This window comes from Oncorhynchus mykiss, chromosome 22, assembly GCF_057628025.1.
Source record: "Oncorhynchus mykiss isolate SJ-2025 chromosome 22, ASM5762802v1, whole genome shotgun sequence".
NCBI lineage: Eukaryota > Metazoa > Chordata > Actinopteri > Salmoniformes > Salmonidae > Oncorhynchus > Oncorhynchus mykiss.
In genome coordinates this window covers 21,257,447-21,329,535 of record NC_143043.1, presented here as the reverse complement: position 1 = coordinate 21,329,535, position 72,089 = coordinate 21,257,447, and the positions used below count along the sequence as shown (strand labels likewise).

Sequence of the window (72,089 nt, the reverse complement as noted above, 5' to 3'; positions counted from 1 at the left end):
TAGCATCGAATAGTCCCCGCGATATGCAACTTTTCAGGGAAGTCAGGAACCAATTCACCCAGTCAGTTAGGAAAGCTAAGGCTAGCTTTTTCAAACAGAAATTTGCATCCTGTAGCTCTAACTCAAAAAAAATTTGGGACACTGTAAAGTCCATGGAGAATAAAAGCAACTCCTCCCAGCCGCCCACTGCACTGAGGCTAGGAAACACTGTCACCACCGATAAATCCACGATAATCGAACATTTCAATAAGCATTTCTCTACGGCTGTTCATGCTTTCCTCCTGGCTACCCCAACCCCGGCCAACAGCTCCACACCCCCCGCAGCGACTTGCCCAAGCCTCCCCAGCTTCTCCTTCCCCCAAATCCAGATAGCAGATGTTCTGAAAGAGCTGCAAAACCTGGACCTGTACAAATCAGCTTGGCTAGACAATCTGGACCCTTTCTTTCTAAAATTATCCGCCGCCATTGTTGCAACCCCTATTACCAGTCTGTTCAACCTCTCTTTCGTATTGTCCGAGATCCCTAAAGATTGGAAAGTTGCTGCGTTCATCCCCCTCTTCAAAGGGGGTGTCACTCTAGACCCAAACTTTTATAGACCTATATCCATCCTGCCCTGCCTTTCTAAAGTCTTTGAAAGCCAAGTTAACAAACAGACCACTGACCATTTCGAATCCCACCGTACCTTGTCCGCTGTGTAATCCGGTTTCCGAGCTGGTCACGGGTGTGCCATCGATAAAAGACAGTTCTGTGCAGCCATCTTCATCAACCTGGCCAAGGCTTTCGACTGTCAATCACAGTATTCTTATCGGCAGACTCAACAGCCTTGGTTTCTCAAATGACTGCCTCACCTGCTTCACTAACTACTTCTCAGATAGAGTTCAGTGTGTCAAATCGGAGGGCCTGTTGTCCGGACCTCTGGCAGTCTCTATGGGAATACCACAGGGTTCAATTCTCAGGCCAACTCTTTTCTCTGTATATATCAACCTATTTAGCTCTTGCTGCGGGTGATTCCCTGATCCACCTCTATGCAGACGACACCATTTTGTATACATCTAGCCCTTCTTTGGACACTGTGTTAACAAACCTCCAAATGAGCATCAATGCCACACAACACTCCTTCCGTGGCCTACAACTGCTCTTAAACGCTAGTAAAACTAAAGGCATGCTTTTCAACCGTTCGCTGCCTGCACCCGCCCGCCCGACTAGCATCACTACTCTGGACGGTTCCGATATGTGGACAACTACAAATACCTAGGTTTCTGGCTAGACTGTACTCTTCTTCCAGAATCATATGAAACATCTCCAATCCAAAATCAGCTTCCTATTTCACAACAAAGCCTCTTTCACTCACGCTGCCAAACATACCCTCTGACTATCCTACCGATCCTCGACTTCGGCGATTTCATTTATAAAATAGCCTCCAACACTCTACTCAGCAAACTGGATGCAGTCTAACACAGTGCCATCCGTTTTGTCACCAAAGCCCCATATACCACCCACCACTGCGACCTGTATGCTCTCGTCGGCTAGCCCTCGCTACATACTCGTCGCCAGACGCACTGGCTCCAAGCTATCTATAAGTCTATGCTAGGTAAAGCTCCGCCTCATCTCAGCTCACTGGTCACCATAGCAACACCCTCCCGTAGCACGCACTCCAGCAGGTATATCACACTGGTCATCCCCAACGCCAACTCCTGCTTTGGCCGCCTTTCCTTCCAGTTCTCTGCTGCCCATGACTGGAACGAATTGCAAAAATTGCTGAAGTTGGAGACTTATATCTCCCTCACTAACTTTACGCATCAGCTATCTGAGCAGCTTACTGATCGCTGCAGCCATACACAGCCCATCTGTAAATAGCCCATCCAATCTACCTACCTTGTTTTTATTTACTTTTTTGCTCTTTTGCACACCTATCTATCACTACAGTGTTAATTTGCTAAATTGTAATTACTTCGCTACTATGGCCTATTTATTGCCTTACCTCCTCACGCCATTTGCACACACTGTATATATACTTTTTCTATTGTGTTATTGGCTGTACATTTGTTTATTCCATTTGTAACTCTGTGTTGTTGTTTGTGTCACACTGCTTTGCATTATCTTGACCAGGTCGCAGTTGTAAATGAGAACTTGTTCTCAACTGGCCTACCTGGTAAATAAAGGTGAAATCAATAAATAATATCCGATGTGAAACATTAAACTATGAGTGCCTGAACTCTTGGTAGTGACCCAGCTAACAAAAATGTTTTCCCTTAAGAGTCGCATTAACGTTTTCATAGGATTGTTACAGTGATGTGCAAGGACTGTTTCCAAGAGACCATTCCCTTATTGTCAAACAGAACATACCCAGAACTTGGTAACCATGTGTCCAGTTTTCTGAGGGTTAGGAGAATATTCCATCAATATCACATTTCAAACATACAACGAACATGGTTGTCATGATCTCAGAATATAAGATATTAATTTTCCAGACACGTTTCATGTTAAAGTTGCAAGAACAAACCCTGCAGTTTTTTGTCTAGTTCCCAGCTTGTTCTGGGACATCCCTAATGACGTTTTTAGGACATTGCTCGATGGTTCTCCAAAAAAAGAAAACGTTTCTTTAAACACCACGTCTTGTTACTGTTGCTGAGCCCATTAAGGCCCTGATTGGTGAACCACTGATCCATTCATAGCTCTTTGTATGTTGGCAAGGTCAGGGACATCCACACAACCTTTTAACAACCTTTAAATCAGGGTCACACATAGGGTTTGTTGGTAACAAAAGTATGAAATAACACATATGGAATCATGTAGTAAAATGCTGATTGTTTTCCTGAGAGGAAACTCTCCTACTATTTCCTGAGTACTTTATTATTTAGCAATTTGGGTTCCGTCCCGCTTTTATGTATGGTGCTTTAATAAATTCAGTAGTTATAAACCTGAGACTGTCTCCTGCCTCAAGGGTTTTTCTTTTATTTTTACTATTTTTACTATCTACATTGTAGAATAATAGTGAAGACATCAAAACGATGAAATAACACATATAGAATCATGTAGTAAGTTAAAAAAAATGTAAACAAATCAAAATATATTTTACATTTGAGATTCTTCAAAATAGCCACCCTTTGCCTTGATGACAGCTTTGCACACTCTTAGCATGCTCTCAACCAGCTTTACCTGGAATGCTTTTACAACAGTCTTGAAGGAGTTCCCACATATGCTCAGCACTTGTTGGCTACTTTTCCTTCACTCTGTGGTCCTACTCATCCCAAACCATCTGAATTGGGTTGAGGTCAGGTGATTGTGGAGGGCAGGTCCTTTGATGCAGCACTCCATCACTCTCCTTCTTGGTCAAATAGCTCTTACGCAGCCTGGAGGTGTGTCTTGGGTCATTGTCCTGTTGAAAAACAAATGACAGTCCCACTAAGCGCAGGCCAGATAGGATGGCGTATCGCTGCAGAATGCTGTGTTAGCAATGCTGGTTAAGTGTGCCTTGAATTCTAAATACATCACCGACAGTGTCACCAGCAAAGCACCCCCACACCATCACACCTCCTACTCCATGCTTCACAGTGGGAACCACACATGTAAAGATCATCCGTTCAACTACTCTGCATCTCAAAAAGAACCGTTAGTTGGAACCAAAAACCTCAAAATTGGATTCATCAGACAGACTTCCACCGGTCTAATGTCCATTGCTCGTGTTTCTTGTTCCAAGCAAGTCTCTTCTTCTTATTGATGTCCTTTAGTAGTTGTTTCTTTGCATCAATTCAACCATGAAGGCCTGATTCACGCAGTCTCCTCTGAACAGTTGATGTTGAGATGTGTCTGTTACTTGAACTCTGTGAAGCAATTATTTGGGCTGCAATCTGAGGTGCAATAAATTGCTGATTTCTAGGGCTGGTAACTCGAATGAACTTGTCCTCTGTAGCAGAGGTAACTCTGGGTATTCCTTTCCTGTAGCGGTCCTCTTGAGAGCCATTTTCATCAAAGCGCTAGTTTTTGCGACTGCACTTGAAGAAATAAAAATTTTCCAAACCCATCAAGGCCCTGATTGGTGAACCACTGATCCATTCACAGCTCTTTGTCTGCTGGCAAGGTTAGGGACACCCACACACATGAACAGTGCTTTCAACGTACATATTTGACAAACAGGATTACATTGATTACGTTAATTTGAATTCACAACATCTTGGTTCACGGCATTCCGATCTTCCTGCTAAGCCACCATGTCTGTGTCAGTATCTTTAACAGAGCTAAGATTTACTTTGAAGTGCAAATTGTAGCAATACAGGTGAAGTCAGTCATTCACACAGATATGGTGGCGTAGTAGGAAGATCGGAATGTGGTGAACTAAGATGTTGTAAGTTCAAATCCCAAGTGAGGACATGTTGAATAATAATTACTGTATAAATGAAAATGCCCAAGGTAATTGCGTGCCAAATATGCTCTATGTTGAAACCCCTGTGTGGGTGTCCCTAACCTTGCCAACAGACAAAGAGCTTGGAATGAATCAGTGGTTCACCAATCAGAGACTTGAAGTTCTTGACAACAGTAACCAAAACAAATTTGGGGGGACCATAAGGTGATGTCCTAAAAATGTATTTAGGGTATGTCCCCGGTAAAAACTCTGGACCACCTTTACTCCACACACAGAGATGCATACAAAGCTCTCCCCCGTCCTCCATTTGTTAAAACTGACCATAATTATATCCTCCTGATTCCTGCTTACAAGCAAAAACTAAAGCAGGAAGTACCCGTAACTTGCTCAATACGGAAGTGGTCAGATGCACCCCCACATGGATGCTACGCTAGAGGACTGCTTTGCTAGCACAGACTGGAATGTGTTCTGGGATTCATCCAATGGCATTGAGGAGTATACCACCTCAGTCATCGGCTTCATCAATAAGTGCATCAACGACGTCATCCCCACAGGATTACAGGCAACATCCGCATCGAGCTAAAGGCTAGAGCTGCCGCTTTCAAGGAGCGGGTCACTAATCCAGACGCTTATATGAAATCCCGCTATGCCCTCAGACGAACCATCAAACAAGCAAAGCGTCAATACAGGATTAAGGAAGGTTGAATTCTACTACACCGGCTCAGACACTCGTCAGATGTGGCAGGGCTTGAAAACTATTACAGACTACAAAGGAAACCCAGACGCAAGCTGCCCAGTTACACAAGCCTACCAGACGAGCTAAATACCTTTTATGCTCGCTTCGAGGCAAGCAACACTGAAGCATGCATGAGAGCACCAGCTGTTCTGGATGACTATGTGATAACGATCTCGGTAGTGAGCAAGACTTTTAAACAGGTCAACATTCACAAAGTCGAGTGGCCAGATGGATTACCAGGACGTGTACTCAAAGCATGCGCGGACCAACTGGCAAGTGTCTTCACTGACATTTTCAACCTCTCCCTGACTGAGTCTGTAATACCTACATGTTACAAGCAGACCACCATAGTCCCTGTGCCCAAGGAAGCGAAGGTAACCTGCCTAAATGATTACCGCCCCGTAGCACTCATGTCTGTAGCCATGGAGTGCTTTGAAAGGTTGGCCATGGCTCACATCAACAGCATCCTCCCGGATACCCTAGACCCACTCCAATTTGTATACTGTCCCAACAGATCCACAGATGACGCAATCTCAATCACACTCCACACTGCCCTTTCCTACCTGGATAAAAGGAACACCTATGTGAGAATGCTGTTCATTGACTACAGCTCAGCATTCAACACCATAGTGCCCACGAAGCTCATCGCTAAGCTAAGGACCCTGGGACTAAACACCTCCCACTGCAACTGGATCCTGAACTTCCTGACAGGCCACCCCCAGGTGGTAAGAGTAGGTAACAACACATCTGCATCACTGATCCTCAACACTGGGGCCACTCAGGGGTTTGTACTTAGTCGTCTCCTGTACTCCCTGTTCAATAATGACTGCGTGGCCAAACGCGACTCCAACACCATCATTAAGTTTGCTGATGACACAACAGTGGTAGGCCTGATCACCGACAGCGATGAGACAGCCTATAGGGAGGAGGTCAGTGAACTGGCAGTGTGGTTCCAGGACAGCAACCTCTCCCTCTATGTGAGCAAGACAAAGGAGCTGATCATGGACTACAGGATAAGACAGGCCGAACAGGCCCCCATTAACATCAACGGGGCTGTAGTGGAGCGGGTCGAGAGTTTCAAGTTCCTTGGTGTCCACAGCCCCACCGAACTATCATGGTCCAAACACACACAGAGTCGTGAAGAGGGCACGACAAAAACCTTTTCCCCCTCAGGAGACTGAAAATATTTGGCATGGGTCCCCAGATCCTCAAAGAGTTCTACAACTGCACCATCGAGAGCATCCTGGCCGGTTGCATCACCACCTGGTATGGCAACTGCTCGGCATCTTACCGTAAGGCGCTACAGAGGGTAATGCGTATGGCCTAGTACATCACCGGGGCAAAGCTTCCTGCAATCCAGGACCTATATTATAGGCGGTGTCAGAGGAAAGTCCATAAAATTGTCATACTCCAGTCACCGAAGTCATAGACAGTTTTCTCTGCTACCGCACGGCAAGCAATACCGGAGCGCCAAGTCTAGGACTAAAAGGCTCCTTAACAGCTTCTACCTCCAAGCCATAAGACTGCTGAACAATTAATCAAATGGCCACCGGACTATTACATTGACCGCCCCCCATTTGTTTTGTACACTGCTGCTACCTCCTGTTTATAGCCTCATTATTGTTATGTTATTGTGTTACTTTTTATAGTTTTTTACTTTAGTTTATTTGGTAATATTTTATTAACTCTTCTTTGAACTGCTCTTTTGGTTAAGGACTTGTAAGTAAGCATTTCACGGTAAAGTACTTGATACTTGTTGTATTCAGTGCATGTGACAAATAAAGTTTGATTTGATTTGAGCAAGCCAAACGCCTCCAGGGGACTATGGCAGAATGTCCTGTGTTTTAAAGTGGTTGGACAGAGGAATGTTAATGCAACATTCCAATGAAACTAGAACATAATTTGTATTTTATTTAAGGAGAAATGTCAGTTCAAAACAATTTCTTATTTACCTTGGCTGCCTACACTGGACAAATGCTGGGCCAATTGTGTACTGCCCTGTGGGACTCTTCCAACTCACAATCACAGCTGCTGCTCCCGATTGGCGCGTTTTTTAACATTAGATTTACTTAACAAAAGGCAAATCTCAGTAGGTGGTCACGGTAAGTCATGGTATAGCACAAGTGGGTGGTGGGCTTTTCCTCTTTTGTTCTCTATTGCTTCTCTATTGTTCCATAACCAAGGGGGGAGGCCGATGACATCACGGATTACCATCAGACCAACTCCTTGAATGCCCTACTCTTTGAAGTTTGCACTATTTTGCTCAAAACTAATTTTTGTTACCCTTTAGTGTGTACTTTACTGTATTTATCCCTGGGATATCACTTTTCAACAGTAAAAGTAAAAAAATTGAATATTAGATATTCTGAGAACATGGCCACCACGTTCCGGGTAAGTTCTGTTTGACATTAACCTTTTACTGCAGTGGGCTAAATCAGTGTCACACAGAGTCTTTCTTGGTAGTCTTAAACAAATATACTTTGAAACAAAAGTATATACACCTCACACACATGGTTATCGGCTTAAAAAAAAGAATACACCTGCACCATGTCAGATATAGGGTTGAAATGTATTCAATGTTGAATTTGCATCCTAATACTACACTTTATATACATAACGGAAGACTGAAATACTGTACAACAAAACCGTTTGACAAAGAAACACTGGATTTTTGCTCTTTTTTTTTTATAATGCTTTTGAATTATGAAATTATTAAAAATATTTATAATATTCCACCCATGAGGCCACTAGGCCATTTGACTGCAGGAAAGGGGAATGTTCTCCTAACTCTAGCACTTGTGGTCCCTGCTTTTTTGTGTACTATGTCATCAAATTGTGTACTTACATCATCAATTTCATATGATGTGTTATTTTCTGGTTTTGCAATTCTTATGATATGTGTTACGAATCCAATTCGTACTATATGTTACGAATGAGTTGTTAATAAGATCCTAGATCAGTAGAAGTATGCATGAGTTATGTAAATACTAAATGATTATATAAATGAATAAATAAAGGAAAAGATGAGCACCATCTATTGGCTTTTCTCTTCATGGCCTGAAACATAATTCATATCAGATACAATGGAGCATACAGGCAATTCCTCCAATGGCTTTCAGTCCTTCCACATAATATACAACAGACACATGTGAATAGAAGAGCACTCACTGCACAGACAGGATTCTCTTTTACAACAGAGGTCTAGGCGTCATAAAATACCACCCAAGGGTGATTCTCTACATAGTTTTCCCTGCCAGGGCTTGAATTAGTTGTCTCTGTGTTTTTGGTGCTTCTCTTTAGAAAGTGAAAAGTATACACAAACAAAAACACAACAGTGCACACATAATTATGCAATAGACAGTTGTCTAACTGGTAATGCACATGCTACTTGTGTGTTTCTGTGACTTGGAGTAGGGGGTGGGGAACCTCTAACAGGCAGAGTAATTTTATCACTGAAGTCAAAACAACCAGGTCTGACCCTGATCTGTCTTTGTTAACCAATCACAGGCATTAGAGAGTGACAAGGGGTCGCTGGGGCAGAGATTTATGGTCACTGTGTCATATGTCCAACCCTAGAGTGACCCGAGAGGGAGGCTTAGAACCTCACTTACTGCGTTATAAATTCAACTTAATAAGAATCTATAGTGACAGCTTTAGCTGAAACCCAGCATGAGAATAGTTCTTAAAAAATAAAACTCAAAAACAACATCGAACCTCATGTGACACCTTGTTTCCAGTGTTTGTGTTTTGAGTTGTGCTCTCTTAGAACCACTTCTCCCAACAATGTTAACAATTTTCTTTGTGTATATATATATATATATATATATATATATATATATATATATATATATATATATATATATATATATATATATATATATACATATATATATATATATATATATATTTTTTTTTTTTTTTTAAAGAGGTGGATCAGCTTAAATATTGTGGAAAGAATATTGGTTCCATCAATGTAATTGTCTGCATCATTTCCAATCCCCCATATATATTTTGGTAAATATATATATCCATACACACATGCATACATATACACATATATACATACACATACCTAAATAGACATACATACTTTTTTAAAGAATATACCTTTATTATTATTCCCCGCAAACCCTACCACCGATCCCCCAATTGGAGTAAACTAATAAAGACTTCGGCTTTTACCTTCAATTTATACATCTTATACACATTTGACATACACAGTCTATTTTACACAAGTGTTTTTTGTTTTTAGTCCTTCCTCTATTTCTGATGTCCATCCAATTTGATTTATATTTGTAACTGTGCTATTTCACAAAAGTTCTGAACATATATTCATTTCACAGACCCCGTATGTTTTACATGGTTTATCTTGATATTAGTCCCTCCCTTCAGCTCCATTCAACCTCTCCCATCTATCTCTCAACATCATCCATTTTGGATTTCTATTTGCCATATATTTCTCAACTGTGCTGTGATGCTTCACAAACGAATTGAACCTTTCTATTCTCATAGCTTCTACAGATTGTAGATTAAAAATAAACGTTTTTGCTAAAATAATTATTATATTATTGATTGATTGACTCTGGCTTTTCAAATCACCCAGTATTGCTGTCTGCATCGTTAGTTCTAGGCAAATGTTGCAATTCTTCAGCCATTCCTGGACCTGTGACCAAAAACGAGCTACATATGGACAATACCAAAATAAATGATCTAATGACTCTGCCTCCTCACAGCAGAATCTGCAGAGCTGGGAAGATTGTATCCCCATATATATAACATTCTAAAAGTTGCAAGAATTGTGTATAGTAATTTGTATAGTAATATTTGAGTCAACCACAGTGGGTCCTAATGTCAAGATATACCTCATCATTTAGCAGTGGTGTAAAGTACTTAAGTAAAAATACTTAAAAGTATTTCTTAAGTCGTTTTTTTATGGTGTATATACATTACTTTACTGTTGACATTTTTGACAACTTTTACTTGAACTTTACTACATTCCTAAAGAAAATATTGTGCTTTTTACTACATACATTTCCCCTGACAACCAAAAGTACTCGTTACATTTTGATTGCTTAGCAGGACAGGAAAATAGTCAAATTCACGCACTTATCAAGACAACACTTGGTCATCCCTACTGCCTCTGGCTTGGCGAACTCACTAAGCACAAATGCATCCTTTGTATATAATCTCTGAGTGTTTGAGTGTGCCCCAGGCTATCCGTAGATTTAAAAAAGAAATCAAAATGGTGTAGTCTGCTTTGCTTAATATAAGGAATTTTAAGGTATTCATACTTGTACTTTAATACTTAAGTATATTTTAGCAATTACATTTACTTTTGATACTTAAGTATATTTAAAACCAAATACTTTTAGACTTTTACTCAAGTAGTATTTTACTTGCTGACTTTCACTTTGACTTGAGTAGCTTTCTATTAAGGTACCTATACTTTTACTCAAGTCTGACAATTGGGTACTTTTTTCACCACTGTCATTTAGAACTAGTAGACCTACTGTCACGTTCTGACCTTTATTTCCTTGGTTTTGTATTTATTTAGTATGGTCAGGGCGTGAGTTGGGTGGGCAGTCCATGTTTGTTTTTCTATGATTTGGGTATTTCAATGTAACCTTCGGCTCTGTTGTAAGAGGTACGTGTTAGTGCCTGGTCGTGATTTTTTCCATTGTACATTTTGATTCCCTGTGTTTGGGAACGTAACTTTTGTGAGCACCCTGTGGTGCGTTGGTGCTATTAAAAGATGCACAGCATTGAACTCTCTGTCTCCTGCATTTGACTCCACACCCACGACACCCGGAGCCTTACAGAATCACCCACCACAACAGGACCAAGCGGCGTGGTAACGGGCAACGGCAAAAGCAGCAGCAGGAGCAGCAACAGCGGCGCAAAGAGGAATGGACTTGGGACGATGTGTTGGACGGCAAGGGTTGCTACACATGGGAGGAGATCCTGGCGGGAAAGGATCGCCTTCCATGGGAACAGGTGGAGGCAGCGAGGAGAGCAGAGGTAGCCAGAGAGAGGAGCCGGCGATATGAGGGAACACGGTTGGCAAGGAAGCCCGGGAGTCAGCCCCAAAAATGTATTGGGGGGGGGGCTAACAGGGAGTATTGCTACGCCAGGTAGGAGACCTGCGCAAACTCCCTGTGCTTACCGGGGGGCTAGAGAGACCGGGCAGGCACCGTGTTATGCTATGGTGCACACGGTGTCTCCAGTGCAGGTGCATAGCCCGGTGCGGTACATTCCAGCTCCGCGTATCGGCCGGACGAGAGTGAGCGTCGAGCCAAGTGCCATGAAGCCGGCTCTACGCATCTGGTCCCCAGTGCGTCTCCTTGGGCCGGCTTACATGGCACCAGCCTTGCGCACGGTGTCTCCGGTTCGCATGCATAGCCCAGTGCGGGCTATTCCACCTTGCTGCACTGGCAGGGCGACCGGGACCATTCAACCGGGTAAGGTTGGGCAGGCTCGGTGCTCAAGAGCTCCAGTGCGCCTGCACGGTCCGGTCTTTCCAGTACCACCTCCACACCCAAGCCCTCCGGTAGCAGCTCCCCGCACCAGGCTTCCTGTGCGTGACCTCGGCCCAGTACCACCAGTGCCAGCACCACGCATCAGGCCTACAGTGCGCCTCGCTTGTCCAGCGCTGCTGGAGTCTCCCTCCTCTCCAGCGCTGCCGGAGTCTCCCGCCTGTTCGGCGCTACGAGAGCTACTCAGTCCAGCGTTGCCGGAGCTTCCCGTCTGCCCAGCGCCATCTGAGCTTCCCGTCTGCCCAGCGCCATCTGAGCCTCCCGTCTGCCCAGCGCCGCCAGTGCCGCCCGTCTGCCCAGCGCCGCCAGTGCCGCCCGTCTGCCCAGCGCCGCCTGAGCCACCCGTCTGCCAGGAGCCGCCAGTGCCGCCCGTCTGCCAGGAGCCGCCAGTGCCGCCCGTCAGCCAGGGGCCGCCAGTGCCGCCCGTCAGCCAGGGGCCGCCAGTGCCGCCAGTCAGCCAGGGGCCGCCAGTGCCGCCAGTCAGCCAGGGGCCGCCAGTGCCGCCAGTCAGCCAGGGGCCGCCAGTGCCGCCAGTCAGCCAGGGGCCGCCAGTGCCGCCAGTCAGCCAGGGGCCGCCAGTGCCGCCAGTCAGCCAGGGGCCGCCAGTGCCGCCAGTCAGCCAGGGGCCGCCAGTGCCGCCAGTCAGCCAGACTCGTCCAGTGCCGCCAGTCAGCCAGACTCTTCCAGATCTGCCAGTCAACCAGACTCTTCCAGATCTACCAGTCAACCAGACCCTTCCAGATCTGCCAGTCAACCAGACCCTTCCAGATCTGCCAGTCAACCAGACTCTTCCAGATCTGCCAGTCAACCAGACTCTTTCAGATCTGCCAGTCAACCAGACTCTTCCAGATCTGCCAGTCAACCAGACTCTTCCAGATCTGCCAGTCAACCAGACTCTTCCAGATCTGCCAGTCAACCAGACTCTTCCAGATCTGCCAGTCAGCCAGGGGCCGCCAGTCAGCCAGGGGCCGCCGCCCCTCTGTCCCGAGCCGCCGCCCCTCTGTCCCGAGCCGCCGCCCCTCTCTCCCGAGCCGCCGCCCCTCTGTCCCGAGCCGCCGCCCCTCTGTCCCAAGCCGCCGCCTCTCTGTCCCGAGCAGCCGCCCCTCTGTCCCGAGCAGCCGCCCCTCTGTCCCGAGCAGCCGCCCCTCTGTCCCGAGCAGCCGCCCCTCTATCCCGAGCAGCCGCCCCTCTGTCCCGAGCAGCCGCCCCTCTGTCCCGAGCAGCTGCCCCTGTCCCGAGCAGCTGTCCCTCTGTCCCGAGCAGCTGCCCCTCTGTCCAGTGGGGTCATGGAGAGGGGTTGCCAGGGTTAGAGAGCCATGGAGGCGGACAATGAGGCGGACTAAGACAATAGGGAAGTGGGGTCCGCGTCCCGCGCCAGAGCCGCCACCGCGGACAGACGCCCACCCAGACCCTCCCCTATAGGTCAAGGTTTTGCGGCCGGAGTCCGCACCTTTGGGGGGGGGGGGGGGGGGGTACTGTCACGTTCTGACCTTTATTTACTTGGTTTTGTATTTATTTAGTATGGTCAGGGTGTGAGTTGGGTGGGCAGTCTATGTTTGTTTTTCTATGATTTGGGTATTTCTATGTTTCGGCCTAGTATGGTTCTCAATCAGAGGCAGGTGTCATTAGTTGTCTCTGATTGAGAATCATACTTAGGTAGCCTGGGTTTCACTGCGTGTTTGTGGGTGATTGTTCCTGTCTCTGTGTTTTGCACCAGATAGGGCTGTTTTGGGTTTTCACGTTTCTTGTTTTGTTAGTTTGTTAGTTTGTTCATGTGAAGTGATTTATTAAAACATGATTCAAAATAACCACGCTGCGCTTTGGTCCGCCTCTCCGTCAATGGAAGAAATCCCTTACACCTACTACATTTCACTGTGATTGATGCTATTCCAACCACCTCTGTAATTATTATACACATTCCAGTGGTGTTATATAGCACTTTAAAAACCAAAACCAGAGGTCTAACATTGTGTCATCTTTACAAATTAGATGGTGATATAATCTGTAAATGACTGATGACCTTACAATGTCTACTGTTTTAACTTGCCCAAGCTTTAAATCTTATCAGGGTTTGGATGGATGAACCACGGTGACAGTGTAAAAGAGCATCTACTCACATTTGCAACTCTTTTATGTACGTTATTTGCGGGTCGCATGAAGGGTTAAAGTTTAGACACCTGTGAGAGCTTAGGCACCTGTAAGGGCTTGTTAGTTACACTAATAACTTGACACACACTGAGTAAACGCATAATCTCTGAAAGGGTCAGCCAGGGTAATCTTTCCCTTACCATCACAGAGACCGTTTTCAGTTGACCGGTCCAAAACAAATTATTGTACTGTGTATTTTCTTAATGTCTAATTTCTGTAGTCCCTCGAATGTGTGGCTAAACTGAGTATTCCTAATTTCAGTTGAACAAATATAAACACTGCACACCAATCGTCTGGTAGTAACACAACCCATATATATGTCCTTTTCTGCTCAATGAACAGCTGGTGTAAAGCCTCTCAGTAGGAGGGTTGCCACACTGAGCTGAGTATGGCCCTGCTCCATATATGCCGTCCTGCATTGTCCAGAGCCACAAAGCACACTGAATCACTCGTAGGCTTTCACAGTGGCCTGGGGATGTCACCGCCTTAATGCCTTTGGCCTTTGTGTCTATGGCCTGTTGAGCTAAGCACTGGCCATTGACTACAGACCAGGCACACTTCACCCCCCTCCTCCCCCATCCTCAACTGAGAGAACAGGCCATCTGCCTTATAGAGGGTACTATACAAGCACAATGACCAAATCAGAGGAACGCACTAATGAGGAAGACTTCAGAGCCATTAAATATTTATCCAGTGTCTCTTTCTATGAGGGTTAATGCCGTCGGTACAGAGATTGTTTGGTTTAGTTAATTCGTGGGAGGTGAAACTCACCACTTGTTTCCACAGGATTAGTTCCACAGTATTGTAAGGAGACTTTCACTTGGTAAACTATTACCTATTTACAGACTACTGATTTTAGCCTGATAAGATAGATCCTTCATTTCCAAACGGTCTCTAACAATTAATGATGGTGTAAACAGGAAGAGTATTTTGACACAATCTGTCATCAGTTCGACAGTGTGCTTGCAGCAGACACAAAAACAAGTACACTCACTTCCCAACGAACAATTATAGGGAGAGAGAGAACATTTTTGTAATGTTACCTGTAATGTTCCCCTGGTGTTTGAGTGTCCCGTTTTCCTTAGTTACTATGTTCCCTAGTTACGGGAACATTCTATGTATGTTAACACCTGAGAATCTATTTAGCATGTTTTGCATTTTGAGTTAGGAGAATTTTCACTTAAAAGGTACAACCACTCAAAAACGATATAATGATGACGTGGCAAGTGACAGATATTATCTTGAAAACTTGACTGCTGACATGCAAAACCTTTTGGCACTGTATAAACAGTGGATTAATGAAGAAAATACCAAAACATAGTTGGACACAGGAATGTTTTTGCAACATTCCCATGAAACCTTTCTAGAACATTAATATCTTATATTCTGAGAACATGGAAACCATGTTCTGTGTATGTTAGGTGTGACGTTGATGGAATATTATCCTAACCCTCAGAAAACACGTTCCAATTAAACATTAATATGGAATATTCTGAGAACACGGTAACCACGTTCTGGGTAAGTTCTGTTTGAATGGTCTCTTGGAAACATCACTGGAACATTCCTATGAAAACGTTAGGTAATGAACTAATGAGACTCTTAAGGGAACATTCTCTCTTGTTGTGGGAACGTTTGTTGTTAGCTGGGTTCGTCTTTCTTATTCTTCTAGCTCTCACACAAACCAAGATCAGGGAAGTGCAAAGGGGTGGGGTAGATGAGTCTGTGTGATAGTGACTCATCAATCTGTGAGGCCTATTGATTTCACAGCAGCCCCTTCGGCTCTCAGCATCTGGCTCATCTATCAGAGGACACACAACATTCAGCAGACAGACAGAAGTAAAGGCAAAGTTGTGGTGTGATCAGTAATGAGTAAGCAGACAGAGAACAACAACAAGCCGTGGGACACCACTGTCGTTCGAGGTAACAGCTGCTGACTGTTTAGTAGGAGTTTTGTCAGGAGAGACAGTAAAAAATAGAACAGAGAACAATTTGTGCAAACTGGCTGCTTTTCCATCAGTCCCAAACAAAACTAAAGGTGTAATCGTAATGATACATAAGAAACTCAAAATGACCATCTTGGGTAAAGGCGAAGAACAAGAAGGCAGAATCACTTTCCTTACATGTATCCATAATGGAAAGAAAATGTATGTATATGATCCAAATTCGTGTGAATTATGAACTAACCGAATTCCATCAGGTTATTGGGACAGGCATACATTAAAAAAATAATAATTACATGCTGGACAAATGTAATAAGATCAACTACAATCCACATGCAACCAAGGCTTTCCAGCATATACTCTGATTACAACCTTATTGATGCTTAGCGAGCACATAATCCTAAAGCAAGAGTACACTTTCTACTAAAACAGGCATAAATCGTTCTCACCAATTTATATCATACTATTATCTACACATCTATTTTCTTTGATCCCAAAAAATTGAAATCCCACATATGAGCTTTGTCTGACCACCACGCTTACTACTGCCAACTTCAAATTTCAGAATCCCACCTAAAAGAGCCCCAACAGGGCATTTCAGCATTTCATTATCACAAAATATCATTACTGCAAAATTCTACATTCTGTCATTCAGTCGATGACCCCCCTGATTCTATGGGATGCAACCAAAGATTTTATACAAAATAATGCAACTGCATTTGGATATGGGTTGAATAAATCACAATTAAAGAAAATATCAGAATTGGAAATATTGTTAGCTGTGTTAGAGCAAACACTCTTTTTAGACAAGGTAGCTATTACTCTTACCAAAGTCAAGACATAGATTAATTTATTGATAAGACAGAGAACAGAATTTGCCATCCATCGAGTAAGACTCCACCATTACTTCCATGGTAATCTGAACAGAGGAAGCCACCTCGCTGGGAACCCAAATCTCTCTCAATTAACTCAAAAAGGCATTGGATAGCATGAATAAAGGCAAATCACCTGGATGGGACAGTATTCCTCCTGAGGTCTATTTAAAATGTTGGACTCAATTAGGTCCACTATTGATTGACATTATTAATAGAGCCATTCACAAAGATTAATTTGAGAGAGATGTGAATAGAGCACTAATTTCACTTTTATAAAAAAAAAAATTTTAAAAGGTAAGGATGCCACCCAGTGTTGCCACTGTCACCCACTATCTTTGATAAACACAGATTTTCCAAAATGTTGTCGTCCCGTCTTGAGACTTACTTGGCAACAGCTCCTTGGCTGTATTAGCTCTCGTTGCAGAAAAAGCTTTTGATAGGCTTGAATGGTCATTTCTCTGGTCTGTCTTGGAACATGTGGGACTTGGCTCCAATTTTACTTATATGATTAAAGTACTATATGCCAATCCCTCAGACATAGTTATAACAGGCAATATCTGTTATCCTCCGTTCAGAATCACTAGGAGCAGCATACAAGGTGATCCAATTTCACCTCTACTATTCTTGTTACGCGTGGAACCCCTGGCCCAGGCAATTTGTTAATTGAAGGAAATAACACACATTTCTCTCAAATCTACTGATCACTTCATGTCATTATACGCAGACAATATTTTGCTATATCTAGAAAATGTTTCTCAATTGCTCCCAAGCTCATTGAAGATCATAGATAAATTCAGCTTCCTCTCAAGTTATAAAATGTATCTAGCCAAATCAGCCCTACTTCCTCTCAAAACCCCAATGGTGGACTAGATCTCTACTTATGGAATCCCGCTTGTTTCCCATTTTAAATATTTGAGAGTAGATATTTCCTTCTTTAGATAAAACCATTGCCAGAAACTTGAACAGAATGCTCAAATCAATTAAACCCGACCTCAGTAGCTGGAATAAAATCCCAGTTGCTTTACCCGGCATAATATCTATTGTCAAAAAAGATATATTGCTATGGCTGAATTTCTGTTGTTTAATGCTTCCCATGGCTCCTCCTCCTTCTGGCTATTGGGAAAAAATTAATAGTGTGGTTTCAAAATATATATGGCAAGGTAAATGATCCCGGATACAATGAACATATTTACTTAGTGAGAAAGACGTAGGAGGACTATTCGTACCTAACTTTAAATTGTATTTCCATGCACTAGCATTTTGCCCCATCTTAAATCTGTTTAAACATGATTCTTCTGCCCCTGGTTGAGTATAGAGAGAAATATGGTGTCTCCTATTGCCCTGGAAGAGGTTCTTCACTGATGTATCCCTTAAACAAAAATGGTGCCGTACTGGATGGCTGCCGTTTTGCAAGCTCCGACCCAACATTGTTATTTTGTGATTATTTTGTTGTTTATTTTTACTTTATTTTCACAAAATGTATCCTCTATTATTTCTTACAACCAACAATAAATTTTGAACATCAGATTGGCAGCTACTTACCCCAATCCCAGCTTCAGCTTCTGCTCATCTTCCCTGGGCTCTCTCTGTAATTCCGGCCCTATTCAGGGGCTCCCCAAGAGGAAACGCTGATGTTACAACGCCACTAGGGGCAATAAAGTCCTAGAACACTGCTATTCTACCCACAAGCAAGCATACAAGGCCTTAACTCGTCCGCCTTCCGGGCAAATCAGATCATAATTACGTACTCCTGCTTCCTGTTTACAAGCAGAAACTCAAACAGGAAGTACCTGTGACTCGCTTTGTTGAGAAATGGTCACCAGAATCAGAGATTATGCTACAGGACTGCTTTGCTAGCGCTGATTGGAATATGTTCCGAGACTCCGCTGATAACATTGAGCTAAAAATCTCCGTCACTGGCTTCATTAGGAAATTCATTGGTGACGTTGCCCCACGGTGAGGGTTCGCTTCCCTGATCAAAAGCCCTGGTTTAATACATTGCTACAGGGACTTGCTTCCATTCAGCCACAAGAGCATTAGTGATGTCGGGAACTGATGTTGGGTGATTATGTCTGGCTCGCAGTCGGCGTCCCAATTCAACCCAAAGGTATTTGATGGGGTTGAGGTCAGGGCTCTGTGCAGGCCAGTCAAATTCTTCCACACCAATCTCCACAAACCATTTCTGTATGGACCTTGCTTTATGCACGGGAGCTTTGTCTTGCTGAAACAGGAAAGGGCCTTCCCCAAACTTTTGCCACAAAGTTGGAAGTGTGACAGGTTAAAGGAAATATTCATAGCCTGTTATACATTAAAAAGTATTAGTAAGTTCCTAGTATGTGAGGATCTTAAAACATCTAAGGTTAAAAAGATGCATCTAGTATTAGTTGATAGAGATTGATAACATTCATATAATTGTGTTAAAGTTAAAATCCGTCAAGCGTACAAAGGGTACGAATTGTGAGAGCAATGTGTAAACATTATATTGATGACTTTATTTTGTGGTGCCTAAAAGTGTTAATCTGTGATCTACGAAATGCTCTTAATCTATGAGCCTGAGATCGATTGCTCTGGTACCCATATTCCTGGGGAAATCGCGGTCTTTTCTCATTCAACTAAAAGTTGAATTGAGAAAACAACACCGTATCACTCTCGTGATTATTTCTCCCATTGTTTTCAGGTACTCTATTGATGATAAAAAAGAGTAATTTAAATGTTATAACTCGCTAACATGTCAAGAGTGTTTAAGGTGTGTCTTAGTAACATCTTGAGGAAGTTAGAGTTAAGTTTGCAGAGAGTAATATTAGTCCTGCTCGGTTGTAGTGAAGAATAGCATCGTACTGAAAGTAGCTGCCATTTTATGTTGATTGTGAATGAACATGTACGTTGTTAATAAGATATTTTGCTGTGTTATTTGTATAATTTTTTTTCTGTTTTGTAAAATGATTGAACTAAAAGTTGAATTGAGAAAACAACACCGTATCACTCTCGTGATTATTTCTCCCCTGTTTTCAGGGGCGTAACAGAAGCACAGAATGGTCTAGCATGTCATTCTATGCGGTAGCGTTAAGATTTCCCTTCACTGGAACTAAGGGGCCTAGCCCAAAGCATGAAAAACAGCCCCAGACCATTACTCCTCCTCCGCCAACCTTTACAGTTGGCACTCTGCATTGGTGCATCCGCCAAACCCAGATTTGTCCATCGGACTGCGAAATGGGGAAGTGTGATTCATCACTCCGGAGAACATGTTTCCACTGCTCCAGAGTCAAAATGGCGATATTATACCTGTGTGCGGCTGCTCGGCCATGGTAACCCATTTCATGAAGCTCCCGACTTATAATTAATTATTGTGCTGACGTTGCTTTCAGAGGCAGTGTTATTTTATTTAACCCTTATTTTACCAGATAAGTTGACTGAGAACACATTCTCATTACAGCAACCACCTGGGGAATAGTTACAGGGAAGAGGAAGGGGGATAAATGAGCCAATTGTAAGCTGGGGATGATTAGGTGGCAATGATGGTATGATGGCCAGTTTGGGAATTTAGCCAGGACACCAGGGTTAACACCACTGCTCTTACAATAAGTGCCATGGGATCTTTAGTGACTACAGAGAGTCAAGACACCCGTTAAACATCCCATCTGAAAGACGACACCCTACAAAAGGGAAATGCCCACAATCACTGCCCTGGGGAATTGGGATTTTTTTTAGACCAGAGGAAAGAGTGCCTCTTACTGGCCCTCCAACACCACCTCCAGCAGCATCTGGTTTCCCATCCAGGGACTGACCAGGATCAACTCTGCTAAGTTTCAGAAGCAAGCCAGCAGAGGGATACAGGGTGGTATGCTGCTGATGATGTTGCAAACAAGGACAGACAATTATTACGCGCTACGTGCTTCAGCACTCGCCGGCCCGTTCTGTGAGCTTGTGTGACATGCCACTTCACGGCTGAGCCGTTGTTGCTCCTGGACGTTTCCACTTCAGAATAACAGCACTTACAGTTGACCGGGGAAGCTCTCTCAGGGCAGAAATGTAACGACCTGACTTGTTGGAAAGGTGGCATCCTAACAATGACACAACTGAGTAAAAAGTTGGTCACAAAAAAAGAGACTAAACGAAAAGCTGCATGTCTGCACCCATCTTGAAGCATATCTCACTGTGTGTTTATGTGCTTGTTTGGGCCAAGATTAACTGGTGATGCCAACAACATAAACGGGTAGTGATTTGTATATTCTCCCACACAACCATATGTTGAACAGAACGTCTGTTTGCACCATTTGTTCAAATTGTTGATATTTGAAAGGGATAGATGTTCTTTCCTGGATTGGATTTTTTGGGATTATCTCCCTCTGAAATAAAGATGGACCTTGTGTTTGGATGGAATGAGATATTGCCACACTGATCCTACATTAAGCAACTAGAAGAGCATTTTTGCAGCAGTAGAACAAAGGAAATAGTTGTCTGAGACCCAACATTACAGTATATAACTGACTACAAGTGTATTCATTTTATGATGTGATTTATTGTATTCATTTTACTCTCAGTTACAAAGGGAATATGCCATCACAATCCCTTTGGAGAGAATGCCCTGAAGTGGCCTGAGATAAATTATGATTTACTAAACAACTTTTCTTTTGCCTATTATGAAAACCTGCCCGTGGGCACGAAAAGTACTTCATTCAATGAATCATGACTAAGAGAATAGCTTGGAAATGGGAGACTGTTGTCTTGAGGGAGAGGCACAGGTGGTGAGTCTGTGGTTGAGTAACTCTTTTTGGACATTGTTAGGCGAGTAAGACTGATGTACTGACTGACACACTGGGGTGTAGGAGGTCACAGGAGAGGACAAAAGCAAGTTATTTGAAATACATAAAAAATCTCCTTTGGATCATAATCACAATAATTGAATAACGTCTAACGACTACCTGATATGCACTGAGAATCTCCACCAAGACACAGAAGACAGTTCTGATATATACAATTAAATAACACAAAAATATTATTTCTCCTTTAATTAAATAGGCAAGTCAGTTAAGAACCTTAAGAACCAATTCTTATTTACGATGACAGCCTAGTGGGGAATAGTGGGTTAACTGCCTTGTTCAGGGGTAGAAGGACAGAGTTTTACCATGTCAGCTCAGGGAGACGATCCAGCAACCTTTCGGTTACTGGCCCAACGCTCTAACCACTAGGGTACCTGTCACCCCATATATCTTTAAGTCACCTAATACTGTCAGATATGAAACCATATGGAAATATCCCAAGGGAGCGTACTACCCCTGATAATTCAATTAGTCTATAGACACACGTGCCTCAGTACCAGATATAAACAGCTAGCTAGTGAACAGACATCATCCTGCAAGACAATACCCTGCAGATTGATCCTAACTAGCCCCTGAAGCAATGGGGCGCCATGATGGAACAGACATTGATTTGATTTGAAGGAAGAATGAAAGCCGACGTCTGTGCCCTCTGTTGGAGAGGTGAACGATGATTGAATGATGAGTGTCCAGAGGTTTCACTGCAACGCTGTAAGTTGGCAGGCAGCCTGTTCTGAACAGTCACCTTTGCTACAAATACGTGTGAAATATAAAGGAATCTCTGCTTCATGAACATGGCTATAACTACATATGTACAATTTCTCTGCGATTACTGTCCAAACAGGACCCATTTGGATCATCGTGCTTAAAACAGGCACACAAATGTTTTTACCTTATGTTATGATACAAGATATTCCCACTATGGGAATGACACAGGTGTATAGCGTATGTGGTAGCTGCAGTATATTAATGTATTATAAAACAACCAAATATACCAGGCTTATCTTGATACAGGACCGGAGTAAACACATGACCACTGTAGACAAAGATAACTGAAGGACCCAACTCTTACAGCATTGTAGATGCAGCTGATAACCCAGAGTGTCTGCTGCTGACACTTGATAAGCCTGTGGTCTGCCTTAGATGCCAGTAGCCCAAAACAAATATCAAAGTGTCCGGGTCCTTGGCAGATGACAATCAGTCAATACAGTATCAGTTTATACATGGCTGCTAACAAGCTCTGTAAAATCCTTGATTATCTCAAGGTTGGAAGATAGATAAAAGATCATTTAATTCTTGCCGTAAGCTCCGGAGTCTTGTGAGAGAGTTCAACCAACATCTCTACAGAGACATATGGGCCATTTCCAGACAGTCCTATTTTCTTTCTCAAAATACCTGCGCGTCACATCTAATGAGTAAAAACAGATTTACTTCAGAAATACATTTCACACAGATATTGCCAATATAACTGAGCTGAATTTTCCACAAATTGCACCTCATGAAACATTTAACCAACCAAAGAAGAAGCTCTGACACATTAAAGGGTTATGTTTGTGTTCCATAAAAAGACATGTTGATGTTCAATGAGCAGTAAACCATAATTTACCTCCTGTTTTAAATGGCCTAACTTACCCCTATTAAATCACCAACAAGGTAGACAGGACACTGGTCAATGAGCAGTGAACCCAAATGTATTATTTACACCAGATCTATATTTAGTCAAAAACAATCCTCGAAGGATTCAGGGGAGCAAGCAAGGAAAATAAACCCTCCATATCAGCAAAGGGATCTTAAGTATTTAGCAAGAAAATATTTCTATTGTGCCTCAAACTCTGGGAAAATAAACCAAAAGCCAGCAGATTACAAAGCCCTCGGGCCCAGAGTGAGATCCTTTAGGATCTGTCCACAGAGACTACAGAAGGAGGAAACTATACCACTGGGGGAGGGAGGGTTGTTTACTTTGCTTAAAAACCCACCAATTGTATTATTCCCATGGGAAACTACCTTAATCTTCAAAAAAAGTGTTGTATCATCCCACTGTGCATTTCTGCTAGTTTGAGATCTAAAGAGGACGCCTAAAATCAACTGTCGCATTCACATCGAAAATGTTTTTGTGAAATAATGAACATTATCAATAATCAGTCTGAGGAACTGCTTTTGTTCCTACTCAAACACAAACCCCAGCTGGCAACCGATTCCTACTGGCTCCTTGGGAGCACCAGACGACTGAACGCACTATAATTAGGAGTACAGTTTCACTTGGGGGCTCATAATTATTGCTCACTTCCTGTGAAAGAGAGCAGAAACAAATCAGGTGCCTGTTTTACTTTCTATTACCCTTTCCTAGAGACAACAGGAAAATAAAAATAAAACAACTATTTGTTTTGTTCTCGCTTCAGGCAAGAAGGACCCTCTGTGTCGTCTTTCAGACTTTCAAGGCACCAGAGCAGAAGTAAAAAGTGTCTCTCTAGCTGGGCTGATATCCATCCTTTGGTTCTTTGTTTTCTAGTATTTGGGACAGATCCATGCCATAACATAGTATTTTCCAACTATCTACTCATTGAAAGGGTCATGCCTTGACAGGAATTATCATACTGTATATGTTGCATTTCCATCCGAGTTAAATAGTTAATGGGCTCAGTCCAACCGTGATGAGTGGAGCTATAAATCAGGCCTAAAAGCAAATGCCAGAGGTGACAGATCTGATGTAACGTTGTGTCTTTGCAGAGAGGATGTTAAAAATGCTCCATCTACGTAACATTTATAAAGCTAATGAAGATCCCATCTTCATGTGAAACAACTTGCTAATAGTCAGATGTATCCATGCTCACCACATGATTCCCATGTTTTAAAGCTCATTTTTGTTCTCATCCGAGAGAAAGGAAAGCGACAAGCAATCTTAAATCGAAACACTTTTTTTTTAAATAAAAAATGTTCACTCTGCTATACTGAAATACATCTATTCCCTTTTCAATGAATAAAGCATCATTTGATGTATTGTGTAACAATACACCAATTAATAATGAAGATATGAATGTGCTCAATAATGAGCCTTATCCGCATGTTGATGTCTCACTGAGTGCTAATGCAGGGGATTTGAATTAAGTCTGGATTAACAGCACGTTTATGACTTGATCTCCTCAGACTGTCTATAAACCTTATCTACTGTCATCTGGACTATTGTTCCTCTTATCTAAGTAGATCAGGGCAGTGCTGACTTGCCTATACATTGGGGCCTTCCCTCTCTTCTAAAAGCTACCCGGGCCATATGGATATCTCAGACCAGTGAAAGCTTGAAGGGCAGCCTGTGGTGATCCCTTTCATTGCCTTCTGTCACAAATAGGTGCTGCAAAGAGCTCTCCTGCTGCCCATGGAAAGAAGAGCACTGAAGGAGAATCACTCAGACTGATGGGGAGCTATTGAATTATATGCTAAATCACCTGTCCTTCATTGAACATTGATGCAGAAAACAGTTATCTTCTAGTGCAGTGGTTCTCAATCCTGGTCCTGGGGACCCAGAGGGGTGCACATTTTTGTTTTTGCTCTAGCACCACAAACCTGATTCAAATCATCCGTTATTAATTTGAATCAGCTGTGTAGGGCTAGGGCAAAAACAAAAATGTGCAGCCCCAGGACCAGGTTTGAGAACCAGTGTTCTAGACAAAAATAACTCAATTATAATTATTTTATAAACCACTGAAATTAATATTTACATAGAGAGGGGTAGGCCTAAATGCAGAATTATTTGAGCTGCATGGTCTATGTTTGTAATATCAACTGTAGTATTTGAGATCTCACAAAAGAAGACTGGGTGTTTGTTAAGGCTATTGCACACCGCAAACCACAGTTTAGCCGTTAGGAACAAAGGAAAGGGAACCCGTGTTGCATTTATCATGGACAAACATAAAAAACACCCTTCCCTTATAAAACATAACACTATGTTTCTCAACCACTGCTGTGGCTTATACTTGGGCTCCAAGCCAATTGGATATACACTTCCCCAACAGCCTCACGGGAAGTGCCACCTATTTCAATTTTATTGGCTCATGCCTTTTTTCAAGCTTCTACTACTCAGTGAACCCATGTCAGGTCACACAGTGGCAGGATTTGTGTCATCAGGGTTTAGTTAATTAGAATCCATTAGCTACAACACATGCAGCAGCTACTCTTACTAGGGTCCACACAAAACGTACAAATACATGACAAAGTACAGAACAGTAATAGACAAGAACAACATACAATATGACACAAAATTCAATAAAATAAAAAAAAGACTTAGATATACAAAAGACAGCAAGAAACAAGAAAAATACTATTTACACAGTATTCATATACACATATTCGTATTCTTGTATACAGTACAGTTAAATTAGATATTTAGAAAGAGGAGTGGCACTGTGATACAATATATTTTTTATTTGTTTTTTTAAACTAAACTTTTTGCCTGAGTAACCTCTGGTGGCAGAGCATTCCACAAGGGCTTGGCTCTATACAGAACTGATAGATGTAGAGGTAGGTAGAGGAAGAGATGTTCTGAAAACCTCCCACTTCCTGTTTGACCCCACCTTTACAGAGGAAGTTGTGTTTGCTGACTTTATACAAGCCTCTTTATATTTCTGTATGAGAAGCGCTAAATGACCGCGCATAAGCATGAAGTGAAGGATGGACACAGTCATCACTTGAACTTTCACTGCCAGTTCTGATGTAGACACCTGCTATCACAGCAAAATGCAATAATGCAGTACTTTTCAACAATGAGTTACGCTGACTGCGTTAGTTTATTTCCAGTGAGCTCTTTCACCAATATCTTGCATATTACTGATTTGTAGATTTAAACAATGAATCAGAGGCCGTCTTTGATTTGAAGTAGACTGTCAACTCTGTGACAGGAACCATGCTAAACATCAGCTAAGAGCCTGTCTGGCTGTTCCTTGGCCAGCAGCAACAACGAGCTGGCTTGTAAGAATTATATACTGTTAGACAGGTCTCACCCTAAACAGGTGGTGAAACCAAAACCTCTTTTTGTTCAGACAAGTTTGGGTGCGTTCCTCCTGTCACAAATAGGCTGTTGTTCATAAAACAGCAGAATACGGCAGAAGACATGTTTTTTTTTCGAAAGAGAATCTGTTCTATTGATAAAACAGAACTTCACATGCAGAGTCTGTGATGTAGCTGTAAACAACTCCCCAGCTCTAACCACACATATGCATCTCCCCACCGGAGACCGGGATTCTTCTATCCTCATCCTCCCACTATTTCTCCCACCTGCCCGTGTCTCGCCCTCTTGTTTCACAACTGTCTGAAACATTCCAATTCATACCTAAGGTTTAAGTTGTGGTTTTTCTTCAACAGAACTTCAGAAATAAGTGATGTTTCTGACAGACAGGTGGTTCATATACTGCAAAGGTCCTGCTGACCAGCATATTGGGACCAATGATGTCAGTGGAGGAGTTTTCCTAAAGTCAATACAGTCACCCCACACCCAAGTAGGACGTTTCTGAAGGTGCCTTCCTCAGATAAGGACAACCTTTGTCCTTAAAGCGGGTCTATTGTTTACATTTTTAGGGCTTTCTATAAACACAAGCATTCAAACATGCATTCCGGAAGCTTTCTGAACAAAAAAAATTCTACACAAGAAGAATGTTATCTTTAAGATGTTTCAAAGTGCCAATTTAATGAGGAATTACATTTTTTTGCTGGCACCCTCCTACATGAATTCCGATTAACTTCAGCTACTTGGAGCTATGTAAAGCCAAACATGTTTGTTTTTATGACTAATTGTCTACATCACCACTGTTCATGGGTGAGGTGTCACCTACTCAGGTGTCATGTTCTATTCACCCCATCTCTCTTTACAGGAGACAAACTTTTGCACAAAAGCACAGGGAGCAGGCCAAAACAAGCATGAGGGATCTCTCATCCCTACTACCTCCTACTAGATGGCAAACAGCTTCCCCCTCCCCCAAGACTCCACAGACCATGAAGAACAGTAGTACCCCGATAAAATCATTTTAGATACTGGAGTTGTACATTCCAATATGAATACTGAGAATACCTTAATGTTCAGACATGTTGAAACGAACAACAAAATAAACCAGAGTCTTTAACGGATGTTCTACGTCGGTAAATCAACCTATCGGCAAAGAGAACACGAATAAACAGAGAGAGAAAAGCTCTGTAAGCTCTGTATTCCTAATGTTTCAGTATAGGAATCGAATGGGTATGTACTTGCATTCAAGACAAATATCCATAGAAGTACCATATTGCGTAATTAATCAAAACACTTTTATTGAAGACCCACCCATTTAAATATGCTGCAACCAGTTGGCATTCCTTACAGACAGATGAAAAGCATATTTCAAAAACACCTTATTTTTGGGGGAAACCCAAAAGTCAACAACAAAAGGGTGTACCTCCTTTTCTATGTGGTAACAAAAATGGTGAAGGTGATATTTTGGAGTGCTTCAATCATGATGAAAATGTTCTCTGCTAACTTGCTGTGGGCCATGGATGAGTTGTGACTGGAAAACAACCATTGTTGACTCAACCTCTACAAGACTCTGCTTATTCTTCTCTTTATCTCCCCTGCATTCTTACTTCATTTTAATACCCATTCTTGACTGAAGAGCCCTCTTACGGCTGTTCACACTTCTGATTTGTATTGTAAGTAGCTCATAGTTATGTTGTATTCTGATTGCCGAATGCTATCTACAAGCTCCTGCAGCTTACATTGGGGTTTGCAGACCTGCAGACTTTTTCTGCAGTCTTTTGGAAGAGAAAAACATTAGAGATTGTGCAAAAAAGAAAAGTGCATGCCAATAGAAAACAACAAAGAGAGTGAAAAGATTTTTAAATGATCTAAACAAACATTATATCTCTCAATCTAGCATTAGGGTCTCTAAAACCAATGTGGGTTGATTTTCATCCAAGGGTCACTAGAAACAATGTGGGCAAGACTAATGTATTTCACAGTCATTTCTGTGTTGTTCCATGCATGGTGGAGTATATACTAAAACACGAGTGCACATAAAATGCAATGAATAGTTGGGTAAACATTTGTACTGAAGGTAATGGTCTTCTTTACCTTCTATGAGCCCTAGAACAAGGTTTTCATGTCTGCATTCACTTCCCCCCCAAAGGAGGACTCTGACAAACTGTCAAATTCACTATTTCTTTTCTGACGGTATGCTTTCGCAATAAAAAATCTCTGCAATCTCTATTCATCATTGCGTGTGGCGTGAAGTGGTTTTAGAGTGTGGGGTTTTATGTAGGAAGACACCACTTCTACATTTAATCCATCAGCACTTCTTCAACCACAGCTTTTGATTTAAAAGGGACAGAAAACAACTGTTTGCCAGTGGCTAGCTTTGATAAGAGCAGGGCATCCATTCCCATACATTGGGCATTCTCCCTCTCTCTCCGGCCCCTCTCCTCAGGAGTCCGGGACCTGCAGAAAACAGAGTTGAACCAAAGTGCAAAAAAAAATATTAAAAGGGTTCCTAATAAAACGGCTTCCTCTTCTCCTCCTATCCACATCAACTGGTGGTCTCCACTATGCACTATGTATAGTATCTGATGTGATTAGTGTGGTGCATAAAAACACTTGCTTTTACAACCCACATACATTGAACTGGTGAAGTGGATGGAGTCATTCAATCAATCAGTCATATCAGATTTCAAAGAGGATAACTTTGCATGCTATACTCAGCTATTTGGTTACAGAGTGACCATTTTCTTCACTAAAGATCATAGTGACCTGCCCCCTTGTCATCACCCAACCCTTGCTGGGGATTACTTCAACTGAAATAAGAGATGGTGAGAGTACTTTGGTTGAAAAAGGGCGAGAAGAACGGAGTTCAGGGTTATGATCTGTCTTGGGAATGAGTACATAAGGGAGAGAGGGATATTTCAAACCTGTTGGGTCAATCAGCACCTGAAAAGTGTAGACACAACAGTAGCCTACTTAGAAAGTGACAACCTGTGGAAAGAGTCGCGGCTGGGTTTGGAGAAAACTGTTATCAGACAAATCACATCACAGCAAATGCCTGACAGCACTCCAAATCAATGTTGAGAGGATCATCGTTGATTTATTGTGAGAAAAATACATAGCTGCACCGTGCACGGAGATTCCAAACCCAATTTACGCGTCATTCAAAATCATGCGTAGAATCGGTCCAATGTAAAATGCGGGCTACTTAGTTTTCTCATAGTCTATGCATTTAGGGGGCGTCGGCCAGTTCTATGGTAACCCTAAAAACGACATGGCGTCACACGCCACCAAGGGCTCCGCCTTTGGGAGGAGCGCAAGGGGCTATTGCAAGTGGAGTAGGCTATTTAGGCGCATTCAAATCTTCACCAAAGTTGCTCATACACTGCACCCGCAGAGAAACAGTGCTCTCTTTCAGTCACGATGTCTTCTTATTACGAGGTGAGTTTACCATTTCAGTCATTCAAAAACGTAGCTAATACTCTCTATAGATGTACTATAGGGATAGGGCTATAGATCGTTTTCCTGTAGAATCAATTAGACAATGTTTCTCAGATTATATCATCAATAATTGACCGCTATTTTTGTGTGTATTTAATTTTCTCCAAGTGAATAATGGAAGTTTCTCAAATATAGCAGATGTAGCCCTATAATAGGCATACATTATATTTTCACAAACAGCAAATTATTCGATTTAATAGACTTATTATAAACTATTATACATTCACACTTTCTCCCCCCTTTTTTTTTGCAGACCATCATTTTTTACAACGACAACAGCTCGGAAGAATCAGGGGATTATGACTTGGGCTATGAGGAGCCGTGCAACAGAGTCAGTGGTGATGATTTTCAAAGGATCTTCTTACCGACAGTTTACGGAATAATATTCCTGTTAGGTATCGTCGGGAATGGACTGGTATTGATAGTGATGGGCTACCAGAAAAAGGTCCAAACGAAGACTGATAAATACAGGCTGCATCTCTCGGTGGCCGACCTCCTATTCGTCCTCACGCTACCTTTCTGGGCGGTGGATGCGGCCAGCAGTTGGTACTTTGGCGGTATCCTCTGTACCGCTGTGCATGTGATCTACACCATCAACCTGTATAGCAGCGTCCTCATTCTGGCCTTTATCAGTATGGACAGGTACCTGGCAGTGGTGCATGCCACCAAGAGTCAAAGCACCAGGACGTTTCTTGCAGACAGAGTGATCTATGTAGCTGTATGGCTACCTGCTGTGATTCTCACCGTGCCTGACATGGTGTTTGCCACAGCTCAGAATAGAGTCTCCAGAACCATCTGTCAACGCATCTACCCCCAGGAAACTAGCTTCTACTGGGTGGCGGGGTTCCGTTTCCAGCACATTCTGGTAGGCTTTGTCCTTCCCGGGTTGGTCATCCTCACCTGCTACTGCATCATCATCGCCAAGCTGTCCCAGGGGTCCAAGGGTCAGGTGTTGAAGAGAAAGGCTCTCAAGACCACTGTCATCCTTGTCCTGTGCTTCTTCAGCTGCTGGCTGCCATACTGTGTGGGGATCTTCGTGGACACCCTGATGTTGCTCAATGTGATCTCCCATAGCTGTGCCCTGGAGCAGAGTCTGCAGACTTGGATCTCAATCACAGAGGCTCTGGCATACTTTCACTGTTGTCTCAACCCTATCCTTTATGCTTTCCTGGGTGTTAAATTTAAGAAATCTGCCCGGAATGCACTGACTGTCAGCAGTAGATCAAGTCATAAGATACTGACAAAAAAGAGAGGACCCATTTCATCTGTGTCTACTGAATCTGAGTCTTCAGGTGCCCTGTCCAGTTAACAGTCACCAACCAATGACTTTTAACCTTCAGGTTAAAACTAAGCTATATTTTCAGGGACAAACTACATTTTGTACAGTTTTTAAAGATTTGTCTATTTGTAGTTGCCACTTGAGTTTTCGTTCTCCCTAAATCAAATTGTTGTATGTAAATAGACAATTTAAATCTACAGGCAGAGCCTGGTGGCCATTGACTTGTCAAATGTATATATTACTCCTGCTACATTTCTTTGCAGATCATTATAAAGGATGCATTGTTCTAGCAATATGATGGGACATGCAATTCTTCTTCATACCTGCTATGGGTACTATCTGTTTTCTTCTAAAGATTTGTACATAGTTGTTTGCCTTTGTGTTCGCACTTAAGTTGTGCGATAAGAAGTTACTATTTATTGCTGTCGCTCATGCTGAACGGATTTTATTATTTTTTCGTATTTTGTTATTAAGTGCTTGTATCATTTCAAAGTCATTGCATTTTTGTGTGTTCTCAAATGTTCTAAAATAAAAAATGTGAGAAAGGACATGTGATGGCTGTGTGGTGTTGATTTCTTCCCCAAAATGTTTTCTTCCAAGTGGGTGACTGATGTCCCCTGGGGGGCAAAGGAGAGGTCTGAGTAGAGGGGGGAGGTGTGTCAGGTCTCCAACACAAATGCCTCCACCTTCTCTGACTGAGGACTGACCAGAGAGCCTTGTAATTGCAAGGGCATCTGTGCACTTTAACATCTTTATCAGCCGCGGCAGTACAAAAGCTCTGTGGTTGAGTCAAAATGAGCACCCATATGGCTTCCGCTGAAGTAAGAGAATAATGGGTGTTTAGTTTAGTTTGCCTACAATGTTTTTATAAGACCGACTGCACCCCTCCCCCAATAATGTACCGAGCGCGTAATGGCCCAGTGTGTTTCAACTCAATGATGTCATTTTTAAACTATCTGAGTTTATGATTAGAGATGCTGAACGACGTCCACCAACCAATCCCAGATTGGTGCTTTGTTGATGTTGACAAACAAAGATTGAGATTAATAATTGATTTCTTGAAATCTAAAGGCTAAAGTAAAATTGGGATAATAATACAATAAGGGAACACACTGATTATGTAGACCCATAGAATTTGAAACGAATAAGCAGACAGACATGTTAATCGTTCCTAAGCCATTGGTGAATGGTGAATGTATTCATTTGAAATGATGAAAGGCTGATGATCAAGTTGGAGACTGGAGGCAGCCACAACAAAGGATGCCATGGCGAATGAAGTAGCTGTATGGCTTCACTGCATCATGGTGTTCACAGTCATTTCACCAGAGTCCAACTAGGAGGCATTACCATATCTTTACATTAAAAAGGTATCAAGTACCCCATCAGTCCCAGAAGCTTATTTTTTTGTCTAGGTTTTTATAGTCTGCTCACAACAAAACAGGATGAAATAAGAAGTAGTTTTTCATTTGTTAATGTGTTGGAATGGTCCACCTATTAGCTTAAGAGCTCAGCTGCCTGAATGAGCTGAATGGAGAATTGTGCCATTCACACTCCATTGAGTTCAGATGTGCTCACCACTTCTGCTTCTTAACCTTCACCTGGAAACCTCTATATCAGTGGTTCCCAAACTGTGGGGCGAGGGGTGGACAGGGAGGGCCCCCCCCCAACAAAAAAAGATACATATTTTTTAAAGGAACTCAGTCTGGCTTTAAACTTACTCTTGAAAATTGTAATAGTGGAATGCTCAAAGTGCAATTTCGAAATTGGGTAGTTCACCTTGTCATGTTAGCCATTGCATACCTTAGAGAGATATTTATAACTTGTCAGAAATGTCCAGATCAACTAGCGCATGTCAGCTAATGTTTTTATATTTAGGATTTTTAGCCCATATCGCTGTCATTTTTTTGCCACTTAAATAACACATCAATTCACATTAGACATGGCAAAATGTAGAGAATTGCAGGAAATAAGCTTTAAACCTGCAAAATTCTCTCCACCAACAAAAGGGATGTGAACAGTTTGTGTCATGAACAGTGTTTCCCAATGCTGGAAGGGGGCCCCGAGTTAAAAAGTTTAGGAACCCCTGCTCTATATGACAGATGGGAGGCTTCCAGACTACTTTAGAGGATACCCCAACGTCATGCCATCATACAAAGATTGTCACTGATCAAGCACTTCTGTTCATACACCATCTAAACATTTTGGTGGTGGAATATCAATTCCTTTGATATGTGATCGGAAATTTATTGTATTGAAATGACATAGAAATGATTTGCTTATTTTGTCAGAAGATCAATTCAGTTTTAATGTGACCATCCCGACCATCACTATCCTCTCATTTAGACAGAATTATTTAGATGTACCTTGATTATAACACAAATCAATGATTTGAAATTCAAATATTTTTGGTTTTAAGGTAAACATTTGACAAAATACTTTGAGCCAACATTTTGATACGATGCTTTGCCCTTTTGAGGGGTTAAAGGCTGAAGCTGTTGACATGCACAGGACATTGTGTCTGAACCTGGGTTCATTATCAATGTGCATTCAACTGTTGATGGGTTCCAATCGATGGACGCACTGAATAAAAATCAATTCCATTGCAAGATTTTATCCTTAGCTATGGTGAAACTTGTGGGATGACATTATTGGGGAAGAGCAAGACCACCTTCATATTAACCTTATGGAAGTGTCACATAGTGTTGTGAGTTGGGGGCTTTGGTAAAACAAACAGACAAGGTACCTCTGGGGCGTTAACCTATTATTAACGGTTACATTGTTTTAGTTGGGAAGTGACCAGCAGGAAGACTGTTTCCTGCATCAGGAGCTCCTGTGGCCAACAGCCTGTGAAAATACTCATGCTCCCCCAGCAGGGGTGTCAAAGTAATTTAGTTGCCGAGGCCATTAATGTAAAAGAAAATGTCAGCGGGGTCACACACGGGAAAAACAACGCTGTGTAAATCTGTGTAACACATAAACTACTTGATACTAATTTATTTCAAATACTTGAGCTGTACCTGATTTAATATGACTGGTACAAAAGATGTGTTCGCTGACAACGTCACGAAGACTATGCGCACCTTCAATGGGGCAGAAGTCTATGTTGTTGTGATTCTGGTTGGCCAGATAGCTACCAACAATGACAAAAAATGCAATGTAGGGGATCTTAAGTGAGTGGTTTCAGATAGTTTAATCTTGTTTTTGACACCATGTCTTGTTTCGAGGTGTTTGGACTGAATTCATGTCAATGCTAATATGGCTAAAATTTGATAGCTAGCTAACTAATAACTGTAGTGATGTATTTGAGAGACAAGTGCTCATTGTGCAAATGTATTTGTTTTCAAAAAACATTGGAGACGAAATATATCCTACATGACAATTGCGCATGGTGATCTTAGGCATGAGTTCGGCTAATCGGCCATGTAAACCCATTTCATGAAGCTCCCTACTAACAGTTATTGTGCAGACATTGCTTCTAGAGGCAGTTTGGAACTTGGTAGTGTGTTGCAACCAATGACAACCGATGACAGACTATTTTTACACACTAACACTACGCGCTTCGCACTGCTTTGCTTTATCTTGGCCAGGTCGCAGTTGTAAATGAGAACTTGTTTTTAACTGGCCTACCTGGTTAAATAAAGGTGAAAAAAACAACAACAAAAAACTCAGTGGTCTCGTTCTGTGAGCTTGTGTGGCCTACTACTTAGTGGCTGAGCTGTTGTTGCTGCTCCTAGAAGTTTCCAGTTGACCGGCGCAGATCTGGCAGGGCATAAATTCTACTGTCAATGTTTGTCTACGGAGACTGCATGGCCGTGCAGTAGCATCTAACAATTTACAACAATACACACAAATCTAAAAGTAAAATAATTAAGAAAAATATAAATATTAGGACGAGCAATGGCGGAGTGACATTGACTAAAATACAGTAGAATAGAATACAGCATAGTCAGAAGTTTACATACACTTATGTTGGAGTCATTAAAACTTGTTTTTCAACTACTCCACAAACTTCTTGTTAACAAACTGTAGTTTTGGCAAGTTGGTTAGAACATCTACTTTGTGCATGACACGAGTAATTTCCGGTCCGATTCATCCTTGGGAGCAATTTCCAAACGCCTGAAGGTACCACTTTCATCTGTACAAACAATAGTACGCAAGTATAAACACCATGGGACCACGCAGCCATCGTAAGGAAGAAGACACGTTCTGTCTCCTAGAGATGAACGTACTTGTAACGTTTTTCTTCTGGTGAAAGAGAGGCGGACCAAAATGCAGCGTGGTTAGTTTTGTACATCTTTAATAAAGATGAAAATACAACAATCTACAAAACAAGAAACGTGAAAAACCGAAACAGTCCTATCTGGTGCCACAAACACAAAGACAGGAACAATCACCCACAAACACACAGTGAAACCCAGGCTACCTAAGTATGATTCTCAATCAGAGACAACTAATGACACCTGCCTCTGATTGAGAACCATACTAGGCCGAAACATAGAAATACCCAAATCATAGAAAAACAAACATAGACTGCCCACCCCCAACTCACGCCCTGACCATACTAAATAATGACAGCGGTGGCGGCTCTGGCACGGGACGCGGAACCCACTTCACCATCGTCTTAGTCCGCCTTATTGTCCGCCTCCGTGGCTCTCTAACCATGGCAACCCTTCTCAATGACCCCACTGGACAGAGGGGCAGCTCGGGACAGAGGGGCGGAAGCTCTGGACAGAGGGGCTCTGGCGCCTCTGGGCTGAGGGGCTCTGGCGGCCCCTGGCTGACTGGTGGCACTGGCGGCCCCTGGCTGACTGGCGGCACTGGCGGACCCTGGCTGACTGGCGGCACTGGCGGCCCCTGGCTGACTGGCGGCACTGGCGGCCCCTGGCTGACTGGCGGCCCCTGGCTGACTGGCGGCACTGGCGGCCCCTGGCTGACTGGCGGCACTGGCGGCCCCTGGCTGACTGCCGGCACTGGCGGCCCCTGGCTGACTGGCGGCACTGGCGGCCCCTGGCTGACTGGCGGCTCCGGGCAGACTGGCGGCACTGGCGGCCCCTGGCTGACTGGCGGCCCCTGGCTGACTGGCGGCACTGGCGGCCCCTGGCTGACTGGCGGCACTGGCGGCCCCTGGCTGACTGGCGGCACTGGCGGCTCCGGGCAGACTGGCGGCACTGGCGGCTCCGGGCAGACGGGCGGCACTGGCGGCTCCGGGCAGACTGGCGGCACTGGCGGCTCCGGGCAGACTGGCGGCACTGGCGGCGCTGGGCAGACTGGCGGCACTGGCGGCCCCTGGCTGACTGGCGGCCCCTGGCTGACTGGCGGCACTGGCGGCCCCTGGCTGACTGGCGGCACTGGCGGCCCCTGGCTGACTGGCGGCACTGGCGGCTCCGGGCAGACTGGCGGCACTGGCGGCTCCGGGCAGACTGGCGGCACTGGCGGCTCCGGGCAGACTGGCGGCACTGGCGGCTCCGGGCAGACTGGCGGCACTGGCGGCGCTGGGCAGACTGGCGGCACTGGCGGCGCTGGGCCGACGGGTGGCTCAGGCGGCGCTGGGCAGACTGGCGACGCTGATGGCGCTGGGCAGACGGGTAGCTCAGATGGCGCTGGGGAGACGGGTAGCTCAGATGGCGCTGGGCAGACGGGAAGCTCCGGCAACGCTGGAGAGGAAGGCTCTGGCAGCGCTGGACTGAGTAGCTCTGGCGCCTCTGGGCTGAGGGGCACTGGCGCCTCTGGGCTGAGGGGCGGGAGCTCTGGCAGCGCTGGAGAGGAGGAAGGCTCCGGCAGCACTGGACAGGCGGGAGCACCTGTAGGGATGAGACGGAGAGACAGCCTGGTGCGGGGGGCTGCCACCGGAGGGCTGGTGCGTGGAGGTGTTACCGGATAGACCGGATCGTGCAGGCGAACTGGAGCTCTTGAGCACTGAGCCTGCCCAACCTTACCTGGTTGAATGCTCCCGGTCGCCCTGCCAGTGCTGCGAGGTGGAATAGCCCGCACTGGACTATGCAGGCGAACCGGGGACACCATGCGCAAGGCTGGTGCCATGTAAGCCGGCCCAAGGAGACGCACTGGAGACCAGATGTGTAGAGCCGGCTTCATGGCACTTGGCTCGATGCCCACTCTAGCCCGGTATCCGGGCTATGCACCCGCACTGGGGACACCGTGCGCTCCACAGCATAACACGGTTCCTGCCCGGTCTCTCTCTCCCCCCGGTAAGCACAGGAAGTTGGCGTAGGTCTCCTACCTGGCTTCGCCACACTTCCTGTGTGCCTCCCCCCCAATACATTTTTGGGGCTGACTCTCGGGCTTCCATCCGCTCTGCCGTGCTAGCTCCTCATAATGCCGCCTCTCTGCTTTTGCTGCCTCCAGCTCGGCTTTGGGGCGGCAATATTCCCCTGCCTCTGCCCAGGGTCCTTTCCCGTCTAGGATCTCCTCCCAAGTCCATTTCTCCAAATAGTGCAGCCTCTCCCACTGCTGCTGCTGCTGCTCCTGCTGCTGCTGCCTCTGTTGCTTCTCCTGCTGCTGCTTTTGCTGTTGCCCGTTACCACGCCGCTTGGTCCTGTTGTGGTGGGTGATTCTGTAACGGTTTTCTTCTGGTGAAAGAGAGGCGGACCAAAATGCAGCGTGGTTAGTTTTGTACATCTTTAATAAAGATGAAAATACAACAATCTACAAAACAAGAAACGTGAAAAACCGAAACAGTCCTATCTGGTGCCACAAACACAAAGACAGGAACAATCACCCACAAACACACAGTGAAACCCAGGCTACCTAAGTATGATTCTCAATCAGAGACAACTAATGACACCTGCCTCTGATTGAGGACCATACTAGGCCGAAACATAGAAATACCCAAATCATAGAAAAACAAACATAGACTGCCCACCCCAACTCACGCCCTGACCATACTAAATAATAACAAAACAAAGGAAATAAAGGTCAGAACATGACAGTACTTTGGTGCGGAAAGTGCAAATCAATCCCAGAACAACAGCAAAGGACCTTCTGAAGATGGAGGAAACAGGTACAAAAGTATCCATATCCACAGTAAAATTATTCTTATATCGACATAACCAGAAAGGCCGCTCAGCAAGGAAGAAGCCACTGCTCCAAAACCGCCATAAAAAAGCCAGACTACGGTTTGCAACTGTACATGTGGACAAAGATCGTACTTTTTGGAGAAATGTCCTCTGGTCTGAAGAAACAAAAATAGAACTGTTTGGCATAATGACCATTGCTACAGTATGTTTGGAGGAAAAAAGGGGGACGCTTGCAAGCCGAAGAACACCATCCCAACCATGAAGCACGTGATGGCCCAGTACATCACCGGTGCCAAGCTTCCTGCCATCCAGGACCTCCAGGCGGTGTCAGATGAAGGCCCTAAAAATTGTCAAAGACTCCATCCACCCTAATCATAGACTGTCCTCTCTGCTACCACACGGCAAGCGGTACCGGAGTGCCAAGTCTAGGTCCAAGAGGCTTCTAAACAGCTTCTACACCCTAGCCATAAGACTCCTGAACAGCTAATCAAATAGCTACACCCCCCCCCCCCCCCCACACACACACACACACACACTGCTACGCTACTGCTACTCTCTGTTATAATCTATGCATAGTCACTTTAATAACTAAACCTACGTGTACATATTACCTCAGTTACCTCGACACCGGTGCTCCGCACATTGACTCTGTACCGGTACCCCTGTATATAGCCCCGCTATTGTTATATACTGCTGCTATTCAATTATTTGTTATTATTATCTCATACTTTTTTGGGGGGTATTTTCTTAAAACTCCTAACTGACTTGCCTAGTTAAATAAAGGTTAAAAAATAGAATCAAATAGAAACATAGAACATGGAATGGATGATCAACGAGGTGCTATGCATTCTATGGAAAAATAATGAATGACATGGAAGGTCTGTTCCATGATTTGCAGCATAAACATAACATGTAAAACAATAGCAATTGAATTCTACCGTGCAACCATGCCACAGACACCGACGTCACGCTTCCAGACAAACTAAACACCTTCTTTCGCTTTGAGGATAATACAGTGCCACAGTCGTGGCTCGCTAACAATGACTGCACCTCCCCTCCTTCTCCGTGGTTGACATGAGTAAAACATTTAAATGTGTTAACCTTCACAAGGCTGCTGGCACAGATGGCTTCCCTAGCCGCATCCTCAAAGTATGCTCAGACCATCTGGCTGGTGTGTTTACGGACATATTCAATTGCTCCCTATCTCAGTCTGTTGTCCCCACATGCTTCAAGATGGCTACCATTGTTCCTGTGTCCAAGATAACTGAACTAAATGACTACCGACTACTGTCATCATGAAGTGCTTTGAGAAACTAGTCAATGATCATATCACCTCCACCTTACCGGCCACCCTAGACCCACTTCAGTTTGCATACCGCCCCAACAGGTCCACAGACGACGCAATCGCCATCACACTGCACACTGCCCTATCCCATCTGGACAAAAGGAATCCCTATGAAAGAATGCTGTTCAATGAGGGCACTCAGAGTGTGGTGTCAGGAAAACAACCTCTCACTCAACGTCAACAAAACAAAGGAGATGATTGTGGAATTCAGGAAACAGCAGAGAGATCAACCCCCTATGCACATTGAAGGGACAGCAGTGGAGAAGGTGGAACTTTTTAAGTTCCTCAGTGTACACATCACAGACAAACTGAAATGGTCCACTCACACAGACAGTGTGGTGAAGGAGGCTAAAGAAATGTGGCTTGTCACCCAAAACCCTGACAAACTTTTACAGATGCAGAGTCGAGACGCAAGACGCAATGCATCACCGGGGGCAAACTACCTGCCCTCCAGGACACCTACAGCACCTGATGTCACAGGAAAGCCAAAAAGATCATCAAGGACATCAACCACCCGAGCCACTGCCTGTTCACACCGTTACCATCCAGAAGGCAAGGTCAGTACAGGTGCATCAAAGCTGGGACCGAGAGACTGAAAAACAGCTTCTATCTCAAGGCCATCACACTGCTAAACAGCAATCACTATCTCAGAGAGGCTGCTGCCTACATTGAGACCCAATCACTGGCCACTGTAATAAATGGATCACTAGTCACTTTATACAATGCACTCTAAATAATTCCACTTTAATAATGTTTACATATCTTACATTACTCATATAACATGTATACATTGTATTTTATACCATCTATTGCACCTTGCCTATGCTGCTCGGCCATCGCTCATCCATATACTTACATGTACATATTCTCATTCACCCCTTTATTATTGTGTGTATAAATTAGTTGTTGGGGAATTGTTAGATTACTTGTTAGATATTACTGCACTGTTGGAACTAGAAGCACAAGCATTTCGCTACACTCACATTAACATCTGCTAACCATGTGTATGTGACAAATAAAAATGTATTCGATTTGAAATACACTGTGTGTTATAGGAAAATATATAATTATGAACTGGGTGGTTCGAGCCCTGAATGCTAAAATCCGTGGAATTTCATACCATATATACCATGGGTATGACAAAACATTTATCTTTACTGCTCTAATTACATTGGTAAACCAGTTTATAATAGCAATAAGGCCCCTCAGGGGTTTGTGGTATATGACCAATATACCACGGTTAAGGGCTGCATCCAGGTACTCTGCGTTGAGTCGTGCATAAGAACAGCTCTTAGCCGTGGTATATTTGTCATATACCACACTCCCCCGGCCTTATTGCTTAAATATACCACAAGTATGACAAAACATTTATTTGTATTAATATAGTTATGTTGTTAAGCAGTTTATAATAGCATGGTTGGTGTTTATGGTGTATTGTCAATAGACCATGGCTAAGGGCACTCCGTGTTGCGTTGTGCATAAGAACAGCCCTTAGGCGTGGTATATTGGCATTTTTATATGACCTACAGCCATTGAATTCTACCATGCATATATACTGTGTGTTATATGGAAATAATGCACGCTCCAGAATGACCTTCAAGCCAACCAGAAACAACTATTCAACAATGCCATGGTATAACGTTCATTAAAATATGTAAATCATTGTTGTTTAAATATGTTAAAAAAGCAATAAGGCATGCGAGGCAGTGCTATCGTGAATACAGTCACAGGTCAATTGGTTGACTGGCCCTCACTGGTAAATGGGTTGACTACTCTGGCGCGACAATGCCATTTACCTGGGACTGTATTTATGATACAGCACTGCCTCTTGTGCCTTATTGCTTAAATTAAAAGTGTGAACATCCATATTATCGATCTTTCATTATTATTATAAAAAAAGAGAGATTTCCACAGCTCTGGCGGAACTTTTGTTATTTGCCACAGTTTCTACCCGGATTGAGTGAAACTCCTTTCCTTTGCATCAGGTCCTTCTACGACCACTAATGCATGTGGACAGATGATGTGGTGACTCTGTCTGATAATAATAGTCAAGAAACGTTTGATATCTAGCCACCTTAACTTCCCAAAATAACCATAAGTGTCATGACTAAAGACGCTGTCCAAGGGTAAGAGAAAATGATCAGCGTTCTCATTTCTCAATGTTTTAACGTTAATTGCTAACGTTAGCATCTGGCTTGCTAATGCAGGTGATTTCTAAAGCAATTGAATTTATCAGTTTTCTACCAATAAGTAAACTGACGTTAGTTTGCTAGCTAGGCAATTGCAAACATGTAACTGGCCATTTTTGCATAGAAAAAGTCAAGCATAGCAGCTACAGTTAAAGTGTGACAGCTAGCTAACGTTAGCAACTAACGACAGTGAACTAACTTGTTAGTAGGAGCTAGCTAGCATTAGCAAGCTAATCATGCATGCAGGCGAATGTCTTCTGACCGTGCCATCATGCACCAAATCAAGTTTTGTCACATAGACGTGTTTAGCAGATGTTATTGCTGGTGTAGTGAAATGCTTGTGTTTCTAGCTTCAACAGTGTCATATCTAACAAGTAATATCTAACAATTTCACAATAATACACACAAATCTAAAGTAAAGGAATGGAATTAAGAATATATAAATATTTGGATGAGCAATGTCAGAGCGGCATAGACTAAGATACAGTAGAATATGATAGAATACAGTATATAAATTAAGCAAAAAAAGAAACGTCCTCTCACTGTCAACTGTGTTTATTTTCAGCAAACTTAACATGTAAATATTTGTATGAATATAAGATTCAACAACTGAGACATAAGCTGAACAAGTTCCACAGACATGTGACTAACATAAATGGAATAATGTGTCCCTGAACAAAGGGGGGGTCAAAAGTAACAGTCAGTATCTGGTGTGGCCACCAGCTGCATTAAGTACTGCTGTGCATCTCCTCCTCATGGACTGCACCAGATTTGCCAGTTCTTGCTGTGAGATACTCCACTCTTCCACCAAGGCACCTGCAAGTTCCTGGACATTTCTTGGGGGAATGGCCCTCACCCTCCGATCCAACAGGTCCCTGACGTGCTCAATGGGGTTGAGATCCGGGCTCTTCGCTGGCCATGGAAGAACTGACATTCCTATCTTGCAGGAAATCACACACAGAATGAGCAGTATGGCTGGTGGCATTGTCGTGCTGGAGTGTCATGTCAGGATGAGCCTGTAGGAAGGGTACCACATGAGGGAGGAGGATGTCTTCCCTGTAACGCACAGCGTTGAGATTGCCTGCAATTACAACAAGCTCAGTCCAATGATGCTGTGACACACCGCCCCAGACCATGACGGTCCCTCCACCTCCAAATCGAGAGTACAGGCCCCGGTGTAACGCTCATTCCTTCGACGATAAACGTGAATCCGACCATCACCCCTGGTGAGACAAAACCGCGACTCGTCAGTGAAGAGCACTTTCTGCCAGGCCTATCTGGTCCAGCGACGGTGGGTTTGTGCCCATTGGCAACGTTGTTGCCGGTGATGTCTGGTGAGGACCTGCCTTACAACAGGCCTACGAGCCCTCAGTCCGGCCTCTCTCAGCCTATTGCGGACAGTCTAAGCACTGATGGATGGATTGTGCGTTCCTGGTGTAACTCGGGCAGTTGTTGTTGCCATCCTGTACCTGTCCCGCAGGTGTGATGTTCGGATGTACCGATCCTGTGCAGGTGTTATTACACATGGTCTGTCACTGTGAGGACAATCCTGCCTCCCTGTAGGGCTGTCTTAGAGTGTGCAAAGCTGTCATCAAGGCAAAGGGTGGCTACTTTGAAGAATCTCACATTTTATTTTATTTGTTTAACACTTTTTTGGTTACTACATGATTCGAAAATAGTGCGAATAAAGAAAAACCCTTGAATGAGTAGGTGTGTTCAAACTTTTGACTGGTACTGTATATATCTGCATCTACTGTGCATTAAACGACTACAATTGGCGAGGTTAAATGTAATGAAGACCATGCTCACAGCAGATGTAGGCTAGTCCAGAAGGGATTTGACAGCAGAGGGAAGGTGTCATGGGGGCAGCAGAAGTCCCAAAAAAGTGGAAACACTGTAATGAGTGAAAGTTAGCCTAGGCCTATGTGTACAGTAAGTAGCCTAGGCCTATTCATTAAAGTTAAGAATGAGTATTGTGCCTAATGAATCAGTTAATGTCATTTTACTTTAACTTATTCAATTCTTTGTTTTCTGTTAATGATTAGTACTTTATTCGTCTGTGCATGATGGCACCCGTTAACATATTTAGACTGACTCCCTGAGTTTTCCATTTGGAGGAATATGTCATCTGTGAAACTAGATGGCATTAACTGTATTGCACCCTGGTCAGGGGTCCTACCACCAATTTCCTCCTCTCCTCATTGTGTTTTAATGCCACTGGATATGTAGATGGGTGTGAATGTGCTTAATTCCCCTCACTCATCCTGGCTATATTGTCTATTGACATACTCGTATGGTTCCCAGGGGTTGCTATGATCGTATTACAGAATTTTAGGATTTGCCACATAATTCAATGTCAGGTTGTTTTGAGTTTGGGTGAAAGATTGCCTAGTGGTCATTTCCATGTTTAAGACCCCATGAGCACCAAATTGAAGTTTATAGGAGCATATCCATTTTGGTATTAAATGAATGCTAAGAGTCTATATTTTGGGGAAATTAAGGCATAGTTATGTTTTTCAACCATTTTTCTATCCTAAAAATGATTAATAAAGCAAGGCTTTGATATCTGGTCACACAGATGGAAAAGGTTTCTGAAAAAAACATCTACTAGAAAAAGTCTTAAGGTATTAGAAAGTACATCAAAACACAGTAATGTTGAAGTAAAAGCCGGAAGTTATTTCTCTTCGTTAGTTTAGGAATTATTGCCTAGTCATTCTGTTACCAACAGAATGAGAAGACACTTTCTCTACCCCATTAGGAGGGAGGATTATGAAAGTTCACAGAAGTAACAAGTACAGGTAGACCTACCAATTAGTTAAATTGTATCAGTAAAAACTTTGTTCATGAATTATTAAAGCCCCCAAGCATTCCATTTTTAAATCCTCACTGTATATGGAATAAATCAATGTGTGTTTATTTAATGAAAAATAATTCCAAAATATATAGTTTTAATCATTTATTTCCCTGAGCCTCCTTTGTCCATTGAAATGCTCAGTCTGATTGTGTGGGATATGAAACAAATGTAAAGATATTTAAATACAAAGCTCTGATTGGTTGATAGGGTGGTCTAGAGCCCAGTCCCTTACCCGTGGGAACAGTCATTGGTCTATTATAATCAGATCACATTGTGGCCAAAAGTTCCATCTCACTTGAACAGGCTGAAATTCCAGGCATTTATTTAAAACAGCCCTTACACAAAAAGGGCATTATCATAATTTTCACGATATCAGTATTATTTTGATCCCATAGTGTGTAAATATAATTTTTTTCAACTGCGCTGCCCCTTCAAATGATTAAAACTCATCAGCCTGTTACCAAATCGGTAGTGACCGAATAATCTGTAACAAAATGACTACCATTGAATTGGCCACAATGGGAAATCATAGTAGTTACAAACCACAGTTGGAGTAGAGCACAGTAAAGAAAAGTTGAGTATAGTGCATTACAGTAGAGCCCACATAAGTAGAGTACAGTATAATGTAATGTACTCTAATGATGGGGGTGAAAAATCGCTACAATTACTTATTTTTTAATTTTTTTGTTACTGTAGGTAGCGTCAGCTAGCACTAGATGGCTATACCTGCGACAAAACTCATATTTTTCATCCTATAGCTTGTTCTCCATCTTTTTAATTGTGAGCCAACATGTTTTTAGCACTTTTTTTTATCCCCTGATTTATAATGTTTTGTCATGCTCTCACTTGTCTCTCTGCAGCAGACATACACTGAGTATACCAAACAAGAACAAGATGGTGCCGACAGATATGGCAGCTCTGCTTCTAGCTCCTAAGCAACTTTGCTGTGTATTGTTTTTTTGTGCGTTATTTCTTATATTATTAGCCCAGAAGATTTTTTTGTACATGCATTTTGCTACACCTGCAATAACATCTCCTAAGTATGTGTATGTGACCAATAACATTTGAATTGATTTTGATTAGGAACCCCTTCCTAATATTGATTTGCAACGCCACTTTTGCCCCCAGAACAGCCTCAATTTGTCGGGGCATGGACTTTACTAGGTGTCAAAGGTGTTCCACAGGGATGCTGGCTAGGGTTGCACATTTTGGGGAATATTCAGAGGTGGAAAATTTCCATGGGAATATAGGGGAATTAACGAAAATGTATGCAAATTATTATTAATACCATTTAAATGTAGATGTTTTTTGCATTGGATATATTTATCATATCAAATTGAGACGTAAACCTTTTACCTTATCAAAAGTAGACATAATTGCAAATTATTAAATCCTTCCAATAGAATAATAAATAATAATAATTTAGTTCTAAATTGAACTTGAATTAAATGAGTTGACTCTTCACATGGGATGATTTCACTGAACAACAAAAGGGAATATTGAATGATCCCCAATGATCCATCGCATCTCCCAATAACGTTTTCAACATCTGTAAAATGATAGTCTAGAAAGTAAAGTTTTGGTTGTCTTCCTCTCAGACTTCCATGTCTTCTCCCTGGACCTCCTCAATGTCCACCTCTTGAACATCAGACTCTGAGGCCTCATCTTCACTATCACTTTCCAGCCTTGTTGAGGATGGCTCGTTGTCAGGCTCAAAAAGCCTCAAATCTACCCAGATGGCCACCAATTTTTCAACCCTTGTATTGGTCAGCCTGTTGAGTGCTTTGGTGTGTGTTCCCAAATATGGACCAGTTGCGCTCTGAGCCAGCTAATGTTGGTGTGATTTGGAGGATGATGTAGGCAACGGGAAAGAGCCTCAGCTCCACAAAGATCCTTCCACCAGGTGGCTGATGAGATATGTTGGCACGACTGCCATATTGCAACTCCATCCCAAAGCCCTTGCTTGGAAGTGTACATCGCCAGACTGCCATGAACCTTGCCCTCATCCAGGCCAAGGTGGCGAGACACGGTAGTGATGACTCCATAAGCCTTGTTGATCTCTGCACCAGACAGGATGCTCTTGCCAGCATACTTGGGGTCCAACATGTACGCTGCGGCATGTATGGGCTTCAGGCAGAAGTCTTCACGCTTTTTGATGTATTTCAGAACTGCAGTTTCATCTGCTTGGCGCAACAGTGGAGTGGGCAGGGCCATACAAATTTCTTCTCTTACATCTGCAAGCAGAGTCTGAACATCAGACAGGATGGCATTGTCTCCCTCATTTCATGCAATGGCTACTGCTATAGGTTTCAGGAGTTTCAGGCTGCTTACTACTCTCTCCCAAAATACGTCATCCAGGAGGATCCTCTTGATGGGGCTGTCCATATCGGCAGACTGTGATATGTCCATTTCTTGGAGAGACTCCTTCCCCTCAGGAGACTGTCAAACATGATGACATCACCACCCCAATGGGCAGCTTCATTGTGGTGCTCTTATTCTTCTCACTTTGCTTGGTGAAGTAGATTGTTGCTATAACTTGATGACCCTTCACATACCTAACCATTTCTTTGGCTCTCTTGTAGAGTGTATCCATTGTTTTCAGTGCCATGTGTTTCTTGAGGAGCAGATTCAATGCATGAGCAGCACAGCCAATGGGTGTGATGTGAGGGTTGGACTCCTCCACTTTAGACCAAGCAGCCTTCATGTTCGCAGCATTGTCTGTCACCAGTGCAAATAACATCTGTGGTCCAAGGTAATTGATGACTGCCTTCAGCTCATCTGCAATGTAGAGACCTGTGTGTCTGTTGTCCCTTGTGTCTGTGCTCTTGTAGAATACTGGTTGAGGGGTGGGGATGATGTAGTTAATTATTCTTTGCCCACGAACATTCGGCCACCCATCAGAGATGATTGCAATATACAGTCTGCTTTCTCTATGATTTGTTTGACCTTCACTTGAACTCTGTTGAACTCTGCATCCAGAAAATGAGTAGATAAAGCATGTCTGGTTGGAGGGGTGTATGCTGGGCGAAGAATATTCAGAAATCTCTTCCAATACACATTGCCTGTAACCATTAGAGGTGAACAAGTTGCATACAACTCGAGCAAGACATTCATCAGCATTTCTCTGACTATGTTCCTCTATTGAGTCAAAAATACTTCTTATTCCAGGAGGACCATGAGCTGTTGCTTTCGATAAGGTGTGATTCATCATTTTCACTTCGACTAGAAGTAGAGGGATTTTGTCAGAGGTTGCTTGTTGTGAGCGCTGAGGGAACTTTATGTACTTGGCCAGATGATTCTGCATCTTTGTTGTATTCTTCACATTTGTTTTGGCACAGTATTTGCAAATGTACAAAACTTTTCCTTCTACATTAGCTGCAGTGAAATGTCTCCACACATCAGATGGTGCCCGTAGCATTTTCCTGTAAAAACCAAATACAATTCCATGTATAGATAAATAGTTAAGCAGTTAGATTAAACAACTCCTTTGTAAGACAAATGTTTTAAAATGAAATATGTATGGAAACAGGTGAATTATCACTCCTCAGTGAGCAGGCTCAAGCAAGCTCAAACCCACATGGTAGCAAAAACGAACCAGCAGAAATTGTTAACAAGTTGATTTAAACACACTTTGCTTTAGGCTACTATTTACTAGTTAACTTCTTGACGCACCCATCCCGTTAGTGGGATCATTTTCATCAACATCCGCTGAATTGCACAGCGACAAATTCAAATTCAATTACTAAAAATATTTAATTTTCAGGAAATCACAAGTGCACTATAGCAAAACACAGCGTAGCTTGTTGTTAATCCACCTGGCGTGTCAGATTTCAATAAAACTCTTTGGCGAAAGCATAACAAGCGTTTATGTAAGAACATCTCTCTCAGTAGACAAAATATTACAAACAAACAGCTAGCAACCAAGTAGATTGTTCACGATCAGAAAAACAATAAATTAAATTGCTTACCTTTGATGATCTTCGGCTGTTTGCACTCACGAGACTCCCAGTTACACAATAAATGTTCCTTTTGTTCCAATAAGATGATTTTTATTTCCAAAATACCTCCATTTGTTTGGCGCGTTATGTTCAGAAATCCACAGGCTCGAGCGGTCACGACATCGCAGATGAAAATTCCAAATAGTATCTGTAAAGTGTGTAGAAAGGCGAGCGAGAGAAAATGGCTGTTGCGCATGAAAAACTCTGCTGGCACCCAGCCATCCACTGATGCGATGGATTCTTTCACGCTCATTTTAAAAAATAAAAGCCTGAAACTATGCCTAAAGACTGTTCACAGCTTGACGAAGCCATAGGAAAAGGAATCTGGTTGATATCCCTTTAAATTGAGGCAAGGCATCCAATGGAACAGAGAGCGTTCAGGAAAAACAGCACTTCCTTGTTGGATTTTCCTCAGGTTTTCGCCTGCAATATCAGTTCTGTTATACTCACAGACAATATTTTGACAGTTTTGGAAACGTTAGTGTTTTCTATCCTAATCTGACAATTATATGCATATTCTAGTTTCTAGGCCTGAGAAATAGGCAGTTTCAAATGGGTATGTTTTTTAGCCAATAACGAAAATACTGCCCCCTACACTCAAGAAGTTAACAAAAAATCATGTTTGTCATATACAATATATTCCCCCCACCCAGTATTGTAATCAAAACTTACCAGAAAGCGTGTAGTCATTGGCTCAGACAGTGTAATACTGTGGGCTCAATTGAATCTCATTAGTGTGCAAGATCTTGAGAATCAGCTGTACATGTGATGGAATTGCAACCCACTGCATGCACTGCACATGTGATGGAAGAATGCACTGTGCATGCAGTGGGTTGCAATTCCATTGAATTGGGGATAGTTTAACCAAAATATGTTACAAGACCTATGATTGCCTTGTGTATCCCACAAAAAAAGGTTCACTGTTTTAAGCTAAACATTTTGATGAATTTAAGCGAAATTCCCCAAACTCCCGTGCTTAACTTCCCATGAAATACAAATTTCGGAAATTTACCAGAAGGTTTCCGACCCTTTGCAACCCTAATGCTGGCCCATGTTGACTCCACTGCTGCCCACAGTTGTGTCAAGTTGACTGGAGGTCCTTTGGGTGGTGGACCATTCTTGATACACACAGGAAACTGTTGAGCTTGAAAAACAGCGTTGATGTTTTTGACACAAACCGGTGCACCTGGCACGTACTACCATACCCTGTTCAAAAGCACTTAAATCTTTTGTCTTGCCCATTCACCCTCTGGATGGCACACACACACAATCCATGTCTCAAGGCTTAAAAATACTTCTTTAACTTGTCTCCTCCCCTTCATCTACATTTTGAAGTTAATTTATCATGTGACCTCAATAACTTTTAAGGCACACCTGTTGATTTAAATTCATTCCAGGTGACTACCTCATGAAGTTGGTTGAGAGAATGCCGAGAGTGTGCAAAAAGTTGTCATCAAGGTAAAGGGTGGCTATTTGAAGAATCTCAAATATAAAATATATTTTGATTTATTGAACACTTTTTTTTGGTTACAACATGATTCCATATTTGTTATTTCATAGTTTTGATGTCTTCACTATTATGCTACAATGTAGAAAATAGTAAAAATAAAGGAGAACCCTTGAATGAGTAGGTGTTCTAAAACCTTTGACCGGTGGTGTATATTTTAAAGTGAAAAAAGCTATTAAGATTTCCTTTGCGAAAGAAAACAAGTTGACCGGGAATTGGTGTAAAAACACTGGTAGGTGCTTCAGGTCGTTCTTTTAAAATCATGTGCACAACGTCATCTAATGCTGTTGTGAATGTTGTTTTGTATTGCTATTTATATCACCGTTCTCCCTTGATCAGTGTTATTTCCTGTAGACCATTTACTGTCTTGAGTACAATGAAACCTCTTGACTATCACAGGTTGTGTATTAGAAGAATACCTCCTGTCTTGCGACACCTAACTGGTTAGTAATATTATTATCGTGTTCTGTGTCCTAGAGATGAACGTACTTTGGCGCGAAAAGTGCAAATCAATCCCAGAACAACAACAAAGGATCCTGTGAAGATGCTGGAGGGAACGGGTACAAAAGTATCTCTAGCCACAGTAAAACAGAAGCCACTGCTCCAAAACTGCCATAAAAAAGCCAGACTACGGTTTGCAACTGCACATGTGGAAAAATATCATACTTTTTTGAAAAATGTCCTCTGGTCTGATGAATCAAAAATAGAACTGTTTGGCCATAATGACCATTGTTATGTTTGGTGGAAATAGGGGAGGCTTGCAAGCCGAAGAACACCATCCCAACCATGAAGCATGGGGGTGGCAGCATCATGTTGTGGGGGTGCTTTGCTGCAGGAGGGACTGGTGCACTTCACAAGATAGATGGCGTCATGAGGGAGGAAAAGTATGTGGATATATTGAAGCAACATCTCAAGACATCAGTTAGGAAATTAAAGCTTGGTCGCAAATCGTTTTTCCAAATGGACAATGACCCCAAGCATACTTCCAAAGATGTTGCAAAATGGCTTAAGGACAACAAAGTCAAGGTATTGGGAGTGGCCCTCACAAAGCCCTGACCTCAATCCTATAGATCATTTGTGGGCAGAACTGAAAAAGCGTGTGTGAGCAAGGAGGCCTACAAACCTGACTCGGTTACACCAGCTCTGTCAGGAGGAATGGGCCAAAATTCACCCAACCTATTGTGGGAAGCTTGTGGAAGGCTACCTGAAACTTTTGACCCAAGTTAAACAATTTAAAGGCAATGCTACCAAATACTAATTGAGTGTATGTAAACTTCTGATCCACTGGGAATGTGATGAAAGAAATACACGCTGAAATAAATCATTCTCTACTATTATTCTGACATTTCATGTTCTTAAAATAAAGTGGTGATCCTAACTGACCTAAGACGGGCAATTTTTACTAGGATTAAATGTCAGGAATTGGGAAAATTGAGTATAAATGTATTTGGCCAAGGTGTATGTAAACTTCCGACTTCAACTGTAGGCTTGATACCTTTGTAGTCCTTAATCCCATTGACCAAGAATTTGAAGCAACCTATTAGTTCCCTAATAGTTGTGTCTATTGTTAGGTTGATGAGCCATGTTGCTGTCCAGGCTATGTCGTTAGCAATTAATGTCCACATCCTTATTTGTCTTCACAGTAGACTGATTGTATTCTGTCCAGCTCCCCTTGAGTTATTGAGTTGTCAGCATAACACATTGTTTGCAAATAAAGGCACCACTAGTTATCCAGATGAATGCTATCATAACAAGGTTATCCGTATCTACTATTCATTTCGAGGGCTTTTCTCCTTTTGAGGGGATTAGAGAGGAATAGTAAAAGCATTGTTCTACTCCCCAGCTCATACCAGCTTTGTGTTTATCCATCTAATCTCACTGTGTGACAGTGTAAACACCTTTCCCCGCTCCATCCCAGAGTTCACATGCTAACTGCTGTGTTTGAAAGCATGTGAAAACAATAGGATTAAAGGTAGACAAACTTAAAAGCCTGTCATTGGGACAGCAAGCCAGAGGTGGTGATGGCTTGAATTAACTGGTCGAAAACTTCCTACAGGAAGCTGGAAAAATAGACCTAGGAAGTGGACTTAAATGTTTTGCGTTGTTCTGGACTTCCTGTTGCAGAGCCGCGGAGGAGGCGGACCAGGCCCAGTCGAAGAAAGGCCTGAAGAAACAGCAGAAGGAAGCGGAGAAAGCGGCGAAGAAAGCTGAGAAGCAGGCCAAGCTGGTCAGTGGGTTTTATCTGCCTCTCTGCCCCTCACAGCTGTTGACGTGACGTGCGGAGGGCACAATCGGGCAAGGGAGGGGGGTTCCATTGTTTATCAGTTATATTTGTCATAATATCAGTCCACTAGCTGTTTCCAATACAAGGCCCTTTATCAGGATTCATCAGGATGTCCCGTTGCATTAACTAACTGTTTTGCCTCTATTGTTTTCAGGCTGCTGACACACAAAGCACAGATGAAGATGTAAATATCCTGGGGGATCAATTCACTTTTTCAGTTTTCAGATGTTACTTATTGATTTACACCTTTTCTATATGGTGGAATGTTAAATGAATATTACATTTTATGCACCTCTGATGTTTCCTTTAATGCTATTGTATTTAAATGTTTAGCAGATTATTTGTTATTTGTGCAGGACTTTGCCAAGGATCGGTACGGTGTCCCCCAGATGGTCCAGTCCCAGCAGAAACTGGGTCAGTACAGTCAGCAACTTCCTCCTCCTCTTTGTTCTTCAAAACAAACATATTATATACAGAGGATATCTCTATTTCAACAACCATGTTTACTACTACTTGTTAAGTAATATAGACAACGTGATTATATCTGAGTGACTCAGGGACATGGCGTCAGTAGTGGCAGTAGTAGAGACGGCCTAGATATCAAAGATGATTGTGGTGACTAATAGCCTGCCATTGCTCCCAGATAAACGTGAAAGAAACTGGGTCGTCCACCTGTCTGCCTGCTCTTTCAGCTCCAATGGCAGAGAACAAAGTTTGTTTCTCACCTGCATGCCTGTCCTCGGGGATGAGGAATGATAGAGACAGCCAGCCTGCCTTTCATGTGGGTGGAATCAGGTTCAGCCAAATGGGCGGCTCACAGCCGTCGGGGCGCATGAGGCCGCTCTCTGTCTCAACTAGCTGATCGTAATAACGTTAAGCATGCCTCAGAGTGACATGGCAAAGCCGAGTCCATTTGTCATAAGGCGCAGAGAATGGGGCGACTTCTATGCAGTGTTTCATATTTATGACTTTTGTTCTCCTCGTAATATGAGTGTGTGTGGGGGGAAGGGGGTATATGGTCTTTTAAGTTGTATTGAAAGGTGCTCTTTTCTGCCCTGTGAGCCAGACAGGGTGTTGGTGCGCGTCCAGAAGCTGACACCTGAGAAGGCTGACCAGCTGATCTGGGTGCGTGCCAGGATTCACACCAGCAGAGCTAAAGGTGAGATTCTCCATCTTTGTCCAGCTTCATAACACACTTCCTCAGGCCACAGCCATGTTTCTTATCAGTGGTGGGAAAAGTACCCAATTCTCATACTTAATTAAAAGTATAGATACCTTAATAGAAAGCTACTCGAAGTAAAAGTCAGCCAGTAAAATACTACTTGAGTAAAAGTCTAAAAGTATTTGGTTTTAAATATACTAAAGTATCAAAAGTAAATGTAATTGCTCAAATATACCCAAGTAAAAGTATATATCATTTAAAATTCCTTATATTAAGCAAAGCAGACCGCATCATTTTAGGCACAGGGCCTAAAATTAACTATTTGGTTCACCAGTCACTGTAGCAGGTAGATCAAAAATCTTCCAGTCACTCAGATCTTTAACCAACAAAAATATTTCTTTGCCATAATTACATTCAAAAAACACAAAACAACAGATGATTTAGGAAAATAACTGCATGGTACCAGAATGCTTTCTATTGTTTCTGAAACAAGAAATGTATTCGTAAGAAGTAATGTGGTATATTGCTCAATTTAATTTCAGTTTTTGTTACTGGAGTCTTTTAACCAAAAAGTTCAGCTGCCCCTTTAAGGGCGTGCAGTTACCGTGGTAACGGGTCCACTCGAGTCATTGTGTGTGTGTGTGAGATTTGAGTTCTGACTAGGGCGTCTCTTTGCTATCAGTTGAAGCAGCAGACTCAAACTAACGTTGAAACAATGTACATTTTCAATGCGTTGGGCCAGTAATCGATAGGTCACTCGTTCGAATCCCCGAGCCGACTAGGTGAAAAATCTGTTGATGTGCCCTTGAGCAAGACATTTTAACCCTAATTGCTCCTGTAAGTCGCTCTGGATAAGAGCATCTGCTAAATTAGTTAAATGTAAATAGCCAAGAAACACGAGGACAAAGTTTCACTTTGTAAACTTTCAAGTAAATTAGACCAACTTTTATGCCTGTGTGCAGCGCCTCCAAAAATGAATCTATCAGCATTTCACTCAGTGCGCACAGCTTTCCTGCCAAGCAGTGTTACTTTGCGAGGTGGGTTATAGGATTCCTATTTCTTTGTGCAATTAGCAGCTATGAAACAGAACAGCAGAATAACTTTGAGAACGGCTACTGCAGCTTTTTTCTAACCCTGACTTCCACATACTTGACTTTTGACCATTGTTATTCTCAAATGTAACGTTCACACTGTGGAGCCCTGCAAGTTGACCACCCGCCAACGTGGCTGGTGAAATAGACATTATTTTCAGTCAACTCTCCTCAGGTTGGCAAATGTGGTCAACAGCTACTAGAAATGTACACAATTTAGGAAAATAACTGCATGGTACCAGAATGGAGTTTTTCACCTTATTTGCAACCCGGGTGGTGAGGGACCTAGGCGATGGGGGTCGCAGAGTGCAAAGTTTTATATAACTTTGCACACTGCGGTCATGTCAGGAAATCAGTCATTTGAAATAAATTCATTAGGCCCTAATGGATTTCCCATGACTGGGAATACAGATTAGCATCTGTTGGTCACAGATACCTTTTTTAAAAAAAAGGTAGAGGTGTGGATCAGAAAAACCAGTCAGTATCTGGTGTGATCACCCTTGGCCTCATGCTGCGCGACACATCTCCTTCGCATAGAGTTGATCAGGCTGTGCACTATTATGCTGAAACATGAGGTGATGGCGGCGGATGAAGGGCACGACAATGGGCCTCAGGATCTCTTCACAGTATCTTTGTGCATTCAAATTGCCATCGATAAAATGCAGTTCTGTTCATTGTCTGTAGCTTATGCCTGCCATACCATAACCCCAGCACTACCATGGGTCTCTGTTCACAACGTTGACATCCGCAAACAGCTCGCCCACACAATGCCATACACGCTGTCTGCCATCTGCCCCGTACAGTTGAAACCGGGATTCATCCATGAAAAGCACACTTCTGCAGCATGCCAGTGGCCATCGAAGGTGAACATCTTCCCACTGAAGTCGGTTACAACGCCAAACTGCTGTCGGGTCAAGACCCTGGTGAGGACGACAAGCACGCAGTAGAGCTTCACTGAGACAGTTTCTGACAGTTTGTGCAGACATTCTCCAGTTGTTTAAACTCACAGTTTCATCAAATGTCCGGATGGCTGGTCTCAGACGAACCGCAGGTGTAGAAGCCGGATGTGGAGGTCCTGGGCTGGTGTGGTACTCGTGGTCTGCTGTTGTGAGGCCAGTTGGACATACTGCCAAATTCTCTAAAATGACGTTGGAGGTGGCTTATGGTAGAGAAATAAACATTACATTATCTGGCAACAGCTCTGGTGGACATTCCTGCAATCAGCATGCATATTACACCGCCCTTTAAAACTTGAGACATCTGTGACAAAACTGCACATTTTAGAGCAGCCTTTTATTGCGCCCAGCATAAGGTGCACCTGTGTAATGAATGATCATGCTGTTTAATCAGCTTCTTGATATGCCACACCTGTCAGGTGGATGGATTATCTTGGCAGAGGAGAAAAGCTCACTAACAGGGATGTAAACAAATTTGTGCCAAGCATTTTAGAGAAATAAGCTTTTTGTGCATATGGAACACTTCTGGTATCTTTTATTTCAGCTCATGAAACATGGGATCAACACTTTACATGTTATGTTTATATTTTTGTTCAGTACAGATTCCTCTGTAGGTATTACACAGGCACATGCAAGTTCCTTTTTGAAAAGTTTGAAAACTCAGACCAAAGCTCAGTTATTTAAATGGCACCACAAACTTGGATTAAATGTAGTCATTTTCCGAGGTTGTCTGAGTTTGAGTCTATAATACAATGAACTCAGTGAGCCTTGCCTTAGTCGGATCCCATCCAGAATGATTCGAAACATCGAGCACGTACACATCTGTGCTAACAATATGCTAATCAATAAACCATCATATTGTGATGATCTCGCGGCGGCTTCCTTCCAGGAAAACCCCTCCGTTCATTCATTCAACTCTACAGTGAAGGATGTCCTTGAGAGCAAAATAACATCCTGATTTACACTGGGATGAAGTGAATGTTTTTTTTGTAATCGGCCCTCCTCCAGTCAATGAACAGAGGAAACCACATCAAAGCACTTGGGTGGTCTCTGATGTTGGCATGATAGTTGACTAACTTTGTTTACCTTGGTCTTAAGGTGTGTGGTTTGGGAATTGGCTCTCGACCCCCTCCCCCCCCCCCCCCATACACTTTCTTCAAAGGGTTGTCCGTTCACTGCTCTCTGACCGTTACCTGGAAATGCATTGAAAATGTTTATTTTTTATTTTTTATGGGCGAGAGGTGGTATCTAAAGCAGGTATGACCTCTGCCATGTTGGCCTGAGATAGTGACCTGGCATTGTATAGAACCATGGCTCCTTTTTTGACACGTGCATTAGGAGTTGCTAGACCCAGTTAGAGGTACCCAGCTGATGTCTATTGTGTTGTTGTGGTCATTATAGGGAAGCAGTGCTTCTTGGTCCTGCGTCAGCAGCAGTTTAACGTGCAGGCCCTAGTCGCCGTGGGGGAGCGTGCCAGCAAGCAGATGGTGAAGTTTGCCGCCAAGTGAGTACAAGACTGCATTTCCTGGTGGCCCCCGACAAACAATGGTGGGAAAAGCTGGATCCTAATGGGCTCCCGATTCATTTTCACACATTCTGAAAGAATTGTTAATTTTTCAGCTCCCGACAAAAGGGTCCACTTTTTCAGATGGGATACAGTACAGAAGTGTTTAATGGAGCCGTTCCTGCCCAGATAAGAGTAGATACAATATATACAGTACATCAAAGTTGAAGAGGTAGTTAAGAGCCTGAGTATCATTAGTCATTCTGGGGTCAGAGTCAAATTAGTCCATTACTGGAGCTTTTTATGAAAAGCATAACAATAAGAGGATACTGTACTTTTCCATACCAAGCATGTGATATGTTCTCATCTCTTTCAGTTGACTTGATTGCACCTGACAGTAATGAATGACTAACACTCGTTACAAACTATGAAGTGTAAACGGGAGGACGAGATAGGTCAAACGCCACTTGTTTTGTGATCAGTAAATCACTCCAATACGCTTGGAATGTGGAGACATACGTCAAAACATTAACTTTACTGGAGACACCTTGGAGACAGTGTCGCGTTGGCTAGCAAAGAGATTTGTGGTGGCTAATTAACGGCAAATAAGTGAATTGTTTAAAGTTAGACCCACATTTAGCCAGCAAAAATGATTAACAATTAACAATCACTCCTACACTCTTATTCTAGCTACAATAGCGCTGCTTTGCCAATAACATGTCTCCAAAAATGGCAGTGTCTCCAGTTGTTTACATGTAGCGATTGTGACGCACCTTCCATGCGTATTTGGGGCGGCAGGTAGCCTAGTGGTTAGAGCGTTGGACTAGTAACCGAAAGGTTGCAGGATTGTATCCCCTAGCTGACAAGGTACAAATCTGCTGTTCTGCCCCTGAACAAGGCAGTTAACCCACTGTTCCTAGGTCGTCATTGAAAATAAGAATTAGTTATTAACTGACTTGCCTAGTTAAATAAAGGTAATAAAAATGAATTCCACTTAATGTCACATGTTTGCCAGACCCCAGAAAAGCTCTTACCAGGTCTCAGCCACTTGTTGGTTTCCTGCTGAACTAGGTCTATGTCAGGCTTAGACTGGTAGGGAAGAAAACTGACCACAAATAAAGGCCACACAAGTTATTTAGGCCAAGGCTCAAGTCACACTGGTCCACCTCATTGACGGAAACTTCTGACCAGCCTTGTAAGTTGTATCAGAGTGGTTTGACCTCTGTTTCCTCTCGACCTTTTGTGTGTAATGATACAATCTGAAGGTTGCTTCAGAGCTGGCTCGTATTCATTTGTGCAGGCCGAAGCAAAACTCTTTGCAACCAAGAAAAAAAACAAGCGTTTCTTATTGGAAAAATTCAGCAAGGCCCCTGTTTTGGCCCATTTGCTTTCGCTTGGCTCCTAGTGAATACGACCCTGGTTTTTACTTCTTTAAAGGACATTAATGCTCTGGCTTGATCTTGTCTATCAGATTGTGTGTTTCATAGAAATCCTGTGGTGCGATTCCTCAAATGATTTGGTTCCTTTTTCCTTTGCTTGTGTAATGTCATGTGGTTTGATGTGGCAGTTGATTGTATTGCACTTATTGCATGCAACCACTTACCCCATGGATGGCTCCTTCCCAAATAGCACTCTGTTCCCTGCATAATGTACTACTTTTGACTGCTCTGATCAAAAGTAGTGCACTATATAGGGAATAGGGTGCCATTTGGGATACTACCCATTTGATCCATGACTAAGCATCAGTCACAAACCAGCTTCTATCAAAGCATACTCAAGACAAATGTATAGTCAGGGTTGAGGCCCGCAGCTTCTGCACTAAATCCGCAGAGGTCTAAACATCCTGCCCCCAATCTTAACAATCCACATAATGCATATTGCACTCTGCCCAACATAATTTGATCTGCAAAACTATTGGCTCTAACAAGTTGTTCAAATCAAGCCTCTTAATGTTCTATGTTCCTTGAATTCTATGGACGCTTAGTAAGCTTTGCATTACAGGAGTCCTTTCATATTCATCAAGGTTGATTGAGGTTAGTGGTGACATATAGAGAAGAGCTTGCAACACCTGTCACATATAGTATTTAAACTTCCCCATACAGAGTTAAATTAGGGTTAGGGTATCCTCTGCGTCCCCGTCAACAATGTCCTCTACGTGTCTCGTTTTACGTTCTCTTACTAGAGCGCGTTAAACAATGCATTGAAATGTTTCACATATCTTTATAATACATAGTCCGTTGTTCGCTAAGACAGTAAGTAGTAGTAGTAAATAGTAAGTAGCCTTGTCTGAGCCAGAGCGGTCCATAGGATCTCCTTTTTCTGTATTGTAAAGGCAGCTTGATGTACAAGTACAGCCCGTGGACAAGACACTAGTCCGGTCAATCAAAAGCCTTACTTGTATGACTCATTAGTTGATGGGCAGTGTTTATTGTCCCCGGGCAGGCTGGTAGAATGTTTGAGGGAGGAGGTTATTAATGTGGGCTTTATTTGTCTAGCTGATCCTTGTAGTGGATGTCTGTGACTGAGGCAGCTGCAGAGGACTGACTGGGATCACCATTCACCACTGTCCTGTCTCTCGTTACTGCTTTTTAATGAGAAGAGGTGAAGGATTACACTGGGCTTGTTCCATCTGGCCCCATGCTATGTGACAATTGGTATTGATAGCTCATCATATTTCTATAAGGCTCTGTTGGATCTAGAACAGTGAGAAAGGACAGCGGTGACAACTAACTGTCTTTCAGATAGTTGATCAACCTCTGTCTTATTGTTGTGTGGCCACTGGTGTTTTACTGTAGTTCATATTGGTGTCTCATTATGTTTATTTTTTATTTTTTACACGTTGTCCCAATAGACTGATTCAATCAAAATAATATAGGAAATATATCTGTCAATATGGTCATATTGAAACCATCCAAACAATGTGATCCTGTGACATTTTACCTCAGGAAGAGTAGTGTCAGTGTTATGATTTGTTTTATTTTTTTTGAAAAAAATCCAAGTTTACCCCCCTCCCCCCACACACACGAACACAATTTTCTCAGCTTTTGAAACACTTCTGTGACTGTTTGAACTTCAATCAGGGTTTTGAATGGAAACTTTCAGTTCTCAGCTAGCCTCCCACTTGTTTGACTCCAATTGAACTGTGTAGACTTCTAAGCGCTGTGCTTCTCATCCCCCCCGTCTGTAGCATCAACAAGGAGAGCATCGTGGACGTGGAGGCGATGGTGAGGAAAGTGGAGCAGAAGATCGAGAGCTGCACTCAGCAGGATGTGGAGCTGCACATTGAGAGGGTAGGGCTGTCTGATGCTCCGTCTGACCACACCCACAGTCCAACAGACTTACTGTGGCGAAGGGACAGCCATTGACTCTCATTATTAATCAGAGAAACTACTGGTTAAAAGATAACTGTATGAGACTTGATTTGCTTTCTGATTTTGGAATTGTGGTACTTTCCTTTCCACTCTGCAGTTCAACTTGGAAAGTACCGTGAATGTAGAGGTATTCTAACTGTAAATCTATTTGAACCAACATCTCCCTTCTGAAAAATAAATACAACTAAATCACCCCCCCCCCCCCCTGTCTCAGATTTTTGTGATCAGCCAGGCCGAGCCTCGTCTGCCCCTGCAGCTGGAGGATTGTGTGAGGCCGGATGGAGAGGGAGATGAGGTGAGGATGAGGGCCAGGGCTCCTGGGCCTCCCGCAGGCAGCCCTTTGTAGCTGATCAAATGTCAAACTCATTGCATTCAGAGATGAATAATGCTGTTCCAGTTCAAACACAGACACTGGATGAAAAATGCATGACTTGGTCCCCACACTCAATGCCTGTGGCTGTTGTTTTGGAGTTGTGTTGGTCCTATACTGCCATGTTCTCGGTCGGTGTCTGTCTCAAGGGTCGCCTCTCTCTAGTGTGGTTCAGTTCAGAGACAGCTGAAGGGTGTCAGTGTTTATGACATAAGCGAAACCCAGCTGCAGATGCGGCCCAGGTGTTGTCTGTCCGTCACTAAGTTACAGCACCTGCCGTTGGGGAGGAGACTCTGGGCTGGGCCTGTCTGTTCTGTCTGTCCGTTACAGCACCTGCCGTTGGGGAGGGCTGACTCTGTGTCTCCCTGTCTGAGCAGGATGTGTGAACTGTGTTCAAAGGCAGTTTTAACCCCACGTGAGTTCCAGGAAGCCTGACAACCTTGGGCATCGTGTTCTAATATTTAGGAGCTTCTTGTGCTCTTTTAATCTTTTATATGATTGGAATTGGTCGTATTCAAACAGTTCATTGGTGATTGCATTGTCTGTGTATCTGTTGGGGCGGTATGTAAATTGTAGTGGATCTAAGGGGTTGGGTAAGATCTAGGTAATATCGTCCCTAAATAGCCTCTCAAAGTACTTCATGATTACAGAAGTGGGTGCTACGGCAAAAGTAATTTAGTTCAGTTACCTACTCTTTTCTAGGGTACAGGGACGATGTTGGACATCTTAAAGCCAGTGGGGATAACAGACTGGGACAGTGAGAGATTGAATATGTCCGTAAACACTCCAGCCAGCTGGTCTACGCATGCTCTGAGGACGCGGCATGGGATGCCGTCTGGGCTGGCAGCCTTGCAAGGGTTAAATGTCTTATTCACGTCGGCCACGTAGATTGGGAGCGCACAGTCCTCAAGAGTGGCAGTGGCCCATGTCGGTGGCTTTGTTGTTTTCCTTGAAATGGGTGAAGGTGTTTAGTAGGGTTGGGCGCTATCCAGATTTTCATATCGTCACACCGTCCTCCTCACATACCGGGATTTACGGTATTACCGGCTTAGTACATAAGGGGTCGCCAAAAACGCAACAGCCCATTGGGTGTCTATTTCCAGAATGCTAACAAAATTAGCACATGTAATAGTGAATTTCCATGGAGGCTCATAGCTTAATATGATAACGAGCTCAAACTAAAATAAACAAAATGCTAAGACAGGCAATCCAGCTTATAAAGTTACACATATGTAGGTAGGGTCTAGCGAGTTTGGTCATATACAAGTAAATTTGAACGAGAGACATTGTGCTAATGAACAAAGTCTTGACACATGCTTGTCTGAAGGAAGAACAGTACAGTGTACACTCTTTGTCTGTGTGGAGTATGGAGTCGTTAGGGCAACGGGCCTGCCGGCTCTGCTCGGAGAAGAGGGGGGAGGAGCAGACAGGCCGAGAACAGAGAGGAGAAAAAAACTCAAGGAAATCAAGCAGTGGCAGCTGTACAGATAACTCGTCCAATGGGCTTATACTTCTCAAACACGGCAGAAAGTGAACACTATATAATGCCCCGTCACCTTATTTATTCAGCCACTTGCTTCAACTTAGAGGTCGTGTTAACGCAAAATTCTGTGTTTTTTTCCGCACAGGAAAAACAAAATATAAAACGCAGATCTAAAATGCTTCTGGTAATTTCTGCTCGGCATCAGACTCATTTTGGCCTTCAGTTGCACTTCTCCACTCAGATGAGAATTTACAAACGGACATTCGATAAGCAGACAGCGCTCTGACTGATGTGTAGCTACTTTTCTCTGTATATTGTGTGTGTATCCAGTGTATCCAACCTACTTTTTTCTGGTAAAATGAAAGATTAACTTTAAGCAAAACAATGGAAATGTATTGACAGTGACTAAGGAGCAGAGTAGGGTACTGAGCAGAGGCCGTCATGATATTTCTAATGTTTATCATATAAAGAATGTAGCATTGTGCCCTACATTCTTTATATGATAAACATTAGAAATATGATGGCCATGCATGTGGCTGCCAGCCAAATACTGTGGCTTACGGTAACAAACACCACAAACACGCCGATCCTCAACACGGGAGCCCCACAAGGGTGTGTGCTCAGCCCCCTCCTATACTCCCTGTTCACCCATGACTGCGTGGCCACACACGTCTCCAGCCTCAATCATCAAGCTTGCTGACTACACAACAGTGGTTGGGGTGATTACCAACAACGATGAGACAGCCTACAGGGAGGAGGTGAGTGCCTTGGTGGAGTGGTGCCAGGAAAATAATCTCTCCCTTCACGTCAACAAAACGAAGGAGCTGATCGTGGACTACAGGAGTCAGCAGAGAGTGCACGTCCCATCCACATCGACTCGGACGGAGTAGAGAGGGTCACAAGCTTCAAGTTCCTCGTTGTTCACGTCACTGTGGACCTGAAATTGTCCCTTCACACAAGTGTGGTGAAGGCGCAACACCGCCTCTTCAACCTCAGGAGGCTGAACAAATTCGACTTGTTTCCTAAAACCCTCACCAACTCCTACAAATGCACCATTGAGAGCATCCTGTCGGGCTGCATAACTGCCCGGTACAGCAATTGCACCGTCTGCAACCGCAGGGCTCTCCAGAGGGTGGTGCGGTCTGCCCAGCGCACCATCATACGGCACACTGCCTGCCCTCCAGGACAACTTCTGCACCCGGTGTCACAGGAAGGTCAAGAAGATCATCAAGGACCTCAGCCACCCGAGTCATGGCCTGTTTACCCCACTACCATCTAGAAGGCGGCAACAGTACAGGTGCTTCAAAGCTGGGACAGAGAGACTGATTAACAGCTTCCATCCCCAGGCCATCAGACTTTTAAACAGCCACCACATGACGACCTCTGCCCAGTACCCTACTCTGCTCCTTAGTCACTGTCAATAGCCGGCTACCACCAGGTACTCTATCCTGCACCTTAGAGACTGCTGCTCCATGACCATAGTCTTTGAACACTGGTCACTTTAATAATGTTTCCATACTATTTGTAGATTTACTGCTGCACTACATTTTATTATAATATATTTTTTATTTATTGTGTGCTATCCTGTTCTATTTTTAAACCTTATAGACCTGCTTTGTTTAAAAGCAGACAGACATATAGATATACACTGAGTGTACAAAACATTAAGAACACCTTTTCTTTCTAAGATGTAGACTGAACAGGTGAATCCAGGGTGCGCAACTCAGTATTAGGAACTAATACTAAAACTAATACTAATACTAAAACTAATGTTTGGTACACTCAGTGTACTGTAGGACACACAGAACATTTTATACATTTTGAATATCACACTGTAGGCACAGTTTTCACACTTAGCTTGTTCCGATGTTCTTCAGATGTGTTAAGTACTTCAGTGTTTTGTAACGTGGTGAAATGATGGTTGTGTGTCTCCTCAGGACGGAAGAGCGACGGTCAACCAGGACACCAGACTGGACAACCGAGTCATTGATCTCAGAGTAAGTTCTACACTATCACTCATAAGCCTTCTTTGATGACAAATGAATTACATTACATTACATTACATTTGTATCAACAGATATTGTAATGATGAGATGCCATTTGTGACAGAATCACGGCATTATGTCCCTTTTCGCAGGAAGGCACTGAGTTAGCCTGCTTGTAGAGTGCAGTATAGAACTGCAGGGATTCGGGAAGGAAAGGGTTGCTAGAGGTCTCATTGTTGTGCCCTGTTCTGAGGCGCCCACACTGATGTGGCAGCAGCAGGAAAACAGCTTTAGCGCTCGCCTCAGACTGGCTTTGTCACAACACCTGCTTCTACACAATGTCTCTTTGAGCTCATGGACTTGGGCCTGTTATCACAACCACACTTAAATGAACAGTAAACCCATAAAGCGGTTTTCACACAGACCCCAAACCCGGCTCAACAATCAAAGGTCAAAAGTAATGAAACGACTCCTAACACACCAGGCTCGGTTTTCCAAGTTGTTGTGAAAATGGAAGGATTAGTTCCCAGAATTTTCTTTGGAACTCCCTTTGAGAAATAGATATACTAGCTAGACATTTTTGCTGAAAATAAATTGCTGCACTCTAATGAAAGACAATAGCAGTAAGTCACAATCTGAGTGGTGGTGGTGGCATGTGACCAAAACCACAAGCCATGGCCCGTTAGACACTTGTTTTGAGAGCTTGAATGTCAACGAGAGTGACGCACTGAGCTATTTTGCTCTCACTCTCTTTTATACCCTCCACCCTGGTGTGAGGATGTCGAAAGAGAAGTGATCTATGATGATACCACAGCCCGCCCATCTGCTCACAGTAGAGGTGCTTTACACAGGAAATCCTTGAGTTATGTAAATACTTTTGATATGTCAGTTCCTACTCAGGCTATCATAGCAGTTGGTTGGCTCGCCGGGTATGGTATTTGTCTCGTGTTTTTTTCTAGGGTTCTTCAGAAGTGTTTTTATTCATCAGAGCAGTAGTTATTTTCTGACCTCTGTCAACTATACATATAATCCATGAGCTGGGAGGGGGGGGGGGTTCATGGACTAAAATATGAGTTGACCATTTCTAACAGGGCCCTGAACTAAAGTCTGACTGGCCCAGAGTCATTGTCTGACAATAGGATAGTCACACAGAAAACTCCCGTTCAGGACTTTGGGAAAGTCTAGAAGATAGACATGTGAGCCTTTTTTCAATCAGGAGGTCCATCAAAGTGCCTGACCCTGGCTTTATGTAGATGCATGAAGCCAGATAGAACTGGTTGAATAAATCCTTACTAATAACACCAGTCATATTAAGAAATGAGTCAACTTAGAACTAAGAAAGAACACACCTATTCACAATGCTGTTTGTAGCCCAACGGTCATAGGGTTGGGGGGGGGGGGTTTAACGGTTCCTCTGCTCTTTCCCAGATGTTCTGTGTAATACCCAGCTCATTGACGTGCCTCATCACGAGTTGTTTTGATGATTGATTTTCAATGCAACTAAGTTTACCTCAGTATACAACCAGATTGCTCAAAGCTGATTTTATATGTGACTATATGTTTGTATGTGAATAGAGAATTTCAGATGAACTTGTTTGCCAATGTTAGGTTTTAAAAAGAGAACAAAGCTTTATATCTCATGTTTATTTTCTAAAGGCTTACATTAGTGTGAAATGCACCCTACTCTAACTTGAATCAACGGCAAAAAGTACAATTGAAAAAGAAAAATAAAAAGGTAAAATTGAGTGTTCCATTTGGAAATAGGCCAAGCCTTACTATTTCCACTCACTTTAATGAAATTAAAGGTGTCGAGACTGTATGAGGCAAGATGTGACTCAAAGCAGTGTTATTGACTCATCTTTGGCATTGTGTAATACCTCTGTTGACTCTTGTTGTTTCTGCTTGTTGCTCCTCTGGTAGACAACAACCAGCCAGGCCATCTTCCGCCTGCAGTCGGGAGTTTGCCAGCTCTTTAGAGACACCCTGACCAACAAGGGCTTTGTGGAGATCCAGACCCCCAAAATCATATCAGGTACCACCAACGTGCCCCCTGTGTCTCAGACTGGACATGATTTGTCAATTAAAAGTTTAAAGGCGAACAATATTGGCCTTTAGATTCCTACTTGACTTGTATTAAGTACAGGTAGTAGGAAGACGAGGTACTTTTCCACTATTTTGTCTGCAAATTGCAAACTGTCTCAAGGATACATGCTCTTTCATGTTCAGATGGGTTTGGGTAATGGAAGGTGGGGAGTAGAGTGTGAGCAGTGTAGAAATTCAAGCTCAAACGGCCATTCATTCCTCTATTGCTGATAGGGTCTCTAGTTCACATACCCTTGAGATAATTCACAGTAGGATTACTGTCTACCAGTTACCTTGTGGAGCAGTGCCGGCTCGACTTTGTCTGGTCATTTGTGCTCTTATTGATGAGCTAAACTGCACTTCACAAGTGTGAGCACATAATGAGTGAGCGTGTGTCATATTTTGTAGCTATAGAAATAAGCTTTAAACCAACGTAAGACATAACAGTGTTGTTTTACTGCTGTACATTCCACCACATCACAACATGTACTACCTCGTGTAGTGTACTGAGCTGTGGTGTAACAAGTGTTCCTTTCACTTCCTCAACTGTAGGAGCCAATGAAATAAGCCCAGCCTGGCATTGACACATTTAAAATTGCCACCTTTTTAGGTGCAGGCAGCTGTGTATCAACAGTGTTTACTACTCAAAGAAAAAACATATTTTCATCTGCCAACACCCATCACACGTACACTGTACAAAATGTACTCTGTGACCACCCTTCTGTAAAGGACAACACATTTGTCAAATATGGCTCATACGTAAGTTAGAGACATGCTCCAGAAATGTGGCGCCTACAATTATTTTTTTTTGAATGTGTCAATGTTAATGCTTTTTGAGGTTCATTCGGTTACAGTTAGATTCTACAAAAAATAACCACGGGTTTCGGTTTCAATCTTCTTCTTCTTTACATTAAATACAAGTTTTAAAAAAATCTAAAATGAAGGGTAGTGCCCATTACTGCTTATTACTTATTAACCATAATTTATTCACATGTATTTTATTTGATGACTTTATTATTTAATTCCTAGTCATCATCTCATCTCTATAGAGCTGCTACCTATGCTGTCTGACAAAATCACAATTTTAGTTCTTAAAAGTAAGCAAGGGGTACTTTTATGACTGCTGAATACCAACTATCAATCACTTATATCAGGTATTTTCGGGTAGCGAAGCAACTGCTTTCTGTCCCTCTCGATTGCAAGTTTTCTCCCCCGTCTCCGTGTCTTCCTACACTGTTCTTATTATAGCTCAATACAGACCGTACAAGTAGGCAAACGCGCAATGGATTATGGTCATTGTTGTTACCACGTTTTCTGCCCTAAACTATGTAGAATATTGGCCTGTTGGAAACTACAACTCCCTACTACATATCACAGTTTAGGCTTGATCTGATTTATCTCTACAGAAACTGCACATTGAGCTCACAGAAAGAAAAAAAACATAATGGAATTCAAATAATTGAACCGAAGTCGGTAAATGAGTTTAAAAAACAAAAAAATATAAACATTTTAGAGAGTGAGAGAGCAATGAAGTGGGGCACATATCTGCTGTAATACGTATTTTCCGGGGACCACTTTTGGACATGACCGCTACTTTTAGAACTACTAGCTAAAAGTACTGTAGAATCTCTTTTTAATGGTTAATAATTGGAATCAAAATCGAATCAAATTGTATTTGTCACATGCTTCGTAAACAGCAGATGTAGATTAACAGTGAAATACTTACATTGTTAGGAAATTTAATTGTCACAAAGGTTAGTTAAAAAATATTATTTTGGGTCATGTGTTGCTTCTCTTCTGGGATAGTTTGACTCAAATGTAACTTTCTCCTCTCTAGCTGCCAGTGAGGGTGGTGCGAACGTCTTCACTGTGTCCTACTTCAAAACCAGCGCCTACCTGGCCCAGTCTCCCCAGCTCTACAAGCAGATGTGTATCTGTGCTGACTTTGACAAGGTGTTCTGTGTGGGACCAGGTGAGTCAATATCTGAACCTGTGGTCTAGCTGTAATGCTTCCCGCCAGGCACATATACTTTACCCCCCCCCGGAGACAAGGGTTCAATCCTCGCGTCCCCCCTTACTTCTGTGTTCCTGCTGGACCCGTCTCTCCCCTTTTGTTTCAAGCCATCTGAATAAAGTGTCAAATATAAAAAGATATATATTGAAAAGACAACATCTCTAAGCCCTTCACCTAACCCCTTTTCACTCCCCAATGAACACTATCCAATAATGGGAAGGAATAAAACTGTTGTGTTGAATACATCAGTCGCTAGTTATGTAGTCAACAAACAAACACTATTCAGGAAAAGTGACCTACACAATATTAAACCTGGGCGGATTACCACATATACACCGATTATTTCATGCATATGTAGATGGTGTTGTGATTGCGCACATGTTGAGCCATAGGAAACATTTATCTCACTGGCTTGTGCTTGGTTGCATAATGTCCCCAGTCTCTTCTCTGTGAGGTAGCTCAACAGGGACATCACCTGGCCAGATCCACACATAACCAGGAGAGTAATGACTTCTCCCCCCACTGCAGTCTCGTATGTCTGGTCAATTTGCCCTGGTCGAAATAGTGCACTATAAAGGAAGAAGGGTGCCATTTGAGACGCTACCTCCGATGTCTAGTATACCTCTGGGGTGATGGATCTAATCCTCTTAGTGAAATACAATGGCGCTGATACTAACTGAAGATGTTCTCCGTTCCAGTGTTCAGAGCAGAAGACTCCAACACCCATCGTCATCTGACAGAGTTTGTAGGTCTGGATATTGAGTTGGCGTTCAACTACCACTACCACGAAGTGATCGAGTCCATCACCGACACCATGGTGCAGATCTTCAAAGGGCTCCGAGACAAGTAAGACGTTGATGCACTTCTAACCCATATTTGCAAGCAAAGTGAATGAGTACGGTTGAATCTTTAGAGGGCCCATTACAGGGCTATAACTGGAACACATGGATGACGCCCTATAGAAAGTACACCGCTGAAAGGGCACGGCGTCTGCGCTGAGGTAGCATGTGTATGTTTGGCTCGCCTGTTTGTTTATGTGTGTGTATGTTTGGCTCGCCTGTTTGTTTATGTGTGTGTGTGTGTCGTCCAGGTGCCAGACTGAGATCCAGACGGTAGGGAAGCAGTACCCCAGCGAGCCCTTCAAGTTCCTGGAGCCCACTCTGAGGCTGGAGTACACAGAGGGCGTGGCCATGCTCCGGGAGGCCGGGGTGGACATGGGAGACGAGGAGGACCTCAGGTCCGTGGCGGGTCAAGAGTTTGCAGCAGTGTTACGTTTGCACATGTTGTTGATAACACCTTCAAGTAAAGTTCAAATAAAGACGGCTTTAAGTCGGGAACTGATGTTTTTCTTGTTTATCTTTTAATTGATCTAAAGTAAATTGCTTAACGTTTTTCACAGCACTCCGAATGAGAAGTTGCTCGGTCGTCTGGTGAAAGAAAAGGTATGTTATCATGCCATTGACTTCTCGGGGTGACAACAAATGTAGTTATATTACTCTCTGTATCTACAGGTAACTGCCCAAATATTAGAAACACTTGAGTAAACAAGGGATACAAAGTATATTGAAAGCAGGTGCTTCCACACAGGTGTGGTTTCGGAGTTAATCATGTATAAAAATGCTGTTAGGCCATTATTTTGGCTACCATGGCTATGCCCCCATAGGATAACAAATCACAGGGCACGAGTGGTCACTTAATGGTTTGATGAGCATGAAAATGATGTAAAGCATATGCCCTGGCTGTCTCAGTCACCAGATCTCAACACAATTGAACACTTATGGGAGATTCTGGAGCGGCGCCTGAGATAGCATTTCCCACCACCAGCAAAACACAAAATTATGGAAATTATTTTGTAAGAATGGCGTTACGTCCCTTCAATCGAGTTCCAGACACTTGTAGAATCTATGCCGGCTCGTGGTTTCCCTATGCCCTATTAAAACACTAAAGTTGGTGTTTCCTTTATTTTTGGCAGTTACCTGTAGGTACACATGCAGGTCATATCTAGCTGTAAAGCGGACTAACTCATCTCTGTTTCCTTTCTGTTAGTATGACACTGACTTCTATGTGCTGGACAAGTACCCCCTGGCTGTGAGGCCCTTCTACACCATGCCTGACCCCAATGACAAAGTATGCGCGTCACTAAACGCACACACACACATGCACAACACATGCTCATGACACCATTGTGGCATTCACTGAACTTGTTATACGACTGATGGTTCCTCCTCAGAAATACTCCAACTCCTACGACATGTTCATGAGAGGAGAGGAGATCCTCTCTGGCGCTCAGAGGATCCACGATGCCCAGCTGCTCACTGAGAGGGCCATTCACCACAACATTGGTAATTAGACAACTCTGCCTTGTTATTCAAGACGGCAATATTAGTCACTCAATAAATCATGCTTCCTTCCCTCCTCTCAAGCGATTGCTAGAGAATAAGCATATTTTTACTATGTTACAAATACACTGGTGGCTGGTGCTGATATGTAAAGTGTTGATGCAGATCTGGAGAAGATCAAGTCCTACATCGACTCTTTCCGTTACGGAGCTCCCCCACACGGAGGTGGTGGCATTGGTAAGACATTAAATACTTATTCTAAACCCATACCCTCTCAATATGAAATCCAATGTAAATATATGCTAAATATACTCATGGTAAATATAGTCATTATGAAAAACATTGTAAAGATACTCTAAATATACTCATCGTTAGTGTACTGTGACGGTGACGCTGAGTTCTCTCCCTCAGGGCTGGAAAGAGTCTGCATGCTCTACCTGGGTCTTCACAATGTCCGCCAGGTCTCCATGTTCCCCCGTGACCCCAAACGCTTGACCCCCTGAACGGCCATCGCCACTGGAGACAGATGCAGGACATGGGGAATCTATATCCATCTCCAATACACCAGACAGAGTTGAGAAATTAGTGCCACGACACTGAAGTGCTACTGCGATTAACAAATAGAGAATCAAGCCAGGGTACCACGGTCAACAGAATTCAGTAATAGAAAATGACACATGAAGAAATAGATTGATAATATAAGGGAGAAGGAGTCTTAATACACAATACAGAAGTGGAATATGATTAAGGGATGTGTTGGCTTAGGCTCACCTATGGATTACTTAACTTGTGTTGTATCTCTTAACACTTTTCTATGGGGTTGATCAACTTTGATACCAGTCTTTGTCACACTACAGAGGTATGACTAATAAATAATCATGGTCTGCTGACATTTGTTGTAATTGTTTGATGTTTTTGAAGTAAAAAGTATTAAGAACTTCAAAAGCATATTTCACTTTCTTTACGTTATTTTATGGGAGAAACAACCCCTATCGTATTCAACACATTCTTTGCTGTAGACAATGTGCTAAGGTGCTTGCTTTTCTCCACTGATTCATTCAGGCGTTTTTATCACTACAAGCCTGATTACTTGAGAAACAATGTAGAAGTCTTTTGATTACCTGTGGGGACGGCTGATGTCATGTTTGAAACATATTTCAGGGTTCATTATACTTTTTATAATTGGTGGACATGATAAAGCTCTTTTTGTCAGGAAAAGCACCATGGTGAAATGGCACCTGAAAGGAATAGTGTCTGAAATCAACTCAAGGGAAGAACTCATCAGTAGGCTCATAATTGGAAAAGTCCCTATACTGATAAGCTGTATATGAGAACATGTTTT

General features: G+C 43.0%; 2 protein-coding genes across 2 annotated transcripts; both read left to right on the top strand.

Annotated features, from left to right (window-relative positions):
- Positions 1–29,162: 29,162 nt before the first annotated feature.
- Positions 29,163–31,727, top strand: cxcr4b (C-X-C motif chemokine receptor 4b). The gene is made up of 2 exons (XM_021579192.3): positions 29,163–29,840; positions 30,154–31,727. The coding sequence occupies exons 1-2, from the start codon at positions 29,823–29,825 to the stop codon at positions 31,207–31,209; spliced, it is 1,074 nt and encodes a 357-aa protein (XP_021434867.2). The 5' UTR covers positions 29,163–29,822; the 3' UTR covers positions 31,210–31,727.
- Positions 31,728–41,377: 9,650 nt separating this feature from the next.
- On the top strand, positions 41,378–71,692 carry LOC110501541 (aspartate--tRNA ligase, cytoplasmic). The gene is made up of 18 exons (XM_021579191.3): positions 41,378–41,684; positions 52,231–52,333; positions 52,545–52,574; positions 52,747–52,804; positions 53,457–53,549; positions 57,001–57,103; positions 60,291–60,393; positions 60,689–60,769; positions 64,265–64,324; positions 66,233–66,344; positions 68,232–68,366; positions 69,107–69,254; positions 69,499–69,645; positions 69,808–69,850; positions 70,455–70,535; positions 70,639–70,750; positions 70,913–70,984; positions 71,159–71,692. The coding sequence occupies exons 1-18, from the start codon at positions 41,662–41,664 to the stop codon at positions 71,248–71,250; spliced, it is 1,596 nt and encodes a 531-aa protein (XP_021434866.1). The 5' UTR covers positions 41,378–41,661; the 3' UTR covers positions 71,251–71,692.
- Positions 71,693–72,089: the final 397 nt, after the last annotated feature.

Bases quoted from the DNA above. Each gene is read 5' to 3' on its own strand.
- LOC110501541 (XM_021579191.3), top strand. From the start codon at position 41,662: ATGACTAAAGACGCTGTCCAAGG. The intron at 64,325-66,232 runs GTAAGTTCTACA...CTCCTCTGGTAG, and splicing joins ACCGAGTCATTGATCTCAGA to ACAACAACCAGCCAGGCCAT. The intron at 70,751-70,912 runs GTAATTAGACAA...GTGTTGATGCAG, and splicing joins GGCCATTCACCACAACATTG to ATCTGGAGAAGATCAAGTCC.